Below are 72,089 nucleotides of genomic sequence, written 5' to 3'. Positions count from 1 at the left end.
ACTAAAAAAAGGCAAAAACTACAAAAAAAACTAAAAACTAATAAAAAAGCTAAAAAACTAAAAAAACTAAAAAAAAGGCAAAAACTACAAAAAAACTAAAAACTAATAAAAAAAATAAAAAAGCTAAAAAACTAAAAAAACTAAAAAAACTAAAAAAAGGTAAAAAACTAAAAAAACTAAAAACTAAAAAAAAACTAAAAAAGGTAAAAACTAAAAGAACTAAAAAAGAACCGGGACACAGGGACACAACTACAACGGGGACACCGGGGGAAACAGGGGGATATAAATGACGACCGGGACAAAAAAACTAAAAAGAAATAAAAACTAAAAACTAATAAAAAAAACTAAAAAATCTAAAAATCTAAATAAGCTAAAAAAGAAAAAAAAAGGAAAAAAATAAAGGAGAAAAACAAAACTAAAAAACGAATGTATATACAGACCGGGACACCGGGATACAAATGATGACCGGGACCCGGGACACAGGGAATATAAATGACGACCGGGACACAGGGACACAACTACAACGGGGACACCGGGGGAAACAGGGGGATGTAAATGACGACCGGGACACCGGGACAGGGAATGGTCGATTAGCAATCACCATCAACAAAGCTCAAGGGCAATCATTAGAATCATGAGGTATAGATCTGAATACAGATTGTTTTCCCATGGACCATTATATGTTGCATGTTCAAGAGTCGGTAAACCTGACAATCTATTTATATGCAAAGACAATGGGACAGCAAAGAATGTTGTATATTCGCAAGTTTTACGTAGTTAAAACCATATATATATATATATATATCTATATTCACAGGTGGGACATAGGGACACAACTACAATGGCGCGTAACTATTATGGCGCGTAACGACTTACGCGCGCGGGGGGGCTTGGGGGGGGCGCGAAGCGCCCCCACCAACTAGGTGTCGGGGTGGCGCTATATATATATATATACACCAACTAGGCGTATATATATATATATATATATATATATATATATATATATATATATATATATATATATATATATATATATATATATATATATATATATATATATATATATATATATATATATATACCATCTTTTTTTGGTAGGGGGAAGGGGACAGTCCCCCCGATAATGTGGATAAAAGATTATTATATATCCCATGTACCTTGACTATCCGGATATGGACCCCTCTTACCCTCCCCCTCCCAATAAAAATGTTGGAGATTCACCAATACATTTAAATACACATATATATATATATATATATATATATATATATATATATATATATATATATATATATATATATATATATATATATATATATACATATATATATATATATATATATATATATATATTTGTGTCTGAATATTTTCAAGATTTTCAGTTTATTAGCCTCTCCTGTCTATAATATCAGCCAAAAAAAATACTGTAACTTTCAAGATCAGTACAAAAAAACTCGTATCTTTAAACACTTTGAAATATCTTTATTACGGCAATAAATAAAGTAAAGTGTCCCGAGAAAAGGATCATTTAAATTCTACATACTTCCAAATGATAAAAATCAAAGAATTGAAGGTATGGCATTTATACCGTGTAAACATAATTATTACCAAATATCCTGATGTATATCACTCTGGTAATTACAGGTTGTAACGATCAAAGGATTACCCCGGGTGTCAAGACCATTGAAAAAAGTGGACCGTTACTGAGAGGGGTACCATTTTATGTTATCCTGGGTAGCGAATGGGCTGGATGGGTGGACCCAAAGATTTCTATATCGGTTACAACTGCTTATTAAAGATACTAAAGTGAATAGTTGGAATAGCAGCAAAGGGCGTTTGGGCCATGGTATTGATTCATTGCTTTGCAAGAAAAAATAACTAATAGACTCAACATCAGACAGTTGGCAAAAAGATACGTTTGAATATTTGCGAGTGATCTACGTTTTAAATATAACGATGATACCATTGATTGAGGTTTCTTATGAAGAAAATTTAAGAGAACGAATGGTAATTAATTAGAAAGAATCTTTGGGAAATGGTGTTTTCTCTCTTTTTTGAAGAAATTGAATGATTCTGGAAAATTCGAACACTGGAAAAATTTGGAAAACATTTGTTCCCAATTTGTCACCAACTTACGACCGCAAAAACTTGCGAATGTGACTTTTTGTGAATCCTGCTACATACGTCTGCGGCTGCAACTGTGTTGCGGCTGCAACTGCGGCTTCAACTACTTCTGACTGCAACTGTGTCTTCAAAAACAAAAACAAAGTCTTCTTTTTTAACTGAAAGTTAGGAGCGACAATACTACAAAAATGAACAGAAGTTATTCCTTATATGAAAGAAGCTATCTGTTTCTCAACGCCTCACTCTTTGCGCTAAAGTTCGACTCTTCGACACAATTCTAATTTTAAAAACAGTTAAAACTTTAGTGTAAAGAGTGAGGTGTTGAGGATTGGACAGCCCCTTTCATATACGGAATAATTTCTGTTTCTTTTAAGTTTTGATGTTGTTTCTTACTTTCGTTTAAAAAAACTTGTTTTTTATTTAATTTCTGAACATTTTTTAATAATACAGGTTCGAATTTGGCTCACCGTAAATGAAAAATTAAAGCGAAACTTGCATAATAATTTTGGCAGATTTATTCCGTATATGGGGGATGGCCCCATACTCAATACCTTGCTCTTTACGCTAAAGCTGTAAGCACTTTTAAGAAAGTTTCTTAATCTAATTAATCGGAACCCGTGTTTTTTTTTCAGACGCTCTTAAAAAATGGGACAAACAGTCAAACTTTAGCGTAAAGAGAAAGGTATTGAGGAGGGGCAACGCTTCATATATTGAATAATTTTTACTCTATGAAATTTACCCCTCCCCCTCTGGAAACCTCCTCTCTGTAAATTTAGCCCAACGTCAAGTGCACCCCCCTGTCAAATTCCCTCCAGACAGTTCCATCCTCGCTGAGTATCCCCTTCCTTGTGAAATTGCTTGCGAACGATTCAGCCGGAAAAATTTGCCTTAATATTTTTTCATTTGGATAACACTTTAATCTTTAATAAGTTTCTCGATCATTCCAGAAATGCCCCATGTCGTAGAAATTATTTCCCAGAAATCAAAACCTGCAGAAAAAAGTCTCTGGATAATTCTCGCGGAACATCTGCACATAAAAATTTGGCAAAGAGAATTAAGGCATTTAAAAAGAGTTTCGTATAGTAATTTTGCCAAATCCCCCCAATATAGAATTTCCCCTGAGATATTCACCCTAAGTAGTTTTGCTCCCCAGAAGAGATTCTCCCTATAGAAATCCACCCCAGACACATATCCCAACCCCCAAATAATGTCTGTATACTTCCTAATAACATATATAATACGTAAACAATGGGCAAATTTCATAACTTAGAGGCCTGGGGGGTCATTTTACAATTAAAGACACAATTATTTGACCTTTCAACTATACTGAACATAAAGGATATCTCAAAATTTGGATCAGCTTAGAGGCGTTGGAGGGGACTCAGTTGTACTCCAATCTTTTGGTCATTCAAAAAATGGCAAAAGAACTTTTGATTTCCGTTGAATGCGCCCACTCCCGATTTTATATTACTATTATTTCGATAGAATCACCCCTGGAAAAAAGAACAATAAAAAAGATATTAAAATTGATATTAAATTCCACCTTTTAGAGTTTCTGTTACTATTGAGCTGGGTCGCTCCTTATTTACAGTGCCTTACCACGATCTGTTTGACTGCAATTGTGAATATATGTAGTATACAACAATAGACACAGGGCAAATATCCTTATTTGAGTTCTAAAGATTGCCTAAACTAAACTAGAGCATTGACTTACTTACATTATCTATTCAATTGGATCATTTTCAAATACCTAGCTGAACATGATTAACTTAAATATGTGTTTCGATGATTTAATATTATGAATAAATTTTTTATTTGGATTGAATGAAACTGGTCTTATCAATCGCTTGGGTATAGTAAACCGGCGAAGTTATGCTCCCCAATGAATCAATGGCTATATTATTTCTTAGAGGGAATATATGGTCATCTGTGTCCAACCTCCAAGGGGCCAAATACCCCTCTCCCAAGTTTTTGCCCCCCTTTTTTGTGCTTAATTTTTTTAAATTTAATTATTTTTGATTTTATATATTTTTTTTTTATTAGAAATATTTTCAACTTTTTTTCATGTCTTAAAATGACATAAAATAAACTTAAAAAAAAAAAACTGTGATATTTTCGAAATACGGAAGGAAGAAGATATACATATGTTAGTCATGATTTTCCCTGCTAGAAAAATAATGTTTGTATTAACATTTATTTTTTTACTTAGAATTTTTAGACTATTTACTATTGGACTTAGATTATTTTTTTTAGAATAAAATTTAGCTAAATATTTCCGAATCTTTTATGATATTACCAAAATCTTGATTTATATTATCAAATATCTTGCACTAAGTTAACAAACTCTCGCCTGCTATAACAAAAATCCTCTATTGCATTAACAAAACCTACCTGTTATTATGAACACATAAACACAGACACAGAGACAAGCAAAAAGTAGCAGACATACACAAGCATAGAGAGAGAGAGAGAGAGAGAGAGAGAGAGAGAGAGAGAGACGAAAACACTTTCAAACCCATAGATTCAGGCATTAAAACACACAAAGACAGACACAGAAACATGCAAACACCCGCTCAGATACATCGGGGAAAGAGACAAGCAAACAGCCACTCAGACACACAGGTACACAGAGAGAGAAAGAAAAAACACCTACAAAGACACCAAGCCAGAAACCAAACTACACAAAGATCGACACGGGGAAGAGCAAACATCCGCTCAGCCACACAGGCACAGAGAGAGAGAGAGAGAGAGAGAGAGAGAGAGAGAGAGAGAGAGAGAGAGAGAGAGGCAGGCAAACACCTACACAGAGAGTCAAAGCACACAGAGTGAGACAACCAAACGAACAAAGACAAGCAAACAGCCACTCAGACACATAAGAGAGAGAGAGAGAGAGAGAGAGAGAGAGAGAGAGAGAGAGAGAGAGAGAGAGAGAAAGCGAAAGAGGGATAGAGAGAGAGAAATGTTTAGAGTCAGAGCAGACAGAGTCAGTCAAACAAACGCACAAAGACAGACACAGAGACAAGCAAACAGCCGCTCAGACACATAAGCACACACACAGAGAGAGAGAGAGAGAGAGAGAGAGAGAGAGAGAGAGAGAGAGAGAGAGAGAGAGAGAGAGAGAAACAGGGAGAGAAAGAAAGAAAGAGAAATATCTAAAAAACGCATACAAACATGCAGTCTGACACACAAACACACAAAGTGTGTTTCTCACTTAGAATAAAAGAGACAAAAACAAATACAATCACATGGATTCAGACACAAATTCAGACCCATAAACAAACAAAGACAGACATGGGGAAAAGCAAACATCCGCTCAGACAGACAGGCACAAAGAACTAGAGAGAGAGAGAGAGAGAGAGAGAGAGAGAGAGAGAAAGAGATATTCAAAACACATAATAAGAAACAAAACATAGAGAAAGATACGAGCAAACATCCTCTCACACAGGCACTTAGAGTGAGACAGACAAAACACATACAAACATACGGATTCAGAAAAACAAACACGCAAGGACAGACACAGAGACAAGCAAACACCCATTTATACACATAGGCACAGAGAAAAGACAAGTAAACACCTTCAGACACACAGATTCAGACACACACAAAACAAAGAAAGACGCAGAGACAAGCAAACAGTCCCTCAGACGCAAAGGTACATAGAGAGAGAGACAAAAAAAATCTACAAGTACATACAGTCAGACACACAAAACCACGAAGACAGACACGGGGAAAATCATATCGCCACTCAGCCATATATGCATAAGGATAGAGAGAGGCAAAAATAATTACAAAACAACACACAAAACCACACGAAGACAGACATAGAGACAAGCAAACAGCCGCTTAGACACACCGACACAGAGAAAAGAGAGAGAGAGAGAGAGAGAGAGAGAGAGAGAGAGAGAAACACAAACGCACTGAGTCTGACACAAAATCACACAAAGCCCGACATAAAGACAAGCAAACCACCTACAAACACACACAGTGAGACACAAAAACACAAAGAGAGATACGGAGACAAGGAAACCACAACTCAGACGCATATGCATAAGGAGGGAGAGAGGCAAAATAAATAAAAACAAACTGAGTCAAAGACAAAAACAAAGATGGACATAGAGACAAGAAACAGCGGCTCAGACACACTGGCACAGAAAGAGAGAGAGACAAAAAACATACAAACGCACAGAGTCAGACTCAAAATCGCACAAAGACAGACATAAAGACAAGCAAACCGCCTTTCAGACACTTGACCAAACAAAGAGAAAGACAAAACACCTACAAACACGCACAGAGTCAGGCATACAAACACATAAAGACAGACACAAGGACAAGCAAACATCTGCTGACACACAGAGGCACAGAGAGAGAAACAAGCAAACACCTAAAAACCCACAGAGTCAGATTAAAAAAATACAAAGAGAGACACAGAGACAAGCAAACAGTCGCTTTGACACACGGGCACATAGAGAGAGAGAGGGAGGGATAGATAGAGATGAAAATATCAACTAATACACACAGTCAGATATAGAAACTCACAAAGACAGAGACGGTGAAAAGAAAACCACCACTCTGACACATGTGCATAAGGAGAGAGAGAGAGAGAGCAAAAAATACATACAAACAAACAGAGTCACACACAAAACCACACAAAGACGGACATAGTGACAAGAAAACAGCAGCTCAGACGCATTAAAATAGCGACGAAGACCACACTGCCTTTCCATAACAAACAAATACAAAGTAGAAACAATAGGGAAAATCTTTTCAAGACAGTGGAAATCAGTTCTGTGAATACTTCGGCCCTATGTCCAAGGTCCGTCTTCAGTACAATAAACTTTTTTTTAAAAGCAGCCTTAGCATCCTTACTTCAACGAAGTTCAACCAGGACTGACAAAAACAATGAAGTGAGAATATAAATTCATTCAAACTAAAGAGAACAAAGTGATTAAATGCAATTTCTCAGAGCCAACCTTGCTTTTTAGCAGCCTGTCTCAAAGGCCTTTTCCTAGCTGGTTCACTACTATTATAAATCGGTTTAGTAAAATATTTTGTTAGATCATTTTTAATTAAATTTGAGCATAAAGAATTTAGTGAGTATTCTCCAAGTCCCTGTTCAAAGAAATATTATTATTTATTTTAAGATTAATTTCGATTGATACGCGAACCACCTGTTTTATCCCCAATTCATTACTGATGAGTGAAGATTTTTCAAAAAGTATCGTGAGGGACGGATTATTAAATATATGCCAACCTAAAACAGAATCAAAGGAGTTGTTGGAACCATTAGAAATTAATGCCTTGTCTATGTCTTTTTTAAGCTGTTGTAACCGTTTTTTCTAGATTCTGATGGGTCCTGCCGACATAGTAATTTCCACAATCTCAAGGTATTTGATAGACCCCTGTTTGGCGAGTAGCTGGGGTCTTATCTTTAACGGAATTTAAGAAATTAATGATTTTAAAATTATTAGTTAATACTACTTACAGATTATTTTTTGCGCAAATATATTTTAATTTTGTTGTGATCTTTGGAATATACGGAAGATAGACAATATTTGAGGGCTTATCAGTAGCTTCACATAGTGAAATATCTTCTTCGATTTTACAAGAATGTCTTTTTATTCTACGGTTAATTATTTTATTGGCAAAAGGAATGGGGTATCCATTACCAAAAAGTATATCTCTGATAAAGTTTATTTCTGCATTTATATACGAACCGGAGCAAGTTTAGAATAACGGTTACCCAGAAAGAGACATGTTAAAATAAAAAGAGGAAGATTTTTAGATTGCTAATTGTATGGTCTTTTTTATGATTAAAATAGGCTATATGTCAATCTAATCAAAATACTTTGACGATCCCATTTATTGTTTTGGATATATATTAAACTAGGAGAAAGCACTAAAACTATGAGGTTCTTACTGTATAATATACAGCATGTATAATTAATCTGAATCATTGATCTGATTGAATTGATCTTATCATTGATCTTATGTAAATCGATTGATCTGGAGATGATCCGATATGTATCAGATCATTTTGTTTCTTTACATTATTATTCACATTTTTATATTATTTGAAATAGTATTTTTACCCAATATTCTAAACAGTTACTCAGGTTGCACAGAATGCGTTACGAGTCTCCACAGCAGATAAAAGTTACACTACGGATGAAACAATGGAAGCAACAACAAAACAAGAGCTAAGAGCTCATATGGCACTTGTGACGAGGCGAGAAGAGCTAAGAGCCAAGAGATCATATGGTATGAGCTCTAACAAAATTCTATGAATCAATAGATTGATTTAAAAGTAAAATCGGAGGCTTAATGCCGGTCGGGATTTAAAATAAGAGCTCTGAGTCGCGATGTCCTTCTAAATATCAAAATTCATTAAGATCCGATCACCCACTCGTAAGTTATAAATACCTCATTTTTTCTAATTTTTCCTCTCCCTTTAGCCCCCCAGATGGTTGAATCTGGGAAAACGACTTTATCAAGTCAATTTATGCAGCTCCCTGACGCGCCTACCAATTTTTATAGTGCTAGCACGTCCAGAAGCACCAAACTCGCCAAACCACTGAACCCATCCCCCCAACTCCCCCAAAGAGAGCAAATCAAGTACGGTTACGTCAATCACGTATCTACGACATTTCCTTATTCTATCCACCAAGCTTCATCCCGATTCCTCCACTCTAAGCGTTTTCCAAGACTTCCGATTTCCCTCTCCAACTCCCCCCCAATGTCAACAGATGTGGTCGGGATTTGAAATAAGAGCTCTGAGACATGAATTCCTTCTAAATATTTCTTCAAGATCCGGTCACCCGTTCTTAAGTTAAAAATACCTGAATTTTTCTAATTTTTCCAGAATAACACCCCCCAGCTCCTCCAAAGAGAACGGATCCGTTCCAAATCTGTCAATCACGTGTCTAAAACTTGTACTTATTCTTTCCATGAAGTTTCATCCCGATCTCTCCACTCTAAGCGTTTTCCAAGATTTCCGTTTCCCTCCTCGAACCCCCTGTGTCGCCGCATCCAATTCGAGTCGAAAATGGAGCATTTGAGACATAAGATCCTTCTATGTATCAAGTTTCATTAAGATCCGATCACCTATTCGTAAGATAAAAATGCCCCAATTTTCACGTTTTCCAAGAATTCCGGTTTCCCCCTCCAAGTCCCCCCAATGTCACAGAATCTGGCCGAAATTTAAAATAAGAGCTCTAAAGCACAAGATCCTTCTAAATATCAAATTTCATTAAGATCTGATCACCCGTTCGTAAGTTACAAATACCTAATTTTTCTGAATTACCCCCCCCCCCAACTCCACCAAAGAGAGCGGGTCCGGTCCAGTTATGTCAGCCACGTATCTTAGACATGTTTTAATTCTTCCCATCTAGTTTCATCCTGATCTCTCCGCTTTAAGTGTTTTCTAAGATTCTCCTCATCCAATGACGCTGGATCTGGTTGATATTTAAAATAAGAGATCTGAGTTACGAGGTCCTTCTAAATATGAAGTTTCATGAAGATCCGATCCCTCCTTCGTAAGTTAAAAATACGTCATTTTTTCTAATTTTTCAGAATTAACCCTTCCTCCCACCCCCCAATTCCCCCAAATAGAGCAGATCCGTTCCAATTATGTCAATCACGTATCTAAGACTTCTGCTTATTTTTCCCACCAAGTTTCATCCCGATCCCTCCACTCTAAGCGTTTTCCATGACTTTACGTTTCCCCCCAAACTCCCCCCAATGTCACCAAATCCGGTCGGGATTTAAAATAAGAGCTTTAAGACACGATATCCTTCTAAACATCAAATTTCATTATGATCCGATCACCCGTTCGTAAGTTAAAGATACCTCATGTTTTCTAATTTTTCAGAATTAAACCTCCCCTGCTCCAAACTACCCCAAAGAGAGCGGATCCGTTACGATTATGTCAATCATGTATCTAGGACTCGTGTATATTTTTCCCACCAAGTTTCATCCCGATCCCTCCACTCTGAGTGTTTTCCAAGATTTTAGGCTTCCCCCCCAACTCCCCCGAAATGTCACTAGATCCGGTCGGGATTTAAAATAAGAGCTCTGAGACACGATATCCTTCCCAACATCCAATTTCATTAAGTTCTGATCAGCCGTTCGTAAGTTAAAAATACTTCATTTTTTCTATTTTTCCGAATTAACCTGCCCCACACTCCCCCCAAATGGCCAAATCGGGAAAACGAATATTTCTAATTTAACCTGGTCCTGTTCCTGATACGCCTGTCAAATTTCATCGTCCTAGCTTACCTGGAAGTGCCTAAAGTAGCAAAACCAGGACCGACAGACAGATTTGCGATTCCTATATGTCACTGGGTTAATACCAAGTGCCACAAAAACCTTAGTGCTCAAGGTGGTATCCAGATTTTTTTTTTGGGGGGGGGAGTATTTTTCTGGGGGGGGTACAAAGCAACTTTATAAAACTCATCAAAAATTTGTTTAAATTCTGTTTAATTATGTTTTTACAGGTTAGACAAGCATTTCGGGGGTAGAGAGGCTCAAGCCCCCCATAAACCTGCTGGTCACGGTCTTGTTAGTGTTATATATGGGTCTATCAGGGAAATGCAGTGTTAGGGTAACGACTATTATGTTGAAAAGGCACATAAAAAACGACATCTAATGATACTCCTTTAATTTTATTGAGAGGTATCCAGCGGAAAAGCCACTCTTGCCTAGAAAAATTATTTAGTTTTTTCTTCCTAGTAGCCTGTCTCCAGGGCAACATCTCGAGGAAGGTAAATCAATAATTAGGCAATCTAAATTCATGATTTCTTTATGCTAGGATGTGTACGCCCCCTTTTTCAAAATCTCGAGCCATCAACCTGTTGCTGTTATAACTTGAATAAAATTCAAACCATAAAATTAACACGCGGCTTATACGAGAAAGCATTGACTTTTTTTTCTTGTTTAAAGAATGGATGTCAGATGAGAGGTCGAAGAATAATAGCTGAATAAAAATCAGTCAAATTAGTGAGTCTAAATCTTCGTTATTTTCTCGGCATAATACCTTAAATTAGGTATGTTTTTTTCCAAACCACACTCTCTTTCTAAATGGACTTATCCCGATTTTACCGTTTATTTGACCTTTGTTATACTTTGAAAAAAAATGTCTTTTTCAGCGATATAAAATATCTTCTCAAAGAGTTGTCTGTTATTGTATGATAATTACTATCAGCCAAATGAAATACAATAAATAAACAAATTAAAATTAAAGTGAAGATTTGTATTATAACGTGTTATGAATAGAAATTATTTCGTAAACTATTTGGCTACCTCTACATCAAGCCCCAAGTGTGTTTGCTAAAACTTGAACTGTTTGTCCCCAATTCTTTAAGAGTGACTGCTCTAACACGAGTATAACTGGAATTTAATAGAAAGTATTTTTTGTAAGTAAACCAAAACTAGAGAGCTCTTTAGGTATGTTGTTATTTTCAGTTTGAATGTTTCAAAAGGCAATCTTTTGCATATTTAATGCATATATATACTCTTATGCAGTATCAAATCCAGTCTAAAGATCATGGGTTGAGAAGGAGTCATCCTCCTTATCTGGGGAATAATTCCTGCTCGTGCTGATTTTCAATGTGGTTCTATATTTTTATTTGAGAAGATTTTTTTTTCGATATTATACCAGGGTTTATCCTAAATGAGACAAAATCTACCACTCAAATTCGACTATTCGAATCAAAGTTTTACTACTTCCGTAAAAGGGCTAATTTTTATTGTCAAAAGAGCTCATTTTAGTCATTTTCATCTTAAAAAGAGCTCATTAATTAGATATTTCTGAAAAAGAGCTCGGTAAGAACTTTATGGAAACAAGTAATATTGTCCGAAATGAATTTTCGCCTCTGCAATAAAATTTTCACCCCCAAACACAAACTAATGCCCTTTAGACACCTCTCTCCCTAAAAGAGAATTTGTTGGACAACACCCTAATGTCCAACAAATTCTTTTTGAAATGAATTTTTGCCTCTGCAATAAAATTTTCACCCCCAAACACAAACTAATGCCCTTTAGACACCTCTCTCCCTGAAAGAGAATTTGTTGGACAACACACGTAATGTGCAACCATAAGATACTCTATTGCTGTTAGTTTTATGGGTCAAACATTTTCTATCATTTCAGTTTTGCCTCGAAATTTAGTTTCATGGCGTTCAGTTTTAGACTCCATTTATGCTAAGGGACAAATGTATTTGTCCCTTAAGGGTATCTATCCGAAGAAATGGTATAATGTACACCAGTAGAGTCTTTGAGGCTGGAAGAACATACAACTAGCTTTTCAACAATTCCTAGAATTTTCGCTGGAAAAGATTTTTCCCTGTTCATACGATCTGTATGTTATAATCTGTACATTGGTGTTATCAAGAAACCTTTTGTATTTATTTATACTTAATTAAATTTATTAGGTTACCATACTTATTTTTTATCTATTTATTTATTTCTATAGTTTTAGACCTTTGGATTGATTACAGTTGTCATAAAGCTTATTTTCCTTTCTCTATCTATAAAGCTTACAGCTTTCTCTCTCTTATGAAGCTTGTTTATAGACTCTCTCTTACCTTCTGCTTCTTTTATAAAGCTTTCTCTCTCTTATAAAGCTTGTTTTTGAACCCTCTCTTTCCTACTGTTTCTTTTAAAAGGCTTTCTCTCTCTCATAAAGCTTATGTTTAAACTCTCTCTTGCCTTCTGCTTCTCTTTCCTTATGCTTCTTTTACAAAGTTTTCTCTCTCTTATAAAGCTAATTCTTAAACTCTTTCTTTCCTTCGGCATCTTTTTCCTTCGGCTTCTTTTATAAGGCTTTCTCTCTCTTATAAAGCTTATTTTTAAGCCGTCTCTTTCCTTCTGCTTCTTTTATAGAGCTTTCTCTCTCTTATAAAGAATATTTTTAAACTTTCTCTTTCTTCTGCTTCTTTTTTTCTCCATTTTATGAGTTTTTTTCATATTGTGTGCTTAAATGTTTAACAGTTTAATATTCAGAGTTTCTTTCATCCCCCCTGCCTTATAAACCCTGGCGCCTTTTTAGAGTTTTGAGATTGTACTAATGATTGTTTTTTGCAATTTTTTTTCGGTTGAAATATATCTTATCTTATATCAAAATTCATAAACGTGACAATTTCCATTTGCCTGATATTTTTGTGTGATTTTTATGTGATTAGACACTCTTTGCACAATTTAGGACTTCAGCCTATTTCTCTCTCTTATAAATCTTATTTTTGAATTCTCTCTTTCCTTCTGCTTCTTATTCCCTCTGCTTGTTTTATAAAGCCTTTTAAACTCTCTCTTTCCTTCTGCTTCTTTTATAAAGTTTTCTCTCTCTCTTATGAAGCTTATTTTTAAACTCTCTCTCTTTCTTCTGCTTCTTTTTCCTCCTTTTTTTCATATAATGGGCTTAAATGTTTAAATATTTAATGCTAAGAGTTTTTTCATCCCCCCCCCCCCTTCTTACAGACCATGGTGCCTTTGTAGAGTTTTGAGATTGTACCACTGAATTTTTTTGTAATTTTTTGTTGTTGAAATATATCTTATAGAAAAATTCATAAACCTGACAATTTTGATATTTTTGTATTTTTTTTGTGTGTGTGTGATATTTTGGTGTGATTTTTATGCGACTAGACACTCTTGTACAATTTAGGACTTCAGCTTATAGACGGTCACACGCGTGTCCAGCCTTCTCTTGAAAAGAAGTAATTTCATATTTTGTCAATACCGACATTCGGGCTATTATACATTTTGAATTTCACTGCATAAAAGACCACACCCTTTTTGGGGATGTTTAGCTTCAAATTCTGCAAATATTCTTGCAAATTTGCTCTTTATGCAAAGTTTTAAACCATTTTATCTTTGTATGCTAGTATCTCTTGATAGGCAACTTTAAAAGCAGTACATATTACATATTTAGAATCAGCGGCGTAATTTGCTATGGTACAGGGGGGCAACTGCCCCCCTCCCTCTACTGAAATGTAGGGTCTTCGAAAATCTTACCATAACCAAGATAAACCTACATAGTCCAAGCATCTACAGAAACAAGTTCGTTTTCTTTAGTATACCTTTGTCTTTATGGTACTATTGACAAACTTTTCTTTTTGCGCTGTCATTTCAACTTGAATTGGGGAAATCAGCTCCAACTTTGCCCTTTCTCCACCCATGATTCTAAAGAAGTTACGCCACTGTTTAGAATAAGCAAAAACAGTAGATTCTGTTATATTCAATTCTTTGGTTTCTATTAGAAAGATTTCCTCTTTACTTGTATTTTTATTTACCACAGTTTGATCGAAAGCTCTTGCAAATGCGAGGAAGACGACTGCCTCCTCCTTCTGCCCTCATTTCTCGACCATTATCGCCTCAGTAATGATGATCGTCGTGGAAAATGAACTCCTTTAAATTGTTATTTGAAGGGAAGGGGTTAAAGTATCAGGATTGATTACAAGTTCTTCTTTTCCACAGCTTCTCTATTTATTTTTGTTTTCTGTTATTTTCTATAAGATAACTTTCTATCATTTAGATAATATTACAATATAATATTAAATAGATAACTTTCTATTAATTTTCTTTTTCAAGTTATCTCTTTTTTTACAGGGATGTCTCCTATGAACACTGACAAGGGGGTCAGTGGGTCAATACCTACTGCTCAACAAGAGGACATAACATATTTATATAAATGTAAAATAAAGAGCATTTTCATTTAAATTTGTAGCTTCCACCCCCACGCACCCCTTCTACCAAAATCTACTTTTAAACATATATGAAGCTTCTCCCTTTCCTGGAAAGCAAGAAGACGTTGAAGAATGTAAGTAATACGTAAATTGAGAAGGATTCTCACTTGAATTGTCGCAGACACAAAGCTCCTGATATTACTGCCCTCCCCGCCCTCTTGGAAAAATTTTTGATGGTGATCATTGTGCCACCCACCTCACCACCCTTTAAGTAAGTAATCTCGTTAATATATCTAAAATCAAACCAGCCAGTTATGACAAAACAAAGAGAGAGAAAATCCCAAAATAAGGAACAAAATGAATGGGAATAAGGCCAGTTGGCTATTTATTTTGTTTGCCAGTTCCATGTTGGCCAAGTTCCGTGTAGGCCAGTAGAAGGAAAGGAAAAGACGAACTAAACGACCTATATTTTGTCTGTATAAAACTAGGAGTTTTCAGTACTAAATGAAGAAGAAATTAATTAGTAGAACTGGACATAAAATTTAGAATATGAGAAAACAAGATCTAAACCTAAAACAACATAAAAAAAAAAAATCTGTATATACAATTAATACTACTGCGGTTAAACACAGCAGAGCATTTCTAAAACCAATCATGAGTTACTTCAGTGAACACACAAAAGCAACTGGATAAAAAATAAGAAAATGAATTTAACTATTTTGTCGTGAAATAATCTCTCCGGTGGCATCCGATCCTGCAATTCTTCTTGGTCTTGTATTTACTTTAGTTCCCTGATGATCTTACAAGAGCTTATTACAATTATTAGCTATAGATCTAATTTAAGAATAATATCATATATTGCGTCAATATTTAAATTTTCCCGTATCTCTATTTACAGATAAATTAGCAAAAATAAGTTTATATTTCAATGACTTCTCTAGCCCATAGTGTGAAGTCTCTGTCAAACAGTTCGTGGTAACGAACTATGGTAAGGAGCGACCCGGCTCAATAGTAACCAAAACTCAAAAAATGGAATTTTTATACCAATAGCTACATCAAAAGAATCGCATTTTATTGCTGATTTTAAATATATAAGTTTCATCAAGTTTATTTTTACCCATCAAAAGTTGCGAACCTGAGAAAATTTGTGTTATTTTAGAAAATAGTGAAAAACAACCCCAAAAAGTCATAGAATCTTAACGAAAATCACACCATCAGATTCAGCGTATCAGAGAACCCTATTGTAAAAGTTTCAAGCTCCTATCTACAAAAATGTGGAATTTTGTATTTTTTTTTGCCAGAAGGCAGACCACGGATGCGTGTTTATTTGTTTGTTTGTTCGTTTTTCTCCCCAGGGGTGATTGTATCGACCCACTAGTCCTAGAATCTTGCGAGAGGGCTCATTTTAACAGAAATGAAAAGTTTTAGTGCCCTTTTTAAGTAACTGAAAAAATTCGAGGGCACCTAGGCTCCCGTCCCACGCTAATTATTTTCCCAAAGTCACCATATCAAAATTCTGACCAGTGCTTACATATAGTAATGGTTATTTGGAAGTGTACAAACGTTTTCAGGGAAATTTTTAGGTTGGGGGGGGGCTGAGAAGATGGGGATATGTTGGGGAACTTTCCTTGGAGGAATTTGTCATGGGGAAGAAAATTTTCATGAAGGGAGTGAAGGATTTTCTAGCATTATTTAAAAAAAAAACAATGAAAAAATAAATATGAAAAAGTTTTTTCAACTGAAAGTAAGGAGAAGCATTGAAACTTACAACGAACAGAAATTATTACGCATATGATGGGCTCACCTTCTCCTAATACCCCGCTCCTTGCGCTAAAGTATTTTTAGTAATTTCAACTTTTTATTCTACGTCTTTTGTGATTCAGGGGTCATTCTTAAGAAATTGGGACAAAATTTAAGCCTAGTGTAAAGAGCGAGGTACTGACGAGGGGGTGAACCCCCTCATATACGTAATAAGAACATGAGAATACAGGAGTTCGTTACGTAAGCTAATTTGTAAGTTACGTAAGCTAATTTGTAAGTTACGTATATCTTTTATTAATAAAAACATTCGTAAAAATTAAAAGTTCTAGTTGCCTTATTAAGTAACCAAAAAATCGGAGGGCCACTAGGCCTCCTCCCCCGCTCCTTTTTTTCTCGAAATCATTCGATCAAAACTATGAGAAAGTAATTTCGCCAAAAAAATAAATATTCAAATTTTATTATAATTAATTATCTGCGGAGAGCCAAAATCAAAACATGCTTTGATTCAAAAATGTTCAGAAATTAAATATAAAAAAAAAGTATTTTTAATGGAAAGTAAGGAGCGGCATTAAAACTTAAAACGGACAGAAATTACTTCGTATATGAAAAGGGCTGCTTCCTCATCGACGCCCCGCTCTTTACGCTAAAGTTTTTACTGTTTTAAAAAGTAGAGTTAAGAGAAAGACTCAAACTTTAGTGTATAGAGTGGGGCGTTGAGGAAGAAGCAGCCCCTTTCATATACGAAGTAATTTCTGTTCGTTTTAAGTTTTAATGCCGCTTCTTACTTTCCGTTAAAAAAACTAGTTTTTTTTAATTTAATTGCTATAAATGGCTATGGCCTCAAAGTGGTAACATAAAATAGTAACGGTACAGCTACAAGTGGTAGTAACGGTAATAGCTACAAATAGGTAACGGTGGAGCCTTCGTTGTCTTTATGAGAACAATTACAATTCAATTCCCAAAAAGAAGAAGTTTTTCAAATAAAAGTAATTGCCATAACTCAGATCAGCAGAAACTCAAAATTCCAAGCAAAATCAATTCAATAAAGAATAAGTTGAGTCCAAAAAAAACTATTAAATAAATAATCATAGCAAACAAACATAGAACAGTTACCAATATAAATGAACAAATAAAGCTTAAAACGAGCATAAGTGAAAACAAATTATATTGAAAATATTTTCTTCTGTTTCTTCTTATTTTTTTCTTATTACAAATTAAAAATTTGAAAATAAAAATTACAGTAAAATAAAATATTGAACTGACGATCTTTTAGGAATTAATTTCATTATATATAAACATTCAGTTTAATTTTATTGGCTGTTTCTAAGACTGTTGAAGAAATATACAGTTTTCACTACAATCAAAAGTTTAACAATTGCCCCCTTTCCTACCTTAAAAAGTCTAAAGTCTACTGCGTCAATAGCGCTTTCAAGAAAACGAATAATGTTGCAAATATTTTCTTTTGTACTTATTACAGCGTTGAAAAATAAAAGTAAAAACTGCAATGAAATAAAATCTTTATAGCACTTGAGTTTTCTCGGTACTCCGAACAGAAAAAGGAACAGAAATTATTCCGTACATGAAAAGGGTTGTCCCCTCCTCAACGCCTCGCTCTTTACGCTAAAATTTGACTCTTTCTCATAGTTCCACTTTTAAAAACAATAAAAACTTTAGCGTAAAGAGCGAGGCATTGAGGAGGGGACAACCCTTTCCATATACGGAATAATTTCTTTTCGTTTTGAGTTTTAATGTCGCTCCTTACTTGCAGTTGAAAAAACTTGTTTTTTAATTTCTGAACGGTTTTAAGTTAATGCATGTTTTGATTTTGGCTCACCGCACATGAATAATTAAAGGGAAATTAGCATATTAATTTTTTTACCCCCTTATATTTTTATTATTAATAATTTTTTAACGCCCCTTATATACGTAATATTTTCTGCTTGTTTTAAGTTTTAATGCTGTTCCTTACTTCCAGGTGAAAAAACTTTTTTCTTATTTATTTTTTTCATTGTTTTTTTTTTTTAAATAATGCTAGAAAGTCTTGCGCCTCCTTGATGGAAATTCTATCCCCTCATGATAAATTAATCCATGGAAAGATCCTCCCACGCAACCCCCTCCCCCGACCCACCTCCACCCCAACACGATAAAGTACCCCTGAAAACGTCTGTACACTTCCCAATAATCATTACTATATGTAAACGATGGTCAAAGCTTGTAACTTGCAGTCACTCTCCTGGGGACTGTGGGGGATTAAGTCATCCTCAAAGACATAGTTATTAGGCTTTTCGATTGTGCTGAACAAAAGGGCTATCTCAAAATTTTGATCTGGTGACTTTGGGGGAAAATGAGTGTGGGAGGGGGTCTAGGTGCCTTCCAAGTTTTTGGGTCACTTAAAAATTGCACTAGAACTTTTAATTTTCGTTAGAATGAGCCCTCTCGCCACATTATAGGACTACTGGGTCGATAAGATCACCTCTGCAAAAAAAAAAACAAACAAACAAACAAATAAACACAAATCCGTGATCTGTCTTCTGGCAAAAAATGCAAAATTCCACATTTTTGTAGATAGGAGTTTGGAATTTCTACAATAGTGTTTTCTGATATGTTGAATCTGATGGTGTGAATTTCGTTAAGATTGTGTGAATTTTAGAGGGTGTTTCCCCCAATTTTCTAAGATAAGGCAAATTTTCTCAGGTTCGTTACTTTTGATGGGTAAGACTAACCTTGATGAAACTTATATATTTAAAATCAGTATTAAGATTCGATTCTTTTGATGTAACTATTGATATCAAAATTTCATTTTTTAGAGTTTTGGTTTTTATTGAGCCGGGCTGGTCCTTACTACAGTTCGTGACCACAAACTGTTTGATATTCCAAAATCCTCCTATCACTTTTCAACATCCCCGCTAAGTATTAAGTTTCAACTTAATACCTTTAGCTGTTCTCGAGGTATTGCAAATATGTTTTTTGAAAAACTGGTTCCACGTAGTATCTTTTAATTTGAACTATTGTAGGAATCTATTTCTGCTGGTCTCCAGTTAAGTGGGGCTCTTTACATTCATTGAAAATCCTGTTTTTATAATTTTTATCAAATTAATTGCTATTCGTTTATTACGAAAGTTTTTAATGGTTTATAAAATGAATATTTCTATAGTTTTCACTTTTTAGGTTTAGTAATTAAAATAGCCAGTTCTTATTTATTAATTCTAAATTGTACTTTTTATTCATTTCAACATCCCCTCAAAATGCCTCAAAGTTTCAACTTTCTTCCCACCCGAAGTTTTATCTTTCAAAGTTTTTGGGGTGGAAGTGTCCAAGGCTGGTGAACTTTCCATTGCTATTCTTAAAAAGCAAATTGTTGACATATTTAAAAGTTTTAAAATTATTGCATTAAAATGTAAGTTAAAGTTTACAAGTATGAAAGTAAAGGCAAACAAAATAAATAGTTTATATTATTGAATGCAAGTGATGTTTTAGCATATTTGAAGCCAATCAATGCTTCCGAGTTTTCTGAAACATTGAAAAATATGAAAATTTGAGCTTCAGGCTCTGATTTTGTAACAGTTAAAACTTTAAGGTATATTTACCCTATTATTTCCGGTCATTTAGTGTACTTATTTAATGGATGTTTTAGGACTGGAGTGTTTCCAAGTTGTTTTAAAATTGCAAAAGTTATTCCTGTTTATAAAGGTGGGGATAAAAATGCACTAGGAAACTATAGGCCCATTTTTTATTACCAGTAGCATCCAGATTGTTTGAGAAATTAAAAGTTAAAAGAATGGTTGAATTTTTGGAGAGTAAGTCATTTTTTAATCCAAATCAATTTTGTTTTTGGAGTGGTTTATCTAATCAGAATGCTGTTTTATTTTTGATATTTTTTGTTAGTGATGCATTGGATAATGGTATGAAAGTCGATTCTGATATTCTTGATATTGTAAAAGCTTTTGACTGTGTTGACCTCAATGCCAAATTAGAAAATTGCGGTTTTAGAGGACTATTTCTTGAATAACTGTCTTCATTTTTAAAAGAAAGATCTCAATATGTACAACTAGGGGATAATATTTCTTCAGTCAGTAATGTTAAATTTGGAGTACCTCGAGTATCTGTTCTTGGTCCCCTGTTATTTCTAGTTTTATAAATGACTATCTGTTGGGGGGGGCGCTTCGCACCACCCCAACACCTAGTTGGTGAGGGCGCTTCGTGCCCCCCCCCCAGCCCCCCCCCCCCCGTGTGCGTAAGTCGTTACGCGCCAAATTAGTTACGCGCCATTGTAGTTGTGTCCCTGTGTCCCACCTGTGAATATAGAAAGATATATATATATATATATATATATATATATATATATATATATATATATATATATATGTTTTTAACTACGTAAAACTTGCGAATATACAACATTCTTCGCTGTCCCATTGTCAGTGCATATAAATAGATTGTCAGGTTTACCGACTCTTGAACATGCAACATAAAATTGTCCATGAGAAAAACAATCCCTATTCAGATCTATACCTGATTATTCTAATGATTTCCCTTGAGCTTTGCTGATGATGATTGCTAATCGAACATTCCCTGTGTCCCCGTCGTCATTTATATATCCCCCTGTGCCCCCGGCATCCCCCTTGTAGTTGTGTCCCTGTGTCCCGGTCGTCATTTATATTCCCAGTATTCCGGTCATCATGTGTGTCCCAGTGTCCCAGTCTGTAATTTCTCTTTGAGCGTCCCAGTTGTCATTTATATTCCCTGTGTCCCGGTGTCCCAGTCGTCATTTGTGTCCCGGGGTCCCGGTCTGTAATTTCTCTGTGAGTGTCCCGGTCGTCATTTATATTCCCTGTATCCTGGTTTTTAGTTTTCTTTTTCTCCTTTATTTTTCAGTTTTTTCCTTTTTTTAGTTTTTTTTCTTTTTCAGTTTTTAGTTTTTTTAGTTTTTTTATTAGTTTTTAGTTTCTTTTTCTTTTTAGTTTTTTTTGTAGTTTTTACCTTTTTTTTAGTTTTTTGTTAGTTTTTTTTCTTTTTTAGTTTTAGTTTTTTACCTTTTTTAGTTTTTTTAGTTTTTTAGCTTTTTTAGTTTTTTTAGTATTTTCTTTTTAGTTTTTTTGTAGTTTTTACCTTTTTTAGTTTTTTTATTCTTTTGTATTAATGCTAAAGCCAAGGTTCGAACCTGGAACCTCTCGGACCTGGAACCTGGAACATAAAGCTTTACCAGCTCAGCTACTTCGGCTTGAATACATTCGTTTTTTGAATTGGTATATGATGAAATAAATCAGACGTAATATAATGACGTCACTCGACAGACAGGCAGACAGACAGACAACTTATTTTTATATATTTAGATTTATGTAGAGCTTTCAATATGATTTCGTATGATCTTGACTTTGGATGTGACGGGGAAAAAGTGATACTCCCCAGCTTTGCGGATGACACTCTTTTAACTGTGGCTGCACAAACAGGAATTCAGCTGTTGAGTCAAATTAGCTCTTGTCTCGAGTTTGTACAAAAGTGGATGAAGCTTAATAAGTTAAATTTGAATTATAGTAAATTTTGCTTTTTATTGTATGGTAGGAGCTCAAATTATTACCCTTGGATAGACAGTTTTAATTTTGCTGATATGAGTATTTTAAGAATAAAGTGTACAAAATATCTAGGAGTTTTAATTGATGAATGTCTTAGTTTTAGAGAATATATAGATTATATTAGTCTTAAGCTCGCTAGGAATGTTAGCATTTTAAGAAAGTTGAAGCATGTTTTCCCAAGAGATATTTTAAGAACACTGATATTATTCCTTAATTCATCCTTATCTACTATATTGTTGTACTGTTTAGGGTAGTACATTTCCTTCTCATCTCCATCATATTCCAGTTTTCCAGAATAAAGTGCTTCGAATGTTATGAGGTGTTGTTTTTAAAGGCTCGGTACAAAAGACGCATATAGATTGCAAAATCTTGCCTTTAGCAGGACTTATTACTTTTTATCGAAGCCTGTTATATATAAATATTTTCAAATTTGTTTACCAATATGCTTTAAAAGTATGTTTGAATTAGGAAGTGATATTCATACACATTTTACGAGACAGTCCAATATAATTCGTCGTCTGCCTTTTATTACACTTAGATCTCAATTTTCTATTTGGCACCTAGGACCCCATGAATGGAATTGTTTACCTACGACTTTAAGAAACATGGATGATTTTTGCGAATTTCGGCGGGAATTGAGAGCCAAGATGTTGGTTTTGTTTTAAGCGATACTGGTGAAGTGTTTTTAGTTTCTTTTTGTTTTGTCTTTTTTGTCTTTTTTTAAGTGTAATCCCGTATCGATCGTATTGCAGGGTAATTGAATTTTTTTTTCTTTTCGTTTTTCTTTTTTTCTTTTCTTTTTTTCCTCTCCTTTTTCGTATTGTTTTTTATTTGTATGTGTATTGGGGTTGTAAGCCCAAACAAGCTTTACTTCGGGCCATTTACTTGTTTTGTTTGGTTAATTTATATCAATAAACCCAACTTTCTCTCTCTCAAAATTCTGACCTATCTAGATCGTTTTTTAGGCCAGAATATATCAGGATGCCAATTTTTCTGAAAAAAGTTTGAATTGTTTTCGAGAAAAAATACATAGATTCATACATAAATAAACAAATATACAATTATTGCTCGTTTATAAAGATAGTACATCATCTTTATTGAGGAGGAGGATTTTCTGGTGGGGGGGGGGGTGATTTTCTGGTTAGGTGGGATAATTTTTCTATGGGGGAGTTTCCGTGGGAAAAGGGAATTTTCCATGGGAGAGGAGCCGGATTTCCCAGAATTAATTAAAAACTATCAGAAATGAAACTAACTATCTTAAAATTAACAGAAATTATTACGTACATATGGGGGTTGCCCCCTCCTCAATATCTCACTCTTTACTCTAAAAAGTGTCTTTTCAACCTGCAAAAAGCTTATTATTCTAATTCAACTGCCCTTGTGTATTAGGAGTCTTTCTTAAATAATTAGAACAAAAAGTCAAACTTTAGCGTGAAGAGCGAAATACAGAGGAAGGGGCAACCCCCTTGTATACGTAATAATTTCTGTTCGTTTTAAGTTATAATGTTGCTCCTTACTTTCAATTAAAAAAACTCGTTTTTTTCTTTAATTCAATAAAGCGCCAATGACACAGCAGGCTTTAGACTTTTACAGTTAAGGAAGGGGTAAGTAATTTTAGTAAAATGTTGATTAAGAAAAGGTTATATAAAAAAGCTTGGGTTGTTAGTACCCAGGTAAGTGCTTATGTACCCGTAATAAATATGCCCTGGAAATGAAGACAAATTTACACGAAAATCCAGAGGAGTAAAAAAAGTAAGATAATTTCCAAGTTCTATCAACCATGATCGCCAAGAATAATTTTTCACACGAATTAACTCCAGAAATGTCAAAAACATTTGCAGGTTCCCATAAGGACAGACAAGCAAAGTATCACATGTTCCATTGGTGTTCCCAACTTTTGATGAATTGTTTTCAACTTGACTAATTAGAGTCAACAAGAAAGCAAGGAGCTTCGCTTGAAGAATCATCAAGGGGTCGGGATCAACAACTGATGAGAAGAACTATCAATTGAAGGGGAACGGAAACAAAGGGGCGGTTTTGTAAGAATTTCCAGATCAAGGGTCTACTTTCACATTTTTAAAGTCCTTTCTTGAACATTTTTTTTTGAAAATTGAGTTGTGTCGCAAAAAGTGACGCGATGGGGGAGTCTTCGGGTGGAGGCTATGTAGATGGAGAGCTGTTTATTCACCAGGAACATAATCAAAAAATCAATATGTGTGCTTGATGAGATATTTTTACCGGAAAAAGAAACTACGAAAAGGCATCTAAAACATCCGAGATAAGTATTTAATTCTAAACGTTACAAAAGCCAATTTTGGAAAAACTAATGAAACACACAATTTTTTGAAAATAACAACGTAAAAAAACATGGTTCATGAGATAATAAAGCTAAAAAATTATTTATTTTTATCACAATTTGTTTATCACAGTCGCAAGACAAACGAAAACGAAAATGTGGTACTACAAGTACCATTACCCTTCCTCCCTCAAAAACTTCGGGTAAATTCTAGCTTAGCTACTTCTCATTATTTTGGAAAGGGGTTAGGTTGGAAAAATGAAACTTTCAGCAATGAATCCAGGGCCAAAAACTTACTCTGGGAAGGTATTACCAAGCTTCAATGATAGCCATTTTCTTATTTCCAAGTCTTAGAAATTTGCCTACTTGACAAGTCTATACCTACTGAAATTTTGACAAAACAACATTTTACCTTAAGTTTCAGTTATTAATTTCTTTGTCTCTGGCTTTAGTTCTGAAAATTCCATTTCTAGATATTTGAAGTAGAATTTCAAGGCATATCGATATGTTTTTTTTTTTCAAATTTAGGAAGGGTATATCTTTAAAACCTCACAAATTGGGATAAAAAAAAGTTGTGAAGCTGAAAACAATTTTGTTGTACTTCATTTAAACAGAACATTTATTTTGCAAGGTTTCACTTTTGAAACATGCAGATTTTAAAGGTCATCAAAGGTCAGGACTCTCTAGAGGGCGAAGGAGTGGAGATAAGTACTTCAAAATACCTTCCCGGGACATACTTTAGCCTGTAGACCCATCCCTTAAAGTTTTATTTTTCCTAACCTAACCCCTTTCCAAGATAGTGAAGAGTAGCTAAACTATAATTTTACTAAGCTTCGTCGCTGAAGCTTCTGCTTTTTTTGTTTGTTTTCCAACTTGTAAGTTCTCTCACTTAAATACTTGAGTTTCAAAAATTCCTTTTTTAGGTCTTTCCATTAAAAAATGACTTTTATTGTATCATCAGTGAAAACATTGCCTCCCCCTCCCAGCCCCAAAATTTTGAAATATATACTTTCCTCTCTACTCCTAATTTCCATAAATTGATACTACTGTAGGGTGGGTACTAGATTGTCGCAATCCCGATGTTTTCTTTTGCAAAATATTCCGAAAAATCTTGTGAATTAGCCTATAACTAGGGGAGGTCTGAAATTTCAATTGTAATTGATTTGTAGTCTTCCACTAAAACAGTTTGTTGGTTTACCTTTCCCCTTCAATCTGAGAATTCCTTGTTTTTTTCGACAATAGGCTCCTTCCCTATTAAAAAAAAGAAGCATGCGTACTTGGTTGTGACAGTCATATATTTTTGAAAATTAAAGTTTTCTAAATTTTGATATACTCCCGTCTTTCCTGCATGGGTTGCAAGGGCTCTTGGCTTAGATCTCTGCCTCTCATGAGTACTTTGGAATAAATCATTTCTACCCGTGACTGATCATTTTGGGATAGTATTAACATCCTCACTATATGAAAAGTAACATGCTGAGGCTGTATTCCATTAATAGCTTCTGGAAATTGACGTTCGCCAAAACTTTCATCAATAAACAAAGAATATAAAGATTGAATAAATACATACGAATAATCATGTATATGCCTTGCCTCCGAACCTCTACCTTGATTTGCATTCGATACCAGCAGGGTATCAACCCAAACAGCACTTAAGAATGACAGACTCAGAAAAGTTGGATGCCCATGCCCTTTCTAAGTCAACGGCATAGTGGGGGGTTAAAATGGGGTCCTTTGTTTAAAACTACCGCTTTTATAGATCATGGAATTATGATGAACATAGAGAATCACTCCTTAGTGCATTGGCATAGGACGTAGTGGTAGAGTTTACAATAGTTATACCTACACATTAAGTTTTGAACTCAACATTGTTTTCCCCGGGGACACCCCGGGGTTTGGCCACCTCCAAAAAGTCCTAGGATATACCAAAACTTCATAAATATTTCTTTCGGACAGCAAAGCCTTTAAGGAGACAAGTGCGAATAAACCATAAATGCCCAAGTCCAAAAAAATTATATAACAAAAATTGACTATCAATTACAAATCATAAAAAAAAATCCCTCTGCAATCATATTTGAAATCTCTTGCAACCCCCTATCCTCCACCAAATAAAACTTTCCCTGAACGATAACAGAACGATAACGATAACTTTCCCTGATAATAAAACTTTCCCTGAACGATAACAGAACGATAACTGAATGATTTCCCTGAGCTGGAATTAGCAGACCTAGCGAATTATTATATAGGTATGCTTGCACGATTTTTAGTTTTTTTAGGTATTTCGAATAATACGTCACCAATTCCCTAAAAAGCCCCCTAATAGAGTCTTAAGTTACTGAACCCTTTATGACTTAATAAAATAATTGCATTTACAACATTTAAAGGCTATTTCGATCGATATATCCTACCCTATTCTAAATAAAAAGTATACGTTCATCCCATTTTATACAAAACTATTTATATCCCTCCGGAAATATAACCTCAAAATATCACTAAATCAAATTAACCTGTAGAATTGCGGAGAGATGAGGGGGTGGGGTAAATCTTCGAAAAAACACAAAAGATGAGTAAACCACTTTGAAAACGAACAAGAAAAATGTAGAACTTCGATATTTGTTATATGAAAAAGGACAGCACCTCAAAGTCTTCCCTATACACTTTTCAAACTCTTGTATTTTCTCTTCTCCTGCTATGCAGCAGTTTTTGTTGTTTTCTTCCAAATCAAACAGTTCGTGGTAACGAACTGTAGTAAGGAGCAAACCGGCTCAATAGTAACCAAAACTCTAAAGAACGGAATTTTGATACCAATAGCTACATAAAAAAATTGCATTTTAATGCTTATTTTAAATATATAAGTTTCATCAAGTTTAGTCTTACCCATCAAACCTTATTTAAAAAAAAATAGGAGGAAACACCCCAAAAAGTGATAGAATCTTAACGAAAATCACACCATGAGATTCAGCGTATCATAGAACCCTAGTTTAGAAGTTTCAAGCTCCTATCTACAAAAATGTGGAATTTTGTTTTTTTTGCCAGAAGGCAGATCACGGATGCGTGTTTATTTGTTTGTTTTTTGGTCTTTTGTTCTTTTTTTTTCCAAGGAGGATCCCATCGAACCAGCGGTCCTAGAATGTTGCGAGAGGGCTCATTCTAACGGAAATGAAAAGTTCTAGTGCTCCTTTTGAGTGACTTAAAAATTTGGAAGGTACCTAGGCCCCCTCCCACGCTAATTATTTTCCTAAAGTCACCGGATCAAAACTCTGAGATAGCCATTTTATTCAGCAGAGTCAAAAACCTAATAACTATGTCTTTGGGGATGACTTACTCCCCAACAGTCTCCGTGGGAGGGGCTACAAGTTACAAACTTTGACCATTGCTTACATATAGTAATGGTTATTGGGAAGTGTACAGACGTTTTAAGGGTTTTTTTGGCTGGGGGAGGGGTTGAGAAGAGGGAATATTTTGGGGAACTTTCCATGGAGCAATTTGTCATGGGGAAGAAAATTTGCATGTACGGAGCGTAGGATTTTCTAGCATATTTTAAAAAAAATGAAAAAATAAATATGAAAACGTTTTTTTCAACTGAAAGTATATAGCAGCGTAACAAGTTTTTTTAACTAAAAGTAAGGAGCGACATTAACACTTAAAACGAACAGAAATTACTTTGTATATGAAAGGGGCTGCTCCCTCCTCAACGCCCCACTCTTTACGCTAAAGATTTTTAGTGTTTGTTTGTTCGTACGTTTGTGCATCGTAAATCTACTACTTTATTTACTATTTATCTACTATTTTAATCTACTGTACTTCTTTACTTCTGTTCTCTAAAAAATCTACCGTGGTTTTTGTTGAAGCAATTAACAATTTTAAAAAAAAGCTAAAAAAACAAAAAAATCTAAAAACACTAAAAAAACTAAAGAAAAAAAAAGAAAACATAAAAAAAGAAAAAAAAACAGAAATAAAAGACTATTTTTCCAGATAAATGTGACAAGTGTGACAAAGTCTTTGTGTGATAAAGTCTTTGCAATACTGATGTATATAAAATGAAGTCACTCACATAGTTTTTTGTTGTTCTAAAATTAAGGCTTTTAACGAACTTTTTCAAGTTCTTAACGAACTATATATATATGTGTATATATATATATATATATATATATATATATATATATATATATATATATATATATATATATATATATATATATATATATATATATATATATATATATACTAGCTGTTGGGTTGGCGCTTCGCGCCACCCCAACACCTAGTTGGTGGGGGCGCTTCGCGTAAGTCGTTACGCGCCATATTAGTTACGCGCCATTGTAGTTGTGTCCCTGTGTCCCACCTGTGAATATAGATAGATATATATATATGTTTTTAACTACGTAAAACTTGCGAATATACAACATTCTTCGATGTCCCATTTTCTGTGCATATAAATAGATTGTCAAGTTTACCGACTCTTGAACATGCAACATAAAATTGTCCATGGGAAAAACAATCCGTATTCAGATCTATACCTCATTATTCTAATGATTGCCCTTGAGCTTTGTTGATGGTGATTGCTAATCGAACATTCCCTGTGTCCCCGTCGTCATTTATATATCCCCCTGTGCCCCCGGCGTCCCCGTTGTAGTTGTGTCCCTGTGTCCCGATCGTCATTTATATTCCCAGTATCCCGGTCGTCATTTGTGTCCCAGTGTCCCAGTCTGTAATTTCTCTTTGAGCGTCTCGGTCGTCATTTATGTTCCCTGTGTCCCGGTTTTTAGTTTTCTTTTTCTCCTTTATTTTTCAGTTTTTTTCCTTTTTTTAGTTTTTTTTTTCTTTTTCAGTTTTTAGTTTTTTTTTATTTTTTAGTTTTTTTTAGTATTTTCTTTTTAGTTTTTTTTGTAGTTTTTACCTTTTTTAGCTTTTTTCTTCTTTTTTATTAATGCTAAAGCCAAGGTTCGAACCTGGAACCTCTCGGACCTAGAACCTGGAACATAACACTTTACCAACTCAGCTACTTCGGCTTGAATACATTCGTTTTTGAGTTGGTGTATGATGAAATAATTCAGACGTCATATGCGGACAGACAGACAGACACACAAACAAACAACTTATTTATATATATATATATATATATATATATATATATATATATATATATATATATATATATATATATATATATATATATATTAAATGAAAATTTACTATAAAGTATATATGTTGTAGCTTACCGAATTTATTCCAGTATCAGCCCATGATTTAATAAAGCAGGGAACTGAGGCAAGGAACAGACTGATAGAAAGCACAGAGCACAGCACAGAGCACAGACTATAATCAGAATCAAATATCATTTTACTGATACAAACTGTCGCATTCAAGAATAAACTCCAATTAAATGGCGCACGTACTTACACTATGCAAATTTTTTCAGTGTCATTTCAGTCAAGCCAGTTCTTAAAATCAAGTTTATTTCAGTCGCAGTAAATTATTTAATGAAATTAATCGAAGTTGGGAGCTATGTCTGATTTAGGGAAATTATTCGAACGTTTATTATAGCTAACAACTATCTTTTTTCTTTTTTTGTAAATAATGACCATTTTTACTGAAATGAACAATAGCTTCCACCGGAAGCATTTCGAAGTTTCTTATCGGATAACAGGAGAGTTGGTGTGATGAACAGGGTTTTGGTGTAGATTCGACGTGTTTAGAGCTAATTATCTCTACTAAATACTCGGCAGAACTAGTTTGGGTGGTGTTGCGACCAGGAGCCGAAGAATTTTCTCATTAACACCTTGGTCCGCTTCCCACAACCTACCTTGATGACCTTTCACCCTAAGTGTCTTAAATCGAGGTTTTTACTCCGCCTATATAAGATCTGACAGCAAATGTGGGTATATATGCGGAATGATTGATATGGACAGTACAGTGTTGCCAGTTAGCTATTTCATTTTTTATTTTTGAATATGAGCTATTTATTATTTTTATTCTGGTTGTTAGTCGGAGACATAATATAAGGAATGGTGATATAGAAAAACGGAAGAAAAGCTAAAAATGATTTATGTTAATTATTTAATTACTGAAGCTGAAGCATTATATACATGCATTTCTTACTGTTATCAATGTTCAGTTTATCTTGAATAATATCCATCCCAAATAATATCTTTATAATAAACGAATTAAAGGTTCTTAATTGAATCTGATCAAAGATTCATATAAGAATACTCGAAATAAAGCGCATTTTTTACAAATCGTAGCCTCTAACCTCAAGTTATTTTAACACCTCCACCCTAATATTTTAACCTATGTGCCAGGACTTTGATCTGTTGTGAGTTTTTTCCCCCTAATGAGTGTAAATAATGCCCTATTAACAACCTTGGTCCATAATTTCGTTTATCCTGAGACTGGCGAAGTAATGGCAATTCAACCTTCCTTAGCTACAAGAGAGTGACACTTTTTCTTATAGAAGAGGAAATAATGAGAACGAGAAGACCAGAACAAGAGAAATTCCCCTTTTGGAGTAACTAATAAAATTAAAAAAAAAGTGAATATTCAAAAAAAATCATAGATACTCTTAAGAATCTTGTTTTGCTTGTATGCTAGCTTAAAATAAAATTATGATTTTAAGGACAGTATCAAGTTAGTTAAAACATTTGTCGTAATATATATATATATATATATATATATATATATATATATATATATATATATATATATATATATATATATATATATATATATATATATATATATATATATATATATGTATATATATATATATATACATATGTATTTATATATATATATATATATATATATATATATATATATATATATATACATATGTATTTATATACATTCATATATATATATATATATATATATATATATATATATATATATATATATATATATATATATATATATATATTTATAAAAATAAGTTGTCTGTGTGTCTGTCGAGTGACGTCATGTTTGTGTGTCGACTGACGTCATGTTTGTCGACTGAACAAATTACAGACCGGAAAATCGGGACACAAATGACGACCGAAACACCGGGACATAGGGAATATAAATGACGACCGGGAAACTCAAAGAGAAAGCGACCGGGACACAAGGAATGTTCGATTAGCAATCACCATCAACAAAGCACCGGGACACAAATGACGACCGGGACACAGGGAATATAAATGACGACCAGGACACTCAAAGAGAAATTACAGACCGGGACACCGGAACACAAATGACGACCGGGACAAAAATGACGACCGGAACACCGGGACACAGGGAATATAAATGACGACCGCGACACTCAAAGAGAAATTACAGACTGAGATACCGGGACACAAATGACGACCGGGACACAGGGAAACAACAACAACGGGGACGCCGTGGGGGGCACAGGGGGATATATAAATGACGACGGGGCAACAGGGAATGTTCGATTAGCAAACACCATCAACAAAGCTCAAGGGCAATCATTAGAATAATGAGGTATAGATCTGAATACAGATTGTTTTTCCCATGGACAATTATATGTTGCATGTTTAAGAGTCGGTAAACCTGACAATCTATTTATATGCACAGACAATGAGACAGCCAAGAATGTTGTATATTCGCAAGTTTTATGTAGTTAGAAAAATATATATATCTATCTATATTCACAGGTGGGACACAGGGACACACCTACAATGGCGCGTAACTAATATGGCACGTAACGACTTACGCGCACGGGGGGGTTTGGGGGCCACGAAGTGCCATATATATATATATATATATATATATATATATATATATATATATATATATATATATATATATATATATATATATATATATATATATATATATATATATATATATATATATGAATCTTCACTGACTTTTTAAGAAAAGCGAGAAATTGCAGATAGTGCCTTTAGGGCTTTCACAGACGTTGAACTTCTTTGCATAATTTTCATGAACATTGCACTTTTTTTTAAGAAGGGCTTTAATTCCTTTTTCCAATATTATAAAAATTTTCCTGTGCCAATAGCTTTAGTGAGCAAATTATATTTTGTTGCTGCAGGTATTGTATCAAAACACGAGTTTTTAGTTTTTTGGTTTCTATTGCCATAATCCACTGTTTTCTTACAGTTTGCTCCTGAGGGCAATTTGATCCAATTCTCTCTTGAATGTGAAGGAGGAATAGCAGTCCTTACTTCAATCCTCTCTCTTGCATTCAAGTCTAATGGCCATAAAATGATCCTTCGAGAAGGACAATCATCCTTGAGAAAATACATGCCTTCAAATATTTAAGAGGAGGGGAGGGGTCCGAAACAGAAAAATAATTATAGAACCAGGTTTTCCTCGGCTTTCAAGGCGAATTCAGCGAACGAATATTTTAATGGAATCCCCCTATGGACGTCACTAGGGTGACAATAGTTCCTAGAGAACGAAAATTAGCTAGACAATGCATTTTGCGCCACAAAATGGCTAATTACGCCACATCAGTAGGCATACTATTTCTTCCTACCTAGAAAGGTATAGAAACTTTCTATTTCATTTCTAATGAGCATTCTCTCGATATTCCAGGAGCATTGTTTCAATAGCCCAAGGGGAAAAAAGGAAGCAGTGATCATTGTTCTTGGAAAATTTTCACATTTTTTATGATAGGGACATGAAGCCTTTAAAACGGGGTTCTTTGATATGGTGAATTTGCTGTGAAATTTTCACTAGGACGACTCAACCTATGGGGTTTCAATGGGGTACCGTTTTCAGGCAATGAAGTAAATTCCTCAGGATCGTAACTTTCACCGGGTAGATTTAGATTTATTGGGCTTCGTATATTTACAATTATTATAAGATGCCAATTTTTCAGATGTATATATTATTGCCATTTTTTTATGGTTTTTTTGTTACTATTAGCAAGAGTCGCTCCTTGCTCGAAGTTCATAACAATGAATGGTTAAATATATAAAAAATATACACAAAAACTGATATCTCTGTTTAATCGTCGATAAAATAAAAGATCTTTGTAATGTATGTTTCCCCCTCCTTAGAAATTTCCTGGTGTCAATCATGATGACCTCTCTAAATTTTTCCGACAGGCATATTATTGTAATCTTTTATGTTACAAAGAAAATTTTTTTCCGCAATAAGAGGGGGCTATGAAAACGCAGCAAGCTTATTTAGGCTTAGTCAAAAGGAAGGGAGTGTAGAGATTAATTTCTACATCTCCCCAGACTCATTTCTACATTTATATTAAGGTTCACAGAGCTTGAAAATTTGGGCATAAAATGTACATTTGAGGCATCGGGCTCCACCACCCTTACAACAGCCCTCTCGTCCTCCTCTAGCTGATTTGCAATCGTACATCATTGTACTTTTTTTAAATAAAATATCAAGTGAATAAATGAAATGAAGCTTCAAAATAAATATGTTGAAATGAATATGTATGAAATGAATATGTAATAATATGTTGAAAATAATATGTTGAAATGAATATGTAATAAATATGTTCAATATGTTGAAATGAAGCTTCAAAATAAATGTCTACTTCGAACTTCGATATTTGTTATGTGAAAAAGGACTTCACCTCAAAGCCTTCCCTGTACACTTTTTAAACTCTTGTATTTTCTATTCTTCTGCGATGTAGCAGTCTTTGTTGTTTTCTTCCAAATATACCCTTACAGCTAACCCTTCATAAAAGTACCTAAGCAAGTTGAATTTAAAACGATATACGAGTCCAACCCCCTCCCTCAGAAACAGGTAGGCAAGATATATAGAATTTTGACAATTTTATTGAGTGGCTATCTCAGAATTTTCAATCGGTATCAACTTGGCGCGCTTTAGGTCAAATTTTTTTTTCCGCCAAAATAATAACAGAAAATGCCACTTTTCTAATTTCTAAAATGGGAACTAAATTTTTTGATTTTCGCTCGAAGGAGTCTTCTCCGAATTTCAAAGAGCATTGGTTCGATACAATATCCCCCCCCCTCCCAAAAAAATCGAAATTCTTCTTTTATGAAGATAGGAACTTGAAACCTCCACAGTAAGGTTTTCTAGTATGTTGAATTCCATGTTTAAATTTTTTTCAAACTCACTTACCTTTTTGGGGGTCTTTTCGCTCTTTTTCGATAATCTGGCAAATTTTTTATGTGAGCTAGTTTTAAATGGGTAACTTTACAATTGATGAATTTTATATATTAGGAATCACCATAAGAATATTATTCTTTTGATGCATGTAGTGTTATCAAGACCCCTTGTAATAGTGTTTCGATTACTATTTAGTAGATTCACTTCTTACTCCGTTACACGAACTTCTGAATATGCCAAGAAACTGGCACTACTTTGTGCTGTTTTTATTTCAGGTAGAATTGGGCCGTGCTGAGTTGTCAGTGGAAATGTTGCAGTGAATATGTTTTCTTTCCTATATCTTATTTCTTTTCTGTTCTGGGCAGCACTAGCTATATAACAGATTATTCAGTAAAGAAATCTGCGTGGAGGTGAAGAAGAAGGGCTTTTAAGCCACTCATAAAATTCAATCGTATGAACAAAGCCCTTGGAAATGAATTATCAGGTCAACTTAGGCCCTAGAGAGGTATTCCTCTGTGGAATGCTCACTTTTCACAAACTTGGATGATTTTTTGTGCCAGGCGAGTAAAACTTTCAAAAATACATCTGTAGCTTTAGATTGGAGCCAAGGATGAATGTTTTCGAATAACTGCCTCTTCGTCAATTCTAATTGTATAGTTTGAAAACTCACTGAAAAATATATTCTAGCTTATAAAAATAAATTAAATTTGACTTAGAATATTTCTCAAATCCTTGAAGTGTTATTTTATGGCCTTATTCTCCAAGAGTAACAACTCGAAGCCGAACAATTTTTTAGTCTTTTATTTTAGGTAGTTGATAAGATTTAAGGCCGGACAAGAGAGAATAGGTAAGAGCTTGAGAGTTTTATCAAGTCAAAATTTAGGCATATCGTTTACTTTTACCGACGTAGCAGAGAAACCCCTTTTTTAACAAAATACCCTCCTCATCCCTTCGTTTATTGTGTCTAAGCTTTGTTTGAAACATATTTTAATTTTACCAATGTGTCATAATTTAAAATTCCCGATGTTGCTCACAAGAGTCCCTTCTGTTAAAGATACCATGACTCAAATTGTGAACACATTTATATTCTTCTTTCGTTTTATATTCCATTTCCATTTTTGATGCAAAAGGGCTCAAGCATCTATATATCTTACTGCCTATTGTAACAATCGTTCAAAAATTGACTATTACAAGATCACAGATGTATGATTCCACAGAGAGGCGTTTGGGGGTACTCAATCACGGCACAAGTTGATGTCTCGCGTGCTGAATGACACGCTTGGGACAAGGCAGATGTTTAAACGATATGGAACTTAGTATAACTCCAGGGAGCTCGGCCCTTAACCTCCCTCCCCAATGAAAACCTGCTGCGATATCACAGCATTGTCTGTCACCAATGTAGATAAGATGACAAATTACACAACAGGGTTACGCATTGGGATTTTAAAGCGTAGTTTTTTTTTTAAATTGTGGACAAAGAGTGATATCCATGTTCACTGAATTGTTTATCTACGGTTTTCCTATGGACATGGCTCTAAAAATGTAGCTATTTGAGTTAGCTTGATATAGCAAAAACGAATTGAAATCTCTTGGAAGTAATCAATATAGTCTCAAAATTGCATATCTATTAGCTCTGTGTCTACTAGATAAAAATTTAATATTAAATTTAATGCAATAGTTGTCGAACCGATCAAAAATCAATATTTTTGATCTTTGTATTTGATACTAAACTGTCGTCGGTCAATATTCTTTTATGTTAAGAATTACCTGTATGATAAAGCATTAGAAAGACTAAAAATTCCCCCCCCCCTACCCTTTCCTCTAATTGGTTTCCTTGGGGATCTTTTATCTAGGATTTTTCTAACATGCCAATTCTCATAAATTTCAGACGATATTAAAGAGGTTCCCAAAGTAACCTTTCCCTTTATTTAGTTTTTTTTTGTCATTAACTTATTTTTTTTAATAGTCTCAAGGGACTTTTCTGATGAAGTTTAACTTAACATATATTATCTTTCTTTATAAAGGTTCAATGCTCTTATTGGGATTACAATTTGATGTTTTTAGGTACGTATCTAAGTAAGAGTTTAGTGGGCCAAAATCACAGAAACAGTTTCGAAAAAAAAATCTAGAAAAACATAAGAACTATAGAAAGATAGATAAGTTTATTTTAAAGCCAAAAATACGGCCATGAACACAAAAAAAGGCCCAAATATCATAAGCTTACATCAGGAACCATCATAAAAAAAAACACAAATATAATGAACTTGCCTCAGCCATCATCAAAACACACTTAGATCACTACATTTACTAAATACTAGGATTTAGTTTAGTGAATAAAAACTCCAGTTACCTCGCTGTTCTACAAATAAACTGAGGCGACGTACTTCTTAAGACACCTTCAAGTATCAACTCACTTTTTCCAATATCCCTTCCCTTACAGAGCACCTTTCACCGGCTCAAGCAATGAACCAAATAATCTTTTTTAACTTTTTAATTAAGAGTCAATTAACCCTGGCTTGTATCCAGAAAGTCAAATATCTAGCTGTTAATTTCAACTTAACGTAGAGCTCCTGCCCATAAGCCACCTTAACATCTTTATAAAATTTTAATATTTCTCATTTCTTTACCTCCTCAGTCATTAATTTGATTGTTTGATTTTCTAGCAAAATCTTAACCTCATTCTCCCAATTTGCATTTATATCCATAGGTCCTCTACCTTCATTCCAAATAATAGAAAACCCTGTTTTGTCTAAAATGTCTTTTATTTTTAGGGCCATGATCGTTTTTCCCCTACGTAAGTAAATCTTCATAAGCTGTCTTAAGCAATCTGTCACTCGGTAATTGAACGACTCTAAACCAAAATTTAATAATTAAGACGGTTCTGTAATTTTTTAGTGGCCATAAACCTAGACGAACATTTAAAAACTAGGAATGAGCGATTCCATGCAGCCCCTACAATCTCTTAAAGTACCTCAATTGAACACACTATAATTAAACTTTACAAAATTTTGAAAAAATCTCGAGATTTGGGGGCGTGGAGGTGCGAGTACCCGATGGCACCCCAGCGTACGTTTCTGTACCTAGGCTATATTTAAGAAACAACAGACTGTTTTTTTTATTCAAATTGTCTTTTTCTCGTTTCTCTGTTTTGAGAATGTTCAGGAATTTTGTTGACATTTTTGAAACTTTGTTGACATTTTTGAAACTTTGTCGACATTTTTGAAACTTTGTTGACATTTTTGAAACTTTGTTGACATTTTTGAAACTCTGTTGACCTATTTTATGTTCTCACTACGAATGTCTATTTAAAACAAACCATTTGTTGGAAACGCCTCTAACATTAAATGGAGAGCTTCCATTTTTAATTTACCAATAATTATAAATGGTTTGTCCTCCTTTGCAGTGCATTTCCTTTTTTTAATTTATTTCCCCAAAATAATCAAATATCTAAATATAAAAAAAGTATGTATTTACGCTTTAGACCGACAAATGATGATTAAACAATACAAATGTCGCTTATTCTATTTTTAACGGTTCATTCTAGTACCAGAGTGCCTAAGGCCAAAACAGCCGCGCACACTCTCCTCAATCCTAATGTGTTCAAAGTCTCTTTCTTCATTCCCTCCCACAAAATCTCCTATCTTTTAAATCCTTTCTTGTGATAACTTCCCACACGAACCAAGGATGCCCTGCTTTTACTTTGGTCTCAAATGAATTGCCAAAAAAACATCTTTACCAACCAATCATCATTTATTCGTAGATGATAGCATTACTGTTAATTTTTTTTTTCATTATAGCCCTAGCAATCAAATCAAGCCACACTTTTTTAAAATAAAGCCTATTTTTTCCTTAAAATAAAGCCTAATTTTTGGCTGTTAATTAATTTTATTTATCTTTTATTTTTTTTTTTTTTACATAGACTTTCCACGTTTCTTTGTTGGTTTCTTCTTCGACATTTTCCTTGAATATATTATTTTTTCGCGCTGAAGAATAGAGGCAGTTGTCCTCTCGAAATTTTCAGTTTGTGTGTGTTTTCAGTATTCTCGTTTGGCCTTAAAAAAAACCATTTTTGATCGTTTCCTTTCTTTATATTATGGCAGGCCAATTTGGTCTAAGAATTTTTTTTTTTAATATTTTTGCAAATCACATATGTGAGCTTTTCCGCAGTTTTGTATATTTGCAAAGCCCCTAATTACCAGAAGAAAATATCAAGGTCTTGAAAAAATAATAAATTCAAAGTTTGTAAAGTTCAAGGAAATAAGGTGTACAACTGAACAATAAATATTACTACTTAGCGTGAACTGTTATTCTATAAGCAAAATATTTTGTCGGTTTTATGTCTAATTTACCGCAAAAAGTGTGTGAAAATGACAACCCGTTTTTTGGATATTTAAGCTTTTGATTGCGTATAAATGCTGTAGTTTGCCACCACAAACCCTGTTGGATACAATAAACAATCTTAATTTTCGCCACAGAGTTTTTTTTAGTATGGCGGTAGATCAAATTTATGTGTGACATAATAAATATCGATAAGTCATTAAACTTTTTGTATTATCTAATGGAACACCTTAAAAAGAAACCAATCAATGCAACATTTTTTTTTGGTGGGGGTTAAGTTTGCATTGGATAAGCCAGGACTGTGGAGTCGGTTATAAGTAATAGCTGACTCCAGACATTTTCAATTTACCGACTCCAACTCAGTCCAACGAAAAGTTATTTAAGCTCTGACTCCACGACTCCAACTCCACAAACCTGTTTTAAACATTCATTTAACTAGACTTTATAAGTTATAACCGATTCCGAATCCATACGTTTTCAATATACTGACTGGGACTCTACTCCACAAAATTTACTATAAATGACTCCAAAACCCTGTTATAAACCCGAGGAACAGCATGACTAAACACGCATTAGTACATATTTGTGTCCACTGAATAAATATAAACAAGTTTTTTCAACTGAAAGTGATGAAGAGCATTAGAACTTAAAATGAACAGAAACTATTTCGTATTTGAGAGGAGCTCCCCCCCCCTACACTCCTCACTCATTGCACTAAAGTTAATTATTGCAAGACAAACTCCCTTTAAGAGTGATGAATTGAGGAGGAGTCAGCTCCCCTCACATATGGGATATTTTCTGTCCGTTTTCAATGTTGCTCCTTACTTACTTTGGAAAAACTTTTTTTATTCTGACCGTTTCTCAAATCATACCGAGGTCTAACCAAGACATGAAGTGGGGCGCCGGCCCAATAAGTCCACGATTTCTTGCTGTTAACTTGTATAAATCATTAACTGTAAATTGATTTATAGCACCCTACTTCTTTCATTTTTTTTATGCTAAACAAGTAAAATGTTGGATCGTAATCAAAATTTTGGACCAAGTTTAAATATTCAACACAAATTTTCGGTGAGCATAAATTTTCTTGAATAAGTTCTTTGTAATGAAAAGTGTGGGGTATTTCTCTCAGGAAATACCGTCTTATCAGTTTCCAGTGGGGGGTAATCAAGCCTCCACGAGGGCTAGACCATGGGTAGCGTTGTAGGCAGAGTTCGTTTCTACTCAAAATGTTGCTAAAACTATTTTAATTAACAAATATACAATATGCAATACTAATACACACTTGTGAACTGTCTTTCTCTTCGTGAAAAGTATTTTTCTTCCTCGTTAGTACGTCCTCTTGAAGTTGTGGAGAATCCATGCTTTAGTCAACTTGCACCGGCTGGCATAGTTGATTCGGAGGTGGCTGCTTCGCTCTCCAAGCTCGTCGTCTATATTTGGCTAGTGGAGGCTACTGAAACTCACCGGCGGCAGTTGATTTGGAGGTTATTGGTAAACTCTCCCAGCTCACCACATATCATAGAAAAGTCGCCTTCTTTTCTCTTCCAAGTGTATTCCGGTTTCCACGACACCCAAAAGTAGCCCCTCAGTGGCTGGCAGGTCTTGATCACGGTCAACTTCAACCTGGAAGAGAAAGAAAGGAAGAAACCGGCAAATACAACTTTAAAGCCCTAAAACATAACATATCAAAAATATATCCTTAAAGTAATAAAACACTAAATATTAGAAATACAATGATATCTAACTTACCTAGGTCAAGCAAGAATCTTTACATTTGCAGCGATCTTCACAGTGTAATTCAGACTACACATTATCAGTTGGGCGGAGAGGAATATTGTCATTCATATGGGTTAAAATTCCATGTGACTTGATCTTCTACGTGGCTGAATTTATCGTAACCTCTAAAAAAGTTTCTCTAATGTTTAAATACATAAGGTAAGGCAGTAAGGCAGTATTAATAGAGCAGTTATAACGAAAATTCTTCTTTAGCTAACAGAGACTATCCTTTTCGTATAATTAGTTTTTAATTTTCTTCTTCTTTTGACTTTGGACAAGACTTTGCTGTGGATGAAACCAGTGTCACTTGTAGACAGTGCTGCCAGATGTTTGTTTAAAACCACGTCGCCATAAAAGTCAAATTCGCCGAAAGCGAAAGCCGAATGCGCCAGATATTTTGCTAAGCAGAAGGAAACTGATGGAAGTTATGATTTTCTAGAATTTGTAAAATTCTAGAACAAAATGTCGCTTTTCCAAAAGTTTGGCTTTCCAGAACTAAAAGTTGCTATATACAAACTATGTAACAGAACAATGGGGTTAAAAATTTTCAAAATGGTGGTGGCGATTGAAGTGCAGCTTATTAATGACAACTCCATTCTTCCCAATGATGACAATTTAATTAAAACTAACTTTTAACCTTAAGTGAAATTGATTGAAGAAAAAAAGGGTTTAATTTCTATAAACCAGTGAACAAAAATAAAATATATAAACTACACTTTAACTAAAAAAATAAAATAAAGATACTCCGAATATTTCGGCCCCACGTCCGGGAGCCTTTCTCAGCGGAAAAAAAATTACAAACCGACAATTTAAGACTTTTTTTAAGACATCATAAATAAAATGCCACGAAAAATAAAACACCACAAAAAATATAAACAATAAAATAAATAAGAAACAAACTCACATTATAAAACAAAACTCCTGCACTGACGGTAATAACTTTAGAATTATTTGGTGTATAAATGGGAATCTATTAAAAACGAAAATTATAAATACTTGCTACAAAACAAAAGCAGGTAACCCAACCCCAAATCCAATCAAAATCTTACAGGTTAATGAAACAAAGTTATGAATTATAAATTGAATGAATTTTTTCATTTGCTATTTTAGCTGCAGTCCGTTGACTTCTTACAGTATTGACCTTGCTTTGGCTTTCGTTTGCAAGGTTATTACTTGTTTCGGGACAAATATGCAAATCAATACTCGTTGAAGTTTTTGACTGGTCTTTAATTAAACTATTATAAATTGAATTTATTTTAAAATCCCCTTCATCTCTATTGATACTAATACCCCCAAAGATAATCTTTTTTATTTCTATAATTTCTCTGAAACTTTGTAAAAGTCCTACAGACTTGTCAACAATTTTTGTCTGATCAGATAAAATACTGTGATGAGGAAAATTATATACGTTTTCTGCTATAGCGGATTCAAAAGTTTCAGGTTTTTTATTCTGTCTTAGCGAGCAATCTATCGCATTTTTGTATTGCTGTAGCCTATTTTGTAAATTCCGCTGTGTTCTACCTACATAAAATTTACCACAGGAGCATGGAATTTTGTATACCCCCTGTTGTATGTTTCTTGGAACTTTATCTTTTCCATTATTTGGCCATGAGCTTATATTTTGTCTTGATTTAAAAGCTGTTTTTATATTATGTTTTTTTAATTCTGTCCTTAATTTCTGTGAAAACCTTGGGATATAAGGCAAAGTTATGTAATTTGTTTTTTTATTTGATCCATTTTCTTCTAATATTATAGGTTCCAGTTACTTTTTTTTCCTTTTTTCAATTATATGAGAAATCATATTTTCGGGATATCCATTTCCTACTAGAATATCCTTACTAAAAATTAATTCACTACTCATATATTCTGGTGAAGCTAATTTTAACGATCTATCAACTAAAGAAATAACTACCCCCCTTTTTACTTGGATTGGGTGATTTGATCCGAAAGACAAATAGCGGTTGTTATTAGTTGGTCTACGGTAAATTGAAAACACTAGTTTATTATTCTTTCTATAGATCCAAATATCCAGAAACGGTAACTAATTCTCCGTTTCATTTTCAATTGTAAAAACTACAAATTATTTAGATGTTCCAGAAAACCCAATTTGTGATTCCCCATAATTCCAAATAGCTAATAGATCATCCATATATCTGCCCCAAAATTTAGGTTTTAAAAAATAGGTATTAATAGCTAAATTTTCTACATACTCTACATAAATATTTGCTAACAGTGGACTTAAGGGTCCTCCCATTGCTAATCCTCTAACTTGATGGTAAAAATTATCTCTATATTTGAAATAATTAGTATACCTGCTAGTTATTTTAATGGCCAAATAATGGTCAAATGGCCAAATAATGGAAAAGATAAAGTTCCAAGAAACATACAGCAGGGGTATACAAAATTCCATGCTCTTGTGGTAAATTTTATGCAGGTAGAACACAGCAGAATTTACAAAATAGGCTACAGCAACACAAAAATGCGATAGATTGCTCGCTAAGACAGAATAAAAAACCTGAAACTTTTGAATCCGATATAGCGGTAAACGTGTTTAATTTTCCTCATCACAGTATTTTATTTGATCAGACAAAATTGTTGACAAGTCTGTGGGACTTTTACAAAGTTTCAGAGAAATTACAGAAATAGAAAAGATTATCTATGGGGGTATTAGTATCAATAGAGATGAAGGGGATTTTAAAATAAATTCAATTTATAATAGTTTAATTAAAGACCAGTCAAAAACTTCAACGAGTATTGATTTGCATAATTGTCCCGAAACAAGTAATAACCTTGCAAACGAAAGTCAAAGCAAGGTCAATCAAACAGTTCGATGGTAACGAACTGTAGTAAGGAGCGACCCGGCTCAATAGTAACCAAAACTCTAAAAAATTGAATTTTGATATCAATAGCTACATCAAAAGAATCGCATTTTAATGTTGATTTTAAATATATAAGTTTCATCAAGTTTAGTCTTACCCATCAAAAGTTACGAGCTGAGAAAATTTGCCTTATTTAAGAAAATAGGGGAAAAGACCCCCTAAAAGTCGTAGGATCTTAACGAAAATGACACCATCAGATTCAGCGTATCAGAGAACCCTACTGCAGAAGTTTCAAGCTCCTATCTACACAAATGTGGAATTTTGTATTTTTTGCCAGAAGACAAGTCACGGGTGCGTGTTTATTTGTTTGTTTTTTTGTTTTGTTTTTTTTTTCTTTTTCCCCAGGGGTCATCGTATCGACCAAGTGGTCCTAGAATGTCGCAAGAGGGCTCATTCTAACGGAAATGAAAAGTTCTAGTGCCCTTTTTAAGTGACTAAAAAAACTAGAGGGCATCTAGGCCCCCTCCCACGCTCAGTTTTTCCCAAAGTGAACGGATCAAAATTTTGAGATAGCCATTTTGTTCAGCATAGTCGAAAACCATTATAGATATGTCTTTGGGGATGACTTACTCCCCCACAATCCCTGGGGGAGGGGCTGCAAGTTACAAACTTTGACCAGTGTTTACATATAGTAATGGTTATTGGGAAGTGTACAGACGTTTTCAGGGGGATTTTATTTTGTTTGGGGGTGGGCTGAGGAGAGGGGGCTATGTTGGAGGATCTTTCCTTGGAGGAATCTGTCATGGGGGAAGAAAAATTCAATGAAAAGGGCGTAGGATTTTCTAGCATTACTATAAGAAAACAATGAAAAATAAACATGAAAACTTTTTTCAAATGAAAGGAAGGAGTAGCATTGAAACTTAAAACCAACAGATATTATTACGAATATGAGGGGTTCTAATAATACTTTAGCATAAAGAGCGAGGTGTTTAGGAGGAGATAAATACCTCGCTCTTTATGCTAAAGTATTTTTAGTAATTTCAACTATTTATTCTACGGCCTTTCTGATTCAGGGGTCATTCTTAAAGTATTGGGACAAAACTTATGATTTAGTGTAAAGAGCGAGGTATTAACGAGGGTACAAACCCCCTCGTATACATAATAAAAATATAAGGTTATGAAAGTGTGTTACGTAAGTTAATTCTTAAGTTACATATATTTTTTACTAATAAAAACGTTCGTTAAAAATTAAAAGTTCTAGTTGCCTTTTTAAGTAACCGAAAAATTGGAGGGCAACTAGGCCTCCTTCTCCAGCCCTTATTTCTCAAAATCGTCTGATCAAAACTAAGAGAAAGCCATTTAGCCAAAAAAGAATTAATATACAAATTTCATTTTAATAATTTATGTGCGGAGAGCCAAAACCAAACATGCATTCATTCAAAAACGTTCAGAAATTAAATAAAAAAAAATTAATTTTTTTAGCTGAAAGTAAGGAGCGACATTAAAACTTAAAACGAACAGAAATTGCTCCGTATATGAAATGGGTTGTGCCCTCCGCAATCCCTCGCTCTTTACGCTAAAGTTTGACTCTTTGCCACAATTCTACTTTTTAAAACAATTAAAAGCTTTAGCGTAAAGAGCGAGGGATTGCGGAGGGGACAACCCATTTCATATACGGAGTAATTTCTGTTCGTTTTAAGTTTTAATGTCGCTCCTTACTTTCAGCTAAAAAAATTAGTTTTTTTTTTATTTAATACTGTAAGAAGTCAACGGACTGCAGCTAAAATAGCAAATGAAAAAATCCATTCAATTTATAATTCATAACTTTGTTTCATTAACCTGTAAGATTTTGATTGGATTTGGGGTTGGGTGACCTGCTTTTGTTTTGTAGCAAGTATTTATAATTTTCATTTTTAATAGATTTCCATTTATACACCGAATGTGGCAGAGGAAAGTTTCATTATATAAAATTGCTTTAGTTTTATTCTAAAGTTATTACCGTCAGTGCAGGAGTATTGTTTTATAATGTGAGTTTGTTTCTTATTTATTTTATTGTTTATATTTTTTGTGGTGTTTTATTTGTCGTGGCATTTTATTAATGATGTCTTAAAAAAAAGTCTTAAATTGTCGGTTTGTAATTTTTTTTCGCTGAGAAAGGCTCCCGGACGTGGGGCCGAAATATTCGGAGTATTTTTATTATTTTTTTTTTAAGTGTAGTTTATATATTTTATTTTTTTTCACTGCTTTATAGAAACTAAACCCGTTTTTTCTTCAATAAATTTTTCATAAATGGCAAAGCAGTGTGGTCTAAGAAATTATTAAACCTTAAGTGTCCCGTATAGTTTTCATATATAAGGTAAACTTTGATATGTCATAATGATATGTTACAATATGAGGCTATTGATTAGCCCTCAAGTATTATCTATCTTCTGTACATCCCAAAAATCACAGCAAAATTAAAAAATGTTTTCACAAAATATAATCTGTATGTAGTTTTCACTAATAATTTTAAAATAATTAATTTCATAAACTCCGGTAAAGATAAAACCTCAGTTACTCGCCAATGAGGGGTTTATCAAATTCCTTGCGACTGTGGAAATTGCTTTGTTGTCAGGGCCCATCAGAATCTAGAAAACGGCTACACCAGCATAAAGAAGACATAGACAAGGCATTAATCTCAAATACTACTAATAACTCCTTTGTTCTGCTTTAGGTTGCCTTATATCATGAAAAGAGAAATCACCAATGCAACAGCACAAACACAGAAAAAAAAAAGACAGAAGGAGAAAAGGAAGACTGTTTTCCTAAATTAGTGATTAATATAGACCAGCACTTGAATGAGGCCTTAACCCTACTCATCCATACAATCACATAGGTCAAACAGCATAGCCATACACAATCAACCATAAAGAATAATCCATGGACAGGCAGTCATGTCGTCAATAAGTATAAGTCGTCATTTACCAAACAATAGAAAAAAAATAATAAAGACAAATAATTCAGAGGCAACAACCCAACACAAGGGCTCATCAGGAGAATACACCGGCCTATATAGGGTTTCGCCACTTTAAATTCTCTACCCCAGCCAAGTGTTGTGGCTACCACAGAATGTCCATGGCATCCCCGTGTCAGGTATCACCCCCAAAATACATGCCTATGAAAGAAAGAAAAAAAAACAGCAAATGTAAAACAACCAAGTAACACCAAAACAAGCTTATCCTGTTAATATATCCCTCTTTTTAGCAACAATGGGTAAACTAAATATAATAAATTTTACCAAATCACAAATATTAACACATTGCAAAAAACCTGAATGAACTAAACAATTATAGAATTCATCTTTACCATGTGGCTAATTTTTAAAAAAAATCCGCTCAATTAGAAACACAATTCAAAATAAATGGCGCTGCGACAACATTTCTCGAACCTCCGAAATTAGTTGAAAATTTCTTTAAGTATTTCTAGATAATTCTTTTGATATTTATTTAAAAGTTCGTTATAATGAAAACTAAATTTTTTAAATTGCCAAGTTAATTTATTTGCAGAAAAACCTCTTGATATCAATTTTTGGCTTAAGATTTTACATCTATTTTTAAAATCAATATAATTACTACAAATCCTTGCATAACGAAGTAAATGTGAGAAAAACGCTGAATATGTGATATTTGAGTGTATATTACTTTCAGGGAATGGGAAACTAATCACTTCAAAATCAAAATCATCCGTTTTATTATACATTTTAAAACTTAATTTATTATTATCACAAATATTAATATTTAAATCTAAGAAATGATCTTCATGACCAGCGCCATGATTTGTCTATTAGTCCCATTTTATAATATGAAGGGGTCTTCAAAATTTTGGGCACTTACACAAAGGACAGCAAAGGTTGTGCAACCTTCAACTTTTTTATTTTTTGATCATTTTATAATGGCTATCTTGAAATTTTAAGGAAATGACATGTTTGGCTAAAATAGGTCGCAGAGACAATTGAGGGTGATGAAGAGGTTTTAGCTGAAGGGGTCAGATTGCTTTTGATTCCTAAAAAGGGTAGTAGAACTTTAAATTAATGTTTGACTGAGAACCATTCTGAAATTCTACAGAAACTGTTCCCAAACGTATACCCTAGTGAAAAAAAGAAGAAAAAAAGCTAAATAAACACGCATGCCTGACAAGGATTTAGTATCTGTCAACTCTAGGTGGGTACCTAGAAAACCTGAGGAGAGTAAAAAAGAAAGAAAATTTTCGGCTGGCCTTCATCCCCCCCCATTGCAATTGTACCTTTTACCTAACATGAACATAGTTTCAATTTATTTAGGAGGCTTTCCTTCATCTAGGATTTGATGAAGGAATTTCCATCCATATTCAATAAATTTTTGGGGGGTATCTTCCCCCTACATCAGAAACTATGTAAATTTACTTATATCAATAACTTTTGATGGATTACTTTTCTCTTAATAAATATTATACATTTGGAGTCAACATAGAACAGTAATTCTTCCTGTTTATATATTGTTCCAAACTTCCGTTTTTTAGAATTTTGGTTACTATTGGCAAAGGCCACTCTTGTTTATATATTGTTCCAAACTTCCATTCTTTAGAATTTTGGTTACTATTGGCAAGGCCACTCGTGTTTATATATTGTTTCAAACTTCGTTTTTTAGAATTTTGGTTACTATTGGCAAAGGCCACTCTTGTTTATATATTGTTCCAAACTTCCATTCTTTAGAATTTTGGTTACTATTGGCAAAGGCCACTCGTGTTTAAACATTTTTCCAAACTTCTATTTTTTAGAATTTTGGTTACTATTGGCAAAGGAAATGCTGTATTAAAGTTCTTTAACACTAATTCTTTCATTATAACCACTAACTGATAAATTAAAACAGATATTTCTGACTTTATTTCTTTAACTTTTTATTTATAATTATTCCAAGTAGAATATTAAAAATCTCTGGGTAGGGAATTAATTAAGTCTTTGTATCGTTAATATATTAAACAAGAAAACTTTACTAAATCTAATTAATGATGACTTTCAGGAGTCAAATACCTTAAACCTTCCAAATAATATTAATGATCTTTTGCGAGTTCTGTGAAATTGCAAAAAAGCAAAATTGAACCAAAATTACACAGACAACTCGTTTTCAAGTAGCCGCTATTCACTCCTTTTCTTATGTCCGTCCTGGCTTCCAAAGCATAACTGCCACAACTGATTATAGGATTTGACGTTCTATAAGAGAAAAATCCGTCAGTTAGACTTGATAAGAAGCCATCATCAACGGAAAATTGCTCTTTGTTAAGGAGTCAAATTATACGTTTTGAGCGCTAATACACATTTCTCAGAGAAAACTGGTTCTAGGGATATTACTAGACATTACTAGACATAAGCCTTTATTAGGTAAGACAGAAATGCAGACATAAACGAGATACGCAACTAATTCATTGCTATATGTGAACGCCCTGCTTCCTCGAAGACACACCTTTTTTCAAGGTAGTAATCTTTCAATAACCATCGATTCCATAGACACATCTTCACTATTATCTGCAATCTTAACAATTGCTGTATTTATTATTATTACTTATTTTTATTAATTTGAAAATGCCTAGAAATCAGGTAAAAATAGTTTTTTGCTAATAGTTTTGCAAAAATTAGTCATTTTTACCATCCGTTTTAGACCAAAAGAAAAAAAAACAAGTTGGCTCCAAGGGGGTACTTTTATAATATAAAATAATACAATTGCTGTATTTATTATTATTATTTAGTTTTATTAATTTGAAAATGCCTAGAAATCAGATAAAATAGTTTTTTGCTAATTTTGCCCTTCTTTTTACGAAAATAAAATTTTGAAATGCTTTTTAAACATAAAAAGGAGGGTTTTCTGTAAGATAAACAAATAGAATGAAAAACGAGGTTGGTTCCAATTTCTATGAAAAAAGGTTAAGCTGTCTAAGCCATGTTTTGCAGATGAAGGATGATAGGCGGCCAAAAATTAGTCATTTTTACCATCCGTTTTAGACCAAAAGAAAAAAAAACAAGTTGGCTCCAAGGGGGTATTTTTATAATATAAAATAATACAATTGCTTTATTTATTATTATTATTATTTAGTTTTATTAATTTGAAAATGCCTAGAAATCAGATAAAATAGTTTTTTGCTAATTTTGCCCTTCTTTTTACGAAAAAAAATTTTGAACTGCTTTTTAAACATAAAAAGGAGGGTTTTCTGTAAGATAAACAAACAGAATGAAAAACGAGGTTGGTTCCAATTTCTATGAAAAAAGGTTCAGCTGTCTAAGCCATGTTTTGCAGATGAAGGATGATAGGCGGCCAAAAATTAGTCATTTTTATCATCCGTTTTAGACCAAAAGAAAAAAAAACAAGTTGGCTCCAAGGGGGTATTTTTATAATATAAAATAATACAATTGCTTTATTTATTATTATTATCATTTAGTTTTATTAATTTGAAAATGCCTAGAAATCAGATAAAATAGTTTTTTGCTAATTTTGCCCTTCTTTTTACGAAAATAAAATTTTGAAATGCTTTTTAAACATAAAAAGGAGGGTTTTCTGTAAGATAAACAAATAGAATGAAAAACGAGGTTGGTTCCAATTTCTATGAAAAAAGGTTAAGCTGTCTAAGCCATGTTTTGCAGATGAAGGATGATAGGTGGGCAAAAATTAGTCATTTTTACCATCCGTTTTAGACCAAAAGAAAAAAAAAAGTCGGCTCCAAGGGGGTATTTTTATAATGTAAAATAATACAATTGCTGTATTTATTATTATTATTTAGTTTTATTAATTTGAAAATGCCTAGAAATCAGATAAAATAGTTTTTTGATAGTTTTGCCCTTCTTTTTACGAAAATAAAATTTTGAAATGCTTTTTAAACATAAAAAGGAGGGTTTTCTGTAAGATAAACAAACAGAATGAAAAACGAGGTTGGTTCCAATTTCTATGAAAAAAGGTTAAGCTGTCTAAGCCATGTTTTGCAGATGAAGGATGATAGGCGGCCAAAAATTAGTCATTTTTACCATCCTTTTTAGACCAAAAGAAAGAAAAACAAGTTGGCTCCAAGGGGGTATTTTTATAATATAAAATAATATAATTGCTTTATTTATTATTATTATTTAGTTTTATTAATTTGAAAATGCCTAGAAATCAGATAAAATAGTTTTTTGCTAATTTTGCCCTTCTTTTTACGAAAAAAAAATTTGAACTGCTTTTTAAACATAAAATGGAGGGTTTTTCTGTAAGATAAACAAACAGAATGAAAAACGAGGTTGGTTCCTATTTCTATGAAAAAAGGTTCAGCTGTCTAAGCCATGTTTTGCAGATGAAGGATGATAGGCGGCCAAAAATTAGTCATTTTTACCATCCGTTTTAGACCAAAAGAAAAAAAAACAAGTTGGCTCCAAGGGGGTATTTTTATAATATAAAATAATACAATTGCTGTATTTATTATTATTATTTAGTTTTATTAATTTGAAAATGCCTAGAAATCAGATAAAATAGTTTTTTGCTAATTTTGCCCTTCTTTTTACGAAAATAAAATTTTGAAATGCTTTTTAAACATAAAAAGGAGGGTTTTCTGTAAGATAAACAAACAGAATGAAAAACGAGGTTGGTTCCAATTTCTATGAAAAAAGGTTAAGCTGTCTAAGCCATGTTTTGCAGATGAAAGATGATAGGCGGCCAAAAATTTGTCATTTTTACCATCCGTTTTAAACCAAAAGAAAAAAACAAGTTGGCTCCAAGGGGGTATTTTTATAATATAAAATAATACAATTGCCTTATTTATTATTATCATTTAGTTTTATTAATTTGAAAATGCCTAGAAATCAGATAAAATAGTTTTTTGCTAATTTTACCCTTCTTTTTACGAAAATAAAATTTTGAAATACTTTTTAAACATAAAAAGGAGGGTTTTCTGTAAGATAAACAAACAGAATGAAAAACGAGGTTGGTTCCAATTTCTATGAAAAAAGGTTAAGCTGTCTAAGCCATGTTTTGCAGATGAAGTATGATAAGCGGCCAAAAATTAGTCATTTTTACCATCCTTTTTGGACCAAAAGAAAAAAAAACAAGTTGGCTCCAAGGGGGTATTTTTATAATATAAATAATACAATTGCTTTATTTATTATTATTATTTAGTTTTATTAATTTGAAAATGCCTAGAAATCAGATAAAATAGTTTTTTGCTAATTTTGCCCTTCTTTTTACGAAAAAAAAATTTGAACTGCTTTTTAAACATAAAATGGAGGGTTTTTCTGTAAGATAAACAAACTGAATGAAAAACGAGGTTGGTTCCAATTTCTATGAAAAAAGGTTAAGCTGTCTAAGCCATGTTTTGCGGATGAAGGATGACAGACGGCGAGAAATTGATCTTTTTTGTCATCCATCTTGAACCAAAAGAAAAAAATGGTTGGCTCCAGGGTGGTGATTAGAGTCTATCAGGAAGGATATAAAGGAAAATCGAACTTACGCAGCTATAACCAAGATTTATACGAACTTCAGATATATACGAACTTAAGCCAAGAGGCTTCGAGATGCTTAGTACTAGAGTGAGTTATTGTCACAAGTAGTAGCAGTAGTATAGCTTGAGCGTGATTAAGGCTATTATATAAATAATATAATATTTAATATTTTTTTATAATATAAAATAACACGCAGCCATATTAACACTTGGAAGAGATACAGAAGGTGAATTATAGCGGAGAAGGAAATAGAAAGTTGTGCTTCTCATAGGTACACTCTATATGTATTTGTTCAATTGATTACGTACAAAGGGGATATAATCAAAGATTTAAACTTTGCACTTAAAAGTGCAAAGCTGCACTTAAGCGCTTTTCTGCACTTTTTGCAGAGCTGATTTTGCTAAGTTGAAGCTCCTTGAAATTCATCTATATTAATAGGATAAGGATAAATTTATTCACGACATATACTTAAATATAACTTAAATACTTAAATATACTTAATATACTTAAGTATACTTAAGTATACTTAATATACTTAATATACTAAATACTAAATACTTAAATATACTTAATATACTTAATATACTTAAGTATACTTTATATACTTAAATATAAAATCGAAGGTAGTCAATGTCTGTATGTATTTGTGTATCCTGTATGCATTACCATACTGTTCGTCCAAACAAAGTTTCTTAAAGTATAACTTTTATCCCTCCCCCTAGGGCCTTTTTGTGACTTTCGCGCTAATTGTAATTAGAGACCCCTTAACACAAATAATTGAGAGTCCCTTCCAATCATATTATTTTACTTTTTTGTATGTTCAATTATTGGATTAATTGAATGTGAAATCTGATATCTAATGCATTATTTTATTTCTAATAATTTAATTCTCTAATTTAATCCTTTTAACTTAATAATTTATTTTTTAATAAGTTCTGTGAGTTTTTTGTATTGAATGTGTATTAAACCTAATACCTTTCACATTTAAAAATACTATTGCTATTTTAGATGCGGGAAAAATTTTTGAGGGTGGAATTGTCAGGAGAATCATCAGTGAGTATTCTGCAGGGCGGGGGTCCATATTAAAATTAATTTGATTTGCGAATCTTTTTCCGATTCTCTGCATATGTAATAAGAATAAAATAATTAGGTGAAAGGGGAATAACCCCTACACAAAAGGGGAACAAGAGAGAAAAAAAACAAAGAGGTTGAAAGGATACCCAGCTTCTCTTGGAGCGGATGAAACTTTCAGTTTTAGGTATTTTGCCCTGCCCGCTCAATCCAGTGCTGAAAAAATTTTTTATTCCTCATAATAACACATGAAGGTGTCGCAGAGGATGTAATAGAAAAGGAGCATATACACAAGAACACATATACGCAATAAAAGATAAACTAACCCTCAATCATTGCCTGGGAAAATATACTAGATTGGTTTATATTTTCAAACAATCTTTAACGGCTGACCTTGAGCGACGAAGCTAAACAAATTTCAGAATATATAAAGTATTAGCATTTTCGGCATTTGGTTACTGTCTAAGTTTTCCGGTATCGACAAATATGTTTTTAAATTTTGAGCCATTCCCCTATTCATTAAAATAATTTCTGGCCTGGCAGATATAGTAACTGATATCCGCAATTTTGTTTTATCAATAAAGAACAGTTCCATAAACTTCATGTCGAGATTATAATAGCAGAGGACAATGCGAGTGATAAACTTATTCCCATCACGAGCTTTATATAAACCTAATCGAACAAATGATTTGGAATATTCAGAATTCCAACCCTTTATGTATATGGACAATGTGTCCCTGACAACAACTCCATAAATAAGACATTTTTTACAGAAAACAATCCTTTTTCTAACGGAGTATTGCTCGTTCGAGTGTTAAATGACACTCGTGCGGAGAGTGGTAGGGTGTGAAAATTCAGAGTTTCGTGGTATGTAATAACATTTGGAAATGGGATATTGTTCATCGATTCATGAAGATAATTGTTGGGGAGAGAAGAGAAGCATGTAAATAGTATTCGGTACAATGGCCTAAACTCAGATAGACAAATCTTGTATGCATGCAAATTCCATTAATCACACAAACACTAAAATTGACTTTGTGTCTACTGTCGGTCATTGAAGGTTCATGCAAGAGCATAATTTTATTATTTTTACCTTTTTAACAACGATTCACCCTTAGGGTTGTCTGGGGTGGGTAAGGGATGTAAAAAGGGTCGATGTCGGTTACAATAAAAAATTATTCGGAGAAATATTCATTTAAAGAGTTTGGGTAGGGGATGGGAGGAATATCATAGACAAATCAGAAAAAAGTACACGAATTACCTCCAGAATATTCATGACAAATTATATTTTAACAAATTATTTCGTCAGAATTTGCCTTGTATATACCATTTTTGCAAAGAATGCTCGTTTTTCTAAATAACAAGCTCTTTATCAAACAGTTCGCGGTAACGAACAGTAAGCAAGGAGCGACCCGGCTCAATAGTAATCGAAACACTGTTTTTCAATTTAGATACATCAAAAGAATTGAATTTTCATGCTGTATTTAAATGTGTAAATTTCATCGAGTTTAGTCTTACCCATCAAAAACTATGAGCCTCAGAAAATTTGTCTTGTTTTCGAAAAAGGGGTAAACACCCCCTGAAATTCAAAGACTCTTAATGAAAATCGCACCTACAGATTCAGCGTATCAGAGAACCCTACTGTAGAGGTTTGAAGCTCCTATCTGCAAAAATGTGGAATTTTGTTTTTGTTTTTTTCTTTGCCAGAAGAAATGTCACAGATACGTGTTTATTTGTTTTTGATTTATTTTTTAGGGGTGATTGTATCGACCCAGTGGTCCAACAATGTCGCAAGAGGGCTCACTCGAACGGAAATTAAAAGTTCTAGTGCCCTTTTCAAGTGACCAAAAACATTTGAGAGCAACAAGGCCCCCTCCCGCGCTCATGTTTTCCCAAAGTCACAGGATCCAAATTTTGAGACAGTCATTTTGTTCGTCATAGTCGAAAAATCTTAATACCTATGTCTCTGGTTAAGGGCTACAAATTATGAACTTTGCCCATTGTTTACACATAGTTTTGGTTATTAGGAAGTTTACAGATTTTTCAGGGGTATTTTATCTTTTAGTGGGGAATGGGGAATAAGTTTACATGGGGGAATTATTCCATGTATGAATTTTTCATGGGGTGGGAATTTTCCATGAAGGGGGTGCCGGTTTTCCCAGCATTATTCAAAAAACGATCAGAAATTACATATAAAAAAAAAGTTTTTCAACTACAAGTAAGGAGTTACATTAAAGCTTAAAACGAACAGAAATATTTTGGTATATGAGGGGTTTCGCCTCCTCGTCAATACCTTGCTCTTTACGTTAAAGTATTTTTAGTACTTTCAAAAGAGCTATTTATTCTAATTAATGATTCAGGGGTGATTCTTAAAGAATTGTAACAATTTTGAACTTTAGCGTAAAGAGCGAGCTAACGATGATCGGGCAAACCCTTCATATACGCAACAATTTCTTTCCGTTTTAAGTTCTAATGTTGCTCCTTACTTTCAGTTGAAAGTAAGTTTTTATTCAATTATGGGAAAGGACATATCCTTTCATAAAGTATTCTAAAAAAAAAACTTTCCTAAAAAGAAGTTTTTTGAAAAAAGTAAAGAGCAATATTAAACTTAATGAGCAGAAATCAAATCTTACAATAATTCAAACTTAAAACGACTAAAAATTATTATCAAAGTATAAATGAAACCCAAAAAAATAGAAATGAAAATGAATAGTCTATATACAACATAAGGACAACAGATAACATACAAGGATAACATAACATAAGATATCGTAAGGATAACAGATAATTTACAAGGACAACATAACATAACTTAATATATCACAAGAATAATAGATAACATAAGATATTACAAGATAACATGAGAATAACAGATGCAAAAGAATAAAAATATCTAAAATAAGCTATAAACTGTCAAGTTAAACTAAAACCAAAAATGACTACAAATAAGATATTTGCTGCCTCCCCCCCCCTCCATAACCGTAAATTTTCTAAGGCCTATTAACTCATTTGGGTTTTGTTGAAAATAATATGTACTTTGTACAGTGTAGTACACCTTTTCTAAGCTTTTGTTGATGTAAAAGTTCACTTTAGTAAGCATCTGCTAAGCGTTTTGGTAAGGGTGTAGCCGAATCATTCAGAGCTATGGGTTCTCGTGGAAGAAGGCACAAAAGTCTCTTTACTATAAACTATGCATCAATTATATAAAGTTTATTTAATTGGTGAGAAAGGAAAGTATCAAGGGAGAAAGGGGGAGAAAGTAGAATCTATTGTTTGTTCTATGTGTGGATCTCAGGATGAAAGTTTGATACATTTTTTGTGTGAATGTGTCAAATTGAATGAATGGAGGCGAGACATGTATGGTAAAGAAATTATTTAACTGTATTAAATTATTTAACTGGATATTTCGAACACATATACAGTGTTCATCATCAGCAGTAAAACTAAAATCTTTACCATAGCAGTAAAACTAAATTCTTTACCATGCGTTATATACGTATGGTAAAGAAAAATTGAATGAGATATGGATGGTAGATAGAATGAAAGAGACAAATTTCCTGAGTATTAAAAGGATAGCAAGGTTTGTCAGGATTGTAGCGGCACATCGTAAGCGTTTTCTTTAAATAGTATTCATTTATTTTAGTTAATTTGTTGTTTGTTTTTATTATGTAAATTTCCTATGGCCCACGGGCTTTTTCTGGAATAATTTATTATTATTATTATTAAATTATTATTATTGTTACTATACAGTGGTTTGAAACAAACATTTGACAAGAACTTGACTGAATTAAGACAAGAGAGGAGACGAGTAACGCACGTCAAGGATTTGCTTAAAAATACTTTCCAAGGTCCCTTGAATTTAGGTCCTTAGAAACGTGTTATTCTTTATTTTGTTGGAACTCGGCTATTAACATTTGATATGTTCTACTTTTCTGGCAATAAGCCAAACATTCTACTTTTTAATTCCAGAAAACAAGCATCATAAAGCAATGCGACCCAAATCCTCCTTAAGGTTAGGTTCTAAGAATTGGTTCTTAGATTATTGGGCCTTAAGGTAAGGCTCTTAGAACAATAACCTGTTGTTCTGAGAATTGTATTCAAAAGTTTACACCTTAAAACGTTGACGAAAATAAAATTACTAGAATAATTAGGATGACAAGAAATAATAAATGAAAATAAATTGAACGTTAAATATATAATCATATTTACTCCTGGAAATTGTTTCATATATATATGCTCTTTCATCCCTTCAGTCAAATTACTGACAAAATTATATTTGTTGGAATCTGCCAAACTTACCATTGCTATTCGCAAAGAATGCTCGTCATATCGAGACGTAGATGAATATAAAAAAGGTAAAGAATAGGGCATGAGACTTTACAGTCCCTACTGGTGGTGCTGATCTCCGTTTCTTGGCCCTTCGGCCAGGAAGTGCAATGGGAGGTTGGGGGCCAACCACCCTGTGCTTTCGCACACCCTTCCTGTTTACCTTCTCCAGATTTCTCCAGGTATCCATTTAGAGCTGGGTCGACTCTGGCTGAGCCTACAGATTCACGCCACTGACCCCCGTCCCAAACTAAATAATTGGGTACACTAGGTTTCGAACCTTCACCCTCTCAGACAAAGGATTCTGAATCTAGCGCACTAATCTACTCGGCCAGGACGACTTTAGATGAATATGATACATTACAATTTTTTTCTAAACCGTTAGAAAATAACTATCAAACATTAGTATTGTTTACCCATTTGCTCATAATTTAAAATTTTAAGTTTAGTTTTTCAGATATAAACCGTTAATAGTTCATCATAAAAAAAATGGCCCCTCATATATTTGTGTTATAGTTTATGTGAAGTAAAATTACGACTGATATAAACACGTATATTCGTCAGATTTTACCAAACATGTCATCACTTCAGGCAAATCATGCTCGTTATATTAAGGCACACATGAATAAGTTACTATGAAATAATATTTTTTCTAATTGAATTGAATTGGATCAAACTTTGTTAAACAAAAAACAATGCACAATTTAATCATTGACAAGTAGCCGTCCAAGAAGAAACAAAGCTCTGAGCAATAGCGACTAAAACCATCAATACCAATAAATTAAAATATATATATATATATATATATATATATATATATATATATATATATATATATATATATATATATATATATATATATATATATATATATATATATATATATATATATATATATATATATATGTGCGTCATAATAACAAGTCAAATAAAAACCATCAATACCAATAAATTCAAATATATATATATATATATATATATATATATATATATATATATATATATATATATATATATATATATATATATATATATATATATATATATATATATATATATATATATATATATATATATATATATATATATATATATATATATATATATATATATATATATATATATGTGCGTCATAATAACAAGTCAAATAAATATCAAAAATCAATATCTCCCGTAAAAAAAAAGTATAAAATATAATAAAATTAATAAAAATAAAAATGATTAACAAACTATGATCCCTCATCCTCCCCTCCCAATAAATACTTCTTTAATCTTTTCTTAAATTGCTGTAGATGTTCAGCCACCTTATTAATCGCCGAAAGCCCATTCCAAACACTTGGCCTAAATAGCGAATCATAAATCCTGCCCGAGTACTCTACCTTTGTTCAATCACAAGGTTATCCACATTTCTAGTACTATACTCATGCAAGCATGTAAGCATATATTACTTTTATAAAAACGAGAAAAATATCTGGGCATATATCCTTCCGACATTGATATACGAAAATTGCAGCTTGATAATCCCTGAGCTGTCCAACAGTCATCATTTGAATTTCTAAAGCACGTCTCTGTATCAATAAAAACTTTCACACATTCTCCAATTATTCTAACCACTTTATTCTGTAAAATTTGGATTCGCTGATAGTTAGAGTAGAAATTACTAGCCCATAACACACAACCATATAAAACATAAGGACTAACTATTACATGAAATAAAAGAAGTAAAATTTATTTGGAAATTTTTTTTTTCAAACGACGAATAACTCCAACTCCTCTGGCCACTTTAGCAGCAACTAAATCGCTGTACCGTTACCATGATAAATTACAATCAACATAAAAACCAAGATATCGCACACAGTTTACCTGGTAAAATTACTTTCCATTCAATAATATCCCCCCTCGAGGTCAATCGGTGTTCCCACTCTACCATACACCATAAAGCTAGTTTTACTCACATTTACTGATAAAAGGCTAAGACTAGTGAATGTATAAAGTTGAACCATTACCCTATTAACCTCTTCTATTAAAGGTTCAACACAACGACTAGAAAAAGAAAGAGCAGTATCATCTACAAACTAAATAAGACAAACATCCTGATGGTAGAATCTCATTGTATCAATATAAATAAGATAAAATAGTGGACCGAGAGCAGAACCCTGTGGGACACCACTTTTAATAAAATACTGACCAGAAATAGCTACATTTAATATAACTCTAACAGATCTTCCAGATAAAAAAATTTCAAACCACTTCTGATGTAAATCTCTGACGCCCAAACGTTCTAATCTACGCAATAAATATTAAAATCGACTGTATCAAATGCCTTTCTAAAATCCACAAATACTGTAAGAGCTAGTTGACCTTTTCTAAGATGAGTGCTCACTGAATCTGACAGGTACTGTACAGCATGGTAAGTCGAGTGATTCTTCCTGTATCCAAATTATGTTTCAGAAAGAATTCCTTCTTTTGTGAAGGCTTCGTTCTGAAGACTTCTTCATAAAGAAGTCTTTTTTTTATCAAAAATCATATAAACGACTATAATGCCTTGAACATTATTATAATATCGAACTCCAATATCTTTTACCTGTTCGCTAATTATACGGCACTAAGTAAGCTTTTCAGACATAGGGTATCAATAATTTTCAAAACCAAAATTTTTTTTTTCCTCGTATATTTGTATTTATGGGTTATGCGGGGCTAAGTTATGGCTGGCAAAAAAAATATTGGTCAGAATTTACCAAGCTTAATGTCTTTTTTTTCAAAAAAAAATCCCGTTGCTGTAAGACACAAGGAGATTCCACGTGGGATACAGTATATTCACCTTTTTTTCTAGTGAATCGTGCACTGCTATCATATTAAAAGTTTTTGTTTATCCATCTTCTCGTAAGATGACATTCTGAGTAAACTTTCCTGACATAGGCATTGCTAACTTTGTAAAAAAATACTTTCTCAAGTATTTGAATTTGGGCAACATGGAGTTAAATTATGATTTGAAAATATATATTCGTAATTTGTCAAACCCATCATTACTTCCCGCAAAATAATACCCCTTACATCAAGACACAGGTAACTTGACACGTGATGTATCTTCCATTTTTTCACCGCTGCTTTCTATATTGCTATCTAATCAGGCGTAAGTTTATAGAACCATCCCTTCATAAGATGGCATTGCCAATAAGATTACCCGACATAATCAATAAATACTTTTTTGAAAAAAAATTCTCATGTATTTGTATTTGGTATTACAGTAGTCAAATTACAGCAGGGGGTACTTGTGTCTTATAGCCACCATACTCAAGTTCTGTCGAGAAGTGAAGTTTGGTTAATGCTAATGAAATAACCGGTTTTTCAGACCACGGGGAAAAATTCATTCAGTTTGCGATCTGTGTTGATAGGAAATAGTGTCTGACCATGGATTTTAAAAAGAAAATTTGGGATTTGCCAAGTACTGAAGAAGAGGCAATTAGGCTTTTCCAGGATAAGGGGGTGTTGCCCATAACAAAACAGTGCGTAAATGTAAACAGTATGACCTTATGCTCTTTCGATAAAGACCCTTTTTGGAAGTGTACAACTGGGCCACGTAGGAAACAAGTCGGTTTGCCTGTCAACTTGTGGTTTGCTCACAGTATAATACCATTTGTTACTGCAATCTGTTTCATTTACTTGTGGGTTAACGAATCGTTGTCTGAGGCCTGTTCGGTCTGGGTGCATACTTCAAAGTAGTAGTTTTCATAAATTTTGTTGATAAAGTATTACATTTTAATCATAGTTTGTTTTATTTCGTTAACATTAACCAAACTTCACTTCTAAACAGAACTCAAGTGTGGTGGCTATAAAACACAAGTACCAAGCAGGGAAAAATATGTATGTCAGAATTTGCCAAACTTATTATTACTTTTTGGAACGATGTTATATTACAATAATAACATCAATAGTCACTTTTTGTAAAATATGCTCGTTATATCAAGAAGCAGATAAATAGGTACCAATGTATGATATATCCTCTTATTTTTTGCTTTCCACATTACTACCATATCAAACAAAAGTTTGCTGATACATCTCTTCGTAAGATGGCGTTACGAGTAAATTTTCTGACACAACCTGTCAGTTATTTTTGAAAAAGAAAGTTTCCTCATATATTTGTCTTATTTGTTACCTTTAGTTAAATTAGAGCTGGAAAAAATATACTCGACGGAAATCGCCAAATATATCTTCACTTTTAGATAAGAATGCTCGTTAAATCAAGACACAGATAAATAAGGCACTATGATATATCCCTCATTTTTTTTCTTTGCGTCGCACATTGCTATCATATCAAACAAAAGTTTTTCGACCCATCCTTTCATAAGATGGCAATGCTAGTAAGTTTTTTGGTATGAGGCATCATACGTCGTACAGCGTTTCCTCTCGTTATGAACCTAAACCAAGTGAATGATTAAGACAAAAAACCAAACCTTATGCAAACTAGCGGGTCTCCATTTTTTTTTGCCTTAATGATGGATTTATTCCGTGCTTGCAAGGACTTTCGCCTATTTGTCACTACATGCCAGTATGAAAAGCAAGTTTTTCTTCATAGAATTTCGCGCTTTTGTTGACAATATAATTTATTGGGAGGGTTTTGGCGTTGTTGCTGACAAGAGTGATCGCCTATCAAATTTTGACAAATGATTCAAAAATGAAATTATACAAGTTTTAACGGTTGAAAAAGAATATTCCATGTTTTTGTTACTTAAAACTACTACATGAACATATTTTAGGCTGCAAATTGGTCTTGCTGCATGACGAAGGCCTATTTATAGAATAATTTTTTTTTTACTATATATAGGTTCTAATTTAAGTTCAGAACTTGTGACAGCTAGCGTGGTTAAATAGCTAGTAGTTGTATGTACTACTATAAGCTTGTAGGTTATATATGTTTATGTGTAAACTATATATGTAATAGTTTACAAAAAAAGATACAAGTTCAACAAGGTCATGTGAAGATACAATGAAGTCACATGAAGGTACGACCCGCTCATGTGAAAGTGCAGCAAGGTCATGTGGAGGTACACCAAGGTCATGTGAAGGTACAAAAAGGTCATGTGAAGGTACAACAAATACGTCCAAGCTGAAAATAGAAAAATGAGAAAATTACCAGGACTAGCGGCAAACAGCCTCGTGCCGTGACGGAATGTAATACCCCCAAATTTTTGTTTAAGAGGTTACCAACAGAATTACCAACATAATTTTTTGGGGGAGAGGGAGGGTAATGGTTTTTACTTTCATTTTTCAGGGTCAACTTGGAGTTAAGAAATTGTTTTTAGGGAGGGGGCTAGAAGTGGACACCCGGTTACGTCTTTTGCACCTGGATGTGGCACCGATACTAACTATAAGCAAAATTTAACTTGAGAAACTTGGCGTGTAGTGATTGTTATAATCAATCATAAATAGCTATGTTCAAGAAGTGATCCATCATTTGAAATTGCAACATAATGGAAAGGATTTTACAGCAAATTTAATATAATTTTTATAGTAGTTATTCTTAATGATGAAGCTGATGAAGAATACAAAATAAAATCTATTGTTTATTTTTTGGATTGTGGCGCGAAAATATTATTTTTGAGACTTTTAAGTTTTTTGTCTAAAGCTCTAATTACCAAGGAACGTCCTTGTCGGCCAACCGGCTCAGGACGAACAAAAACCCAGTCGTCCCCAAATGGGGTGGGAAGATATCATAGGGTAAGATTTAAGGGGAATGGGAACTTCTTGAGAGGGTGTAAAAAGGAGGCTTGGAATGCATTGGGACGGAGGAGGAATGTGCGTAACTGTTGGATCAGGCAGCTTGCTGCTGAAGTGAGTTGTTAATAATTTCTTAGACCACACCGCCTTTCCATTTTTAAAATTTAACAAGTGAAAATACAGTGAAAATGGGTTTAGTATTTTAAACAAAGCAATGGATAAAATAAAAGAAATCAACAAACTTTGAATAATAAAGATATTGAACATTTCAACTTCACTTTTGGAAGCAAAAATCAGCGAAAAACGGAAAGAAACAACGGATAAAAGGAGATCTAACTTCCTTAGCTAAATTACACAAAATATATAAAGAACAGGAAAATTATTTTCTTTTTTATATGTTTTTATGTCACTTGGTAATAACCAAGTGAAATATAGCAATCGCAAATTCTGTCGGTCTGTCGGTCCCGGTTTTGCTACTTTAGGCACTTTCAGGTAAAATAGGACGATGAAATTTGGCAGGCGTATCAGGGACCGGACCAGATTAAATTATAAATAGTCGTTTTCCCGATTTGACCATCTGGGGGGGGGGCGTTAATTCGGAAAAATAGAAAAATTTAAGTATTTTTAACTTACGAACGGTTGATCAAGATCTTAATGAAAGTTGATGTTTGGAAGGATATCGTGTCTAAGAGCTCTTATTTTAAATCCCGAATGGATCTGGTGACATTGGGGAGGGGGGATTTGAGAGGGGGAAACCAAAAATCTTGGAAAACACTTAGAGGGGGGGGGGGTAATTCTGAAAGTTAGAAAAAATTAGGTACTTTTAACTTACCAACGGGTGATCGGATCCCAATGGAATTTAATATTTAGAAGGATATCGTGTGTCAAAGCTATTGTTTTAAATCCTGACCGGATCTGGTGACATTGGGGGGAGTTTGGGGTGGGGGAACCTAAAATTATGGAGAACGCTTAGATTGGAGGGATCGGGATGAAACTTGGTGGGAAAAATAAGCAGAAGTCTTAGATACGCGATTTACATAATTGGAACGGATCCGCTCTATTGGGGGGGGGGGGAAGCTCTGAAAAATTAAAAAAATGACGTATTTTTAACTTACGAAGGAGTGATCGGATCTTCATGAAACTTCCTATTTAGAAGGACCGCGTAACTCAGATCTCTTATTTTAAATCTCAATCGGATCCAGCGTCATGGGGGGGGGCAGTTGAAGGGTACCAGAAATCTTAGAAAATACTTAAAGCGGAGAGATTAGGATGAAGCTGGATGGGAAGAATAAAAACCTGTCTAAGATACGTGACTGACATAACTGGACCGGATCTGCACTCTTTGGTGGAGTTGGGGGGGGGGATAATTTTGAAAATTGAGGTATTTGTAACCTACGAAAGGGTGACCAGATCTTCATGAAATTTGATATTTAGAAGAATCGTGTGCTTTAAAGCTCTAATTTTAAATTCTGACCAGATCCTGTGACGTTGGGGTGGAAACACTTGGAGTGGAGGAATCCTTGATACGTGATTGACGTAACCGCACTGGATTCGCTCTCTTTGGGGGATTTGGGGGGAGGGGTTCAGTGATTTGGCGAGTTTGGTGCTTCTGGACGTGCTAGGACGATGAGAATTGGTAGGCGTGTCAGGGAGCTGCACAAATTGACTTGATAAAGTCTTTTTCCCAGATTCGACCATCTGGGGGCTAAAGAGAGAGGAAAAGTTGGAAAAGATTAGGTATTTATAACTTGCGAGTGGGTGATCGGATCTCAATGAATTTTGACATAATGATTCTGAAATATTATTTAAAGTTTGTCGATTTTTTTGTCCACCGCTTTTGTTTAAAATGTTTGTCTATTTTACTTTATTAAAATAATGAGACACTACAAAATCATAATCAAAAGTTTGAGATAGCCATTTTGTTCAACATAATTGAAAGGTCCCGTACCTATGTGTCCTTGGAGTAACAATACCCCCAAAACCCAGAGGAAAAGGACTGTTAGTTATGGAATTTGCCCATTGTTTGTGCATGGTATTTGTTATTTGGAAGTATACAGACATTTTTGGGGGGAGGGGGAGTGGAGGAATTTTTGGCTGTGGAGGGTTGATTTTGTGCGAAGAGAATTTTCAAAAGGAGTGAAGTTTCTGGGGGGACTTTTCAGGGAAGATTTTATACCGGAGAAATTTTCCAGAATTTTTGTACGAAATACCTTCTATTTGTCTTACTTTTTCTTTGTTAACTCAATTTTACATGTGGAGGTGTCACAGGGAAATTGTACGGGAAAATTTGTCAGCGGGGATGGAATTGTCTGGAATATTGTTTCGTAGGGGGGGGATTTTCTGTGGGATAAATTCTCCATTGGGCGGGGAAGGGATCAGGGCCGTGGGAGAAATTTTTTATGGAGGAATTCTCCGAGGAAGCTAATTTCCACAGGGGGTGGGGGAGTATTTTTGGGACAATTTTCCTCAGAGGGGGGAATTTTCCTTATGATTTTAAAAACAATCTTTTTTCAGCGAGGATGGAATTGTCTGGGTGAATCTTCCACGGGGGGAGGGGCTATTTAATTGAAATGAGATTTTTAAGGAGGAATCTTTTATAAGGGAAGGAATTATCCATGGAATGGGAGCCAGATTTACCGGCACTAAAAAAACGAAAAGGAATTAAGACAAAAAGTTTTTCAACTGAAAGTAAGGAACATTAAACACATTAAAACTTAAAACAAACAGAACAGAAAAAAATCAGTATATGATGGGGTTGCCACTTACAAGTCAATTCACAACAAGTCTACCTTTGTTTGAAGATTTATTTATGAGTTTCTTCTATATAAAATTAACAGTTTTTATTTTATTTTAGGTCCTTATTTTTTTATTTTTTTCTATTCTGACATTTTTCAATAAGAACATCTACCTTAAAGTTATAACGCGACGCCAAGTTCACACTTAGTCTAGAGATGGGTTAAGCTGTCAGCAAAACTGATAGTACGTCTACTTTTTTGGAAGATTTATAGATGAATTCCTTTTATATAAAATATCCAATTTTTATAATATATTTTTTTTAATATATTTTAGTTCTTTTTTTACAATAATATCTACCGTAAAATTTTGGCACGACGCCATGTTCACACTTAATGAGTCTGGGAATAAATTGGAACGGCTGAACGTCCCTCTAGCCACTTTCTGCTATTAGAGAGGACAATGGAATGAAAATGGAATGGAATGAAATCGAGAATTCATTCCAACGAAAATTCAATTGCCCTTGTAAGATATAAATGAACCGCTGACACAGTTATGTAATGATTTCAGCCATTTTGGAGTGTACTTTGACCTAAAAAGAGTGAAGACAGCCTCAGTTGATAATTTTGATATAGCTAATTGGATCAGAACTATGGGAGTTCCCTTCGTGTATTCTCCCACTTTTAGAGTTCGTGATGCCGCTCACCACTGAGTTGGTTTCAAGGGAGGGACAGAGGGGGCACTTGCTCTGAGCTCAGGAATTTTACGGATGCAAAATTTCATAATCAAATAATTTGGACAATAAAAAAAAATTGAAAATAGATTATTAATTTATTAATACATTGAAAATAATTTTGTTAATAAATGAATTTTTTTCAAGTTTGGCCTGAAAATCTTGAGAGAGACATAGGTGGGGAGGGTAATCGAGATTTTGCCCCGGGTGCAAGAGAGGTCAGAATTGCCAACAAACCAAATGCAAGAGTAATTTTAAGGGTTATTATCGTTCTTGAAGCCCTGTCATTTAAAAAAAAAAAACTTGAACATAAAGGGTAGAGATCGAAGGGAGTGAGTTTTGCATTGAAATATTTTAATAAGCTCAAACTAGAATCTTGAAAACTAAATCTTTTTTAAAACTAAAAGTTCGAGCTCATATAATGTAAACAGTTAGAAACTGCTTATATGAAAGCAGATGTCTTACACGACAGAGATATCACATCTGCCTTACCTACAAAAAACTTACTTGACCTTATAAAAGACTTACCTTCTATTGACTTACTTACAAAAGAATTTTTTATAGTGAACAGAAAGAAGCAAGTGCAAACAAAAAAAATGACACGAATCTTGATTACATTGTTTGCGAAGATCGGAACGAATAAAAGCCCAAAAATAAAGGAAAGTAAAAGCCAAAAAAAGGCAAAAGGAAAGACAAAAGAAACCTAACAAATGATTTTAATTATTAAGAGCCAGCTTTTGCTCATATTTTTGAAAAAGTCGGTAAGTTTGTTTGATTTCAGTCTTAAAACAGTTTGTCTCTGGTTGTATTATTTTTGAAGAAAAGATATATTGGATTTCTTTCACTCTCATATTCCCATAAAAAAAAAGCAGGGCAATTGCATGTTTTTTTCTTTCTCTTTCTTTCTTTTATTCTTTTTTTTAATTTTATTCCCCTGTTTATGGGGTTACTCCAAGCAAGCAAAGGGTTAAGGAGGCTTAATTGTTCTTTCTTTTCTTGAATAAACCCGTTATTAAATTGAAATTGTTCGAAGTGAAAACTCGGAAAAACTCTACCATACGCTGTGACAGCAAAAAGTATAGAGGCTGAGAAGTCTAGTTTCTAGTGCTTTCTAGTGTTGGGCTGCTTTCTAGCGCCAGTCTAATCTAAATTAGCGATCTAAACTTATTGCAATGTTGCCAGCCCTACCGAGATCTACCGAAATTCTAGTACAATCTACGAACAAAAATAAAGAAGACACTGAAACCAACCAAAATAGAAGACTCTGAATCTATTAAATATGCTACCATGTTGTCATTTTCTGTTTTTCGTATGGCAAAACACCTGCTTTATTTTCCGAGCTTCTAGTTACTTCTCAAGTTCCTCTTGGAAACTGAGTCAATTTTTTTCCAAAATCCGACCAGACTCCTATATGTCTACCTTCTAAACTTTTAAAATATTATATTTGTATTTCCAAATCATTCTAAAACCACTAAAAGATAATACGATATGAAATCATTCCGTCCAAAAATTCCACCGTACTATGAGAGTCATCTATAAATTTTACAATTTTTTTAGTTTGACTTCACTTATGCCTTGTGCTTCCATCCACTGGCTGCTCTGGCCTCTCTTGTGTTTGGGACGCAAGTTTATTAGTCTCCAAAAAAATATCCAGGCCAAATTTTAACAATATTTTTTCATTTACTAACAAATTTTTCAATTAATTAAATGTAATTTTTCTTACTTTAGCCTCTGCAAAATTATTAATTATCTCATCGTAATTGAATATTTCTAATTCATCACTTTCTGTACCCATCAATTCTAAAACATTTTGTCGCTCCTCGCCCATTGTCAATCTGAGGTACTTTAATATTAATCTAAGTTTGGAAAGGCCCCTTCATCTCCGTATTGCACGTTTAATTCTAACACATCTATAGGTTTTTTCAAGAAAATTTGTCACGATGAAGTTTTTTTTTTATATGTCAGGGTTGGTTGAATGGGACCTAAATCATTGCATTATTTTTCACCAAGTTTAAGGCAATTCACTTTAATATCATCAACATTCGTGTCATCTTAAAATAGTTCTTCTGCGTTAAGCAAAATTTCGGATTCGATTTGCTTATACTTACTGCCAACTGCACTCTTTACTTTATTATAATAGAAATAAATTTCAAAAATGGCCAATGATTAAATTTTTGAGCCAGGGGCAAGTTTTTTTGTTTTTTTTGTCATTTTGTCCAACAAAACAATAGTTATGGCCTGAATAAGGCAAAACATTATCCAGCACAAATTCCGAGCAAGCCAATCAATTTCAAATTATCAAAAAGTTATTGAGATTGTCTTTCAATTTTAGAAGTTTAAGTGGTACGTTGTTGCATTAATTCCTGAGTATCTAAGCAGTTCCGTTCAATGGGCGGGGGGTGGCGATCAAATCAAACTTTTCATTTTAATTTGGCTTCTTTTACTTATATTTGAGTCAGGAGGAAAACGCTGTAATTAGTTTTGCCCGAGTACCACGAACCCTAGGAGCGGCTCTATATGCAAGCAGTCTCATGTCGATCAAATTTTCTAATTTTTTCATAAGGACGTCTACCTTAAAGTTTTAACGCGACGCCAAGTTTACACTTGAAGAGTCTAGGGATGGGCTGAGCTTCCTTCTAATAACTGTCTACCTAATTTATAGTACGTCTACCTATTTTTGGAAGATTTATAGATAAACTTCTTTTATATAAAATAACCTGTTTCATTAAATTAAGGCTCTAATATACCTTCTTTTATATATATTTAACCTTTTTTATACTAATGTCTACCTTAAAATTTTGTTTTTATTCCTAGGATTGATTTAAGTCACAGTCGTGACTTATATCAGAGAAAAAAAAGTCACAAAAATATAGGGGGGGGGGGAAGGATTTTGCCGAAAAAATGCAAAAAATACATAAAAGGTGTTTCTACTCTCTTGGGGCGGGGTGGGGCACTTTTTTTCTTTTTTTTTCAAATTTTTTCAACGAAAATTAAAAAAAATTCCAAATCTAAAGGGGAAATCACCCCTTCCCAATTTGTACTTCTGGTACAAGTAGCCCCGGTTATTCGTCTCTGTCGTCTTATATCCTTGCAATTGGCATGTTGACAATAATCTTAATAGTATCGTAATCGTAAAGCATAGGAACGGCACACCCAAAATGTATTAACTACAATTTTTCTGTGTATTATGAAGTAATAATTATTTTTTTTACCACTTTTTTTCTCCATAGTTCCAATTCTAGGCTTCTGACAAATTCAATTTTGGGCCCTTAATAGGGCTCAAAAGGGTAACTTATTAACTTGTCTATATTTTACGTTTTCCAAAATTCCCAGGAACTCCCACGGCAAGTAATCCTTTTTAACACGCATTATTAAGAGACTGAAACACGCTGTTCAAGTGACAACACGTTTAGACATGTGTTCACGCAACACTATTTATAACATTCTGACAATTTCTGAATTTTAGTTTAACTGAATGTTCTTAGAACGAAGCTACTTAGCTTTCAGGATCTATGGCAGGACTATCATGGCAGGGTTGCCAACCAGCGACCTTACCAACATGCGACAAACAGAGCCGAAAAGTGCTTTTTTGACCTGAAAAGTGCAACAGGCTGGAAAGCTTGAAAATTTAATACTCATCATCATCATCATCATTTTATTTATAACCCATCACAAAAAAAAATTGGGCAGAAAGCCCAGAAAAGGACAGAGTAAAAATCAAGAAAAAAAAGAGGCAACAGAAATTAAACACACTTTGACAACTACGAACAAGGGACAAACAGAAATGACCAAAGACGGGAAAACTTCTGGCATTCGGTAGTGAAATCACAAATACGCTTCTCAATAACTCCAGCTGGGTTTACCAAATGAAGGGTTTACCAATTATCAGTACAAGCTCGGTCACTGAAAGACAAGCTTCAGTAACGAAAAGCATACATTTCCTTAGCAACCAGTCACCAGCCCAGTGACGCAAAATTTGACAGTGAAGTATAAATACTGAAATCAGTATTGCATCCTAAAACCAAAATTGACCACTTGAAGTCAATTTTATTCCCGATGTAGTCTCTTTCTGATTCGGATTTTCCCAGTAGGTTACAGAAATTTATCTTCAAACAAATTGCCGTATCAGTACTTACACACTACACTTCTTTCGGAGTATTCAAATTGAAGAGTGTGGTCAATTCGCTTTCTCATTTAAGAGCAGAGTTCAAACAAAAGCAGTTCACTTAAGCCCTTAGTAGCTGCTGGGCAGTTAACAGATGAAAATCCATCTTGGCTGCTAAATAGCAAATTGTTTTTGGCCCGAGCTTCAACTTTTCCTGTCAGCTTAGTTTGATGAGATCAACTCAACTTTAAAGAAGTCATTGGTGTTTCTTGCTGTCTCTGGCTTGATGAAGCATTTCAGAAGACTGCAGAATCAAGCATTTCTGAAGAGACTGCAGAATGAAGCATTTCTGAAGAGACTGCAGAATGAAGCATTTCTGAAGAGATTGCAGAATGAAGCACTTCAGAAGAGTTTGCAGAATGAAGCATTTCTGAAGAGACTACAGAATGAAGCATTTCTGAAGAGACTGCAGAATGAAGCATTTCTGAAGAGACTGCAGAATGAAGCATTTCTGAAGAGACTGCAGAATGAAGCATTTCTGAAGAGACTGCAGAATGAAGCATTTCTAAAGAGACTGCAGAATGAAGCATTTCTGAAGAGACTGCAGAATGAAGCATTTCTGAAGAGACTGCAGAATGAAGCACTTCAGAAGAGTTTGCAGAATGAAGCATTTCTGAACAGACTGCAGAATGAAGCATTTCTGAAGAGACTGCAGAATGAAGCATTTCTGAAGAGACTGCAGAATGAAGCATTTCTGAATAGACTGCAGAATGAAGCACTTCAGAAGAGTTTGCAGAATGAAGCATTTCTGAAGAGACTGCAGAATGAAGCATTTCTGAAGAGACTGCAGAATGAAGCATTTCTGAAGAGACTGCAGAATGAAGCATATCTGAAGAGACTGCAGAATGAAGCACTTCAGAAGAGTTTGCAGAATGAAGCATTTCTGAAGAGACTGCAGAATGAAGCACTTCAGAAGAGTTTGCAGAATGAAGCATTTCTGAAGAGACTGCAAAATGAAGCATTTCTGAAGAGACTGCAGAATGAAGCATTTCTGAAGAGACTGCAGAATGAAGCATTTCTGAAGAGACTGCAGAATGAAGCACTTCAGAAGAGTTTGCAGAATGAAGCATTTCTGAAGAGACTGCAGAATGAAGCCCTTCAGAAGAGTTTGCAGAATGAAGCATTTCTGAAGAGACTGCAGAATGAAGCATTTCTGAAGAGACTGCAGAATGAAGCATTTTTGAAGAGACTGCAGAATCAAGCATTTCTGAAGAGACTGCAGAATGAAGCATTTCTGAAGAGACTGCAGAATGAAGCACTTCAGAAGAGTTTGCAGAATGAAGCATTTCTGAAGAGACTGCAGAATGAAGCATTTCTGAAGAGACTGCAGAATGAAGCATTTCTGAAGAGACTGCAGAATGAAGCATTTCTGAAGAGACTGCAGAATGAAGCATTTCTGAAGAGACTGCAGAATGAAGCACTTCAGAAGAGTTTGCAGAATGAAGCATTT

At 33.8% G+C, this 72,089-nt stretch overlaps 1 long non-coding RNA gene across 1 annotated transcript; it reads right to left on the bottom strand.

Moving 5' to 3' along the window:
• Positions 1–39,892: 39,892 nt before the first annotated feature.
• LOC136034208 (uncharacterized) lies at positions 39,893–48,749 on the bottom strand. Its single transcript, XR_010619142.1, has 3 exons — positions 48,471–48,749; positions 40,578–40,729; positions 39,893–40,451 (listed from the first exon to the last, which is right to left on the bottom strand). It is a non-coding gene; the product is annotated as an uncharacterized LOC136034208 (long non-coding RNA).
• Positions 48,750–72,089: the final 23,340 nt, after the last annotated feature.

The sequence above is a fragment of the Artemia franciscana genome, chromosome 12 (assembly GCF_032884065.1).
Source record: "Artemia franciscana chromosome 12, ASM3288406v1, whole genome shotgun sequence".
Lineage (NCBI taxonomy): Eukaryota > Metazoa > Arthropoda > Branchiopoda > Anostraca > Artemiidae > Artemia > Artemia franciscana.
The sequence above is the reverse complement of the archived record's forward strand: the minus strand, read 5'-3'. Positions and strand labels throughout refer to the sequence as shown.